The 59,802-nt window shown below is 37.9% G+C and overlaps 2 protein-coding genes across 5 annotated transcripts; one reads left to right on the forward strand and one right to left on the reverse strand.

Moving 5' to 3' along the window:
• The first annotated feature begins 473 nt into the window (after positions 1–473).
• Il7r (interleukin 7 receptor) lies at positions 474–22,420 on the forward strand. Of its 2 annotated transcripts, XM_042690561.1 has the most exons (9): positions 483–532; positions 583–695; positions 3,861–3,999; positions 11,368–11,525; positions 15,292–15,449; positions 16,679–16,844; positions 17,699–17,792; positions 18,572–18,647; positions 19,026–22,420. In XM_042690561.1, exons 2-9 carry the CDS (start codon positions 614–616, stop codon positions 19,527–19,529), a joined length of 1,377 nt encoding a protein of 458 aa, XP_042546495.1. In that variant the 5' UTR covers positions 483–532; positions 583–613; the 3' UTR covers positions 19,530–22,420. The 2 variants fall into 2 exon arrangements, with proteins under 2 accessions (XP_042546494.1, XP_042546495.1); XM_042690560.1 differs by having other exon boundaries at positions 474–695.
• Positions 22,421–32,513: 10,093 nt separating this feature from the next.
• On the reverse strand, positions 32,514–56,787 carry Capsl (calcyphosine like). 3 transcript variants are annotated; one of them, XM_042690574.1, is made up of 5 exons: positions 56,754–56,784; positions 50,283–50,419; positions 45,713–45,890; positions 45,219–45,428; positions 32,514–33,000 (listed from the first exon to the last, which is right to left on the reverse strand). In XM_042690574.1, the coding sequence occupies exons 2-5, from the start codon at positions 50,417–50,419 to the stop codon at positions 32,899–32,901; spliced, it is 627 nt and encodes a 208-aa protein (XP_042546508.1). In that variant the 5' UTR covers positions 56,754–56,784; the 3' UTR covers positions 32,514–32,898. The 3 variants fall into 3 exon arrangements, with proteins under 3 accessions (XP_042546508.1, XP_042546507.1, XP_042546506.1); XM_042690573.1 differs by lacking the exon at positions 32,514–33,000 and adding an exon at positions 41,584–41,734 and having other exon boundaries at positions 56,767–56,787; XM_042690572.1 differs by lacking the exon at positions 32,514–33,000 and adding an exon at positions 41,584–41,734.
• Between the last annotated feature and the right edge of the window lie 3,015 nt (positions 56,788–59,802).

A 59,802-nucleotide genomic window follows, 5' to 3' on the forward strand; every position in this document is an offset into this window, starting at 1 on the left:
AATTCTAAATGCCTACTATAGGAATGAGATATAGATAAGTTTTAGAGATAATAAAGAATAAAACGGAAAATCTACTGGTCATGTGAATTTTAGAGGTTAGGAAAAAAGCTATTTAAAGCAAACTTACACCACATTACATTTCATAAATCCCAGAATCTTTCATTAAAAAACCCCCATACAATCAGTTGACTTCATAAATTTAGATCTTTGTCTCTTGGTCCTTTCAAATTGGGCTGAAGACTACTTGAGCTTTCACACAAAATCTACCAACTCTGAAGTTGGCCCTGTACACTTAAGGAATACCAGAGAAGTACAATAATTTAAATTATTTTATCTGTTAATTTCCTCTACTTCTGCTGATAAAAGCAATCTTTTTATTCAGACTTCCTGTTTCTGGCATTTGCCTTTTTTATGCTGTATATATAACTTCCTCCTGTCTGTGGTCAAGTAAGTTTAGAGCTGTAGACCTAATCTCTCTGTCTCTCTCTCTCATTCATTTATACACACAGGCTTACACTTCTGCTCTCTCCTCTCTCTCTCTCTTTCTTTCTGTCTCTCTGTCTCTGTCTCTGTCTCTCTCTGTCTCTCTCTTGTTCCCTCTTGATTTCTCAGAATGATGATTCTAGGTACAGCTTTTGGCATCGTTTACTATTTACTTCAAGTTGTTTCTGGAGAAAGTGGCTATGCACAGAATGGTGAGTCATTTCTAACTTTTTTTTTAAGGATTTTAAATTATTTCAGACATATGCTTTGGATTCCTCTGTTCCCTAACAGACCTGGACCTAGCACTTGCCTATGAATAGAGCCCACATACTTACCATATATTTAGCCCCTATGCAACTAGAGCATGGGACAATACTGTGGGCATTGCCAAGAGGGACTAAATTTGATTCTCTAAATGCAGATCTCAAATGTTGACTGTGCTTCTGCTAAACAGCACACTCATATCAATGATATGAGTTGTTGGGAAAGTTTCTAAGGTAATTTTATGTTGTCTAGAAATCAGCTGTCTTTGGCTTAACTGATTCCAAAATATTTTAAATGATAAAGTAAATGTTGAAGAAATAGTAGCTTTCTTTGCATTGTCGGTATCCTCAGTACTATATCCTTAGTACTAGTCACTGTCTAGAACATAATAGTCACTCAGTGCATGGACAATTCTTCAAAATCCTATAGGTTTGCCAGATTCATCTTAGATTCTTAATAAGTAGCTCAGTAGAGATCTGAATGAGTTGTCTTATTGAAATACATTCATCACCTTCCTATTGAACAACTCACATGCATAATAATATTCTCTAGAATGCTTAAATGCCTGCTTTCTGGAAATATCTTCACTCCTTAGCAAATGTATTATAATTAAAATAGGATTATAGACCAAAGCATTTGGCAATAGCAGGACCACATGAAAAGTTAGACTACAAATTATTCCTATAAGTTAAGCTTTTTCAGTTTAAAAATTAAAAAAGTAATTTCCTGAGATTAGCAAGCATGGTTGCACATTCAGAAGGCATTCGAGAAGCTAAGGCATAAAGATTACAAGTTCAATGCCAGCCCAGTCTATGTAGTGATATCTAGGCCAGCTTGGGCTACATAGTGAATCTGTCTCTCTCCCTGTCCCCGCCCCTCCCGTCTCCATCTAATAACATAGGTCGATGTCTATATAATTTTCCTTATAGAAAATACCAACACACCAGGCTAATAACTCAACTTAGGTATTTTGAATCATATTTATTTAATCATAGTTCCTCAACTTACATATTTGAGTCAATTTACTTGGTAATTATCGAGGATGGAAAACTCATGCATTTTCTCATTAAGCGAATAGTTAGAGGATGACATTTTTCACAGTGAGCTAAAGGAGAATTGTTCCTTCATGCAAAATGTTTCTTCAGATTTACACAAAGACAGATGTGTGGCAAGAACCTTGAAAACCTTATTGTCCTTTGATATACCATATTATCCCTATTTCTTTCTAGCAATCACACTACTTTTCCAAAGAAATAAGATATAAAGTTGAAGACTAAATTTTTGCTTCAGCTTTAAAAATTTCAGTAGTTTTAGGAGTCTGTAACAATGAATGTAACCATATAATAATATCAAAACACTTTCAGTGAGTGTATAAGAAATTCATAAACAAGCAGCAGTTGTTGGGTGAAAGATGTTAACACTCTGATAATCACAAAGATGATCAAGACACTACAAGAATACTTTGAAAAATGCTAAGCCATTTGAACTGCTATCCATCTAATTTCATTCAGCAGAAAGAAGTCTTCAAAATCATGTTGCCTTGCTTAAAATACATATTTTTAAAACTCTTACATTTTTATACCTATTTATCTTATTTATTTATCTTATGTATCTTATTTATTTATTGCCAGTCCTGGGCCTTGAATTCTGGGCCTGTGCTCTATCCCTAAGCAATGTTTGCTCAAGGCTAGCACTCTACCACTTGAGCTATAGCACCACCTGCAACTTTTTCTGTGATTAGAGAAAAGAGTTTCATGAACTTTCCTTCCCAGGCTGGCTTTGGACCACAATTCTCAGATCTCAGCCTACTGACTAGCTAGGATAACAGGCATGAGCCAGCAGTGCCTGGGCACAAATTTTAACTATAGTTTTGGTCCCTACTAAAGTATTAACAATTATTGAAGGATACATTAACTCAGTGTTGAAATTCTTAGGTAATTTAAAATGATACTTATAATACCTCCAATCGATAGAGAACTTTTACTTACAAATGAACTGCAAGTCTCAAGTATATCTTACTCTACCTTTTCATTAATCATTTCTCAAAAATGATAATAGAGCTAATCCTTATTGAGAGCTTACTGTGCTCTAAGCTAAGTCTTTTTGTAGATTCCTAAAAGATGAATTTCTACATCAAAGACAATGTCTTAGAAAGGTTAAATAACCATACTGCACAGTAGTTCAGACAAGATTTAACCCCACATCTGTGCAGTGAGAACATCAAAATCTTAACCATTATGTAAATTACTCTTAGCTGTGGATTTTAGCTCACATCAGATAGAACATTTTCTTTGTCAAATGTCATACAACATTACACATCATTGGAGGGAATTTTTCTTAACTATACAGCAATTTTCCCACTAACACTTGCTAATAAGTCAATGTGTTGCTTCTTAAACATAGTGACTTTAAGAGCCAGGGAAACCCATATAAACACTAATTTGCATTGTGTGTGAGATCTTGCAACAGACCTGTTCTTTCAGGTTACAGAGCAAAGGGCCTTCTTCTAGTAATTGGCAGCAGTTAGAATGTGAGCTATGTCTTAACTTTTTTTGTTTATTTTTAAGTTGTACAAAGAGGTTTTAATTCAACATGACAGTTTATGAGTTTATCTTGATCAAAGTCACCCTTTTGATCCTTCTTCCCTATACCTCGCAACCCACCCGTCCCCTCAATTTACTCAGTTGCATTTTCACATATGTTCATTGAATACCATGACTGCATTGTCCCCCACCCTTCCTCTCTCCATTCATCTGCCCCTTTCTTTAACCCTCCTCCCCCATAACATATGTTCTAGCTTCCTGGTATTCATTTTGAGAAACTGTAAGTTAGTAGTTCAAAGGAGTTCTACTGCTGAAATTTGCCCCCTGAATATGCTATCGTTTAGTTAATACGTTTGTGTGTATGTGCATGTGATTCTGCATCTGGCTTACTTATATAGTGAAAACTTGTATGGACAAAGCTGATCCACAGGGCACCTGAATCTAAATAGTAATACATCTGTTATATTCGTTGTATAGGGCTGGTAGAAACTCCCAAGAGAAAGATCAAGACAGCTCTGAAGGAAGATTTTTGTGCATCTCAGTAATAGTTGCTTGTTGGTTCCTCCACAGGAGACTTGGAAGATGCAGAACTAGATGACTACTCCTTCTGGTGCTACAGTCAGTTGGAAGTCGATGGAGCTCAGCACTCACTGACGTGTATTTTTAATGACCCAGACATCAACAGCACCAATCTGGAAATGGAAATATGGTGAGGAATATGGTTTCTTGGGTGTTGAGAAATAAATCTTCAATCTCTTACTACATGTGCCCTTTTTAGTACCTGCAAAAGAAGGAATATCTAGTTAAGTTATCAAGTGTTAGAACTGTGCCCCTTGCCAAGGGACTATATTAAAGCAACTCTCACTGTTCATCTGTTAGGTCTCCAGGTCTCAATTCTTCTATAGTTCTTCCTCCCAATTTTATAATAGAATTTAAACTTGGATTCTCATATAACATTTCTCTACAAAGAATCTATTTATCTGCTTTGAGGCAATCTAGTGGGTTCAGATTGTGATTTTCAGTGAAGTTGGCTGATTCGTTTTTCAGAAAAGCAAAAGACTACTATATTGTTACTATCATAATAATAAGCCCATAAAGAAAATGCTATTATTAAGCCAGGCACCAGTGGCTACTCAGGACGCTGAGATCTGAGGATCACGGTTCAAAGCCAGCCCAGGCAGGAAAGTCCATGAGAATCTTATCTCCAATAAACAACTAGAAAACTGGAAGTGGTGCTGTGGCTCAAGCGGTACAGCACTCACCTTGAGCTGAAGAGCTGAGGGACAGCACCCAGGCCCAGAGTTCAAGCCCCACAACCGACCAAAAAAAAAAAAGAAAGAAAGAAAATGCTATTATTGAAAGTAACTCTGTTACACTTTTCTCATTTAAAAGTTGGCTGATTTCTAATCCATACACTTCCTGACCTGCAGCAAGTTATATAACTTATGTGTGCCTCCATTTCCTCTCTTGTACAATGAGATGGTTGATTGTATAAGAGAGCTGAGGTAATTAGTTCAACACATGGAAAGCACTTAGAACAAACAATCAACCAATGTGTAGTGAATAATGGAGAAGAGACATTAATTCATAGTCTATGAAATTATACCTTACATTCTCTTGGAACACTTTGTCTCTAGATCATATACCCAACATAAACTTTTTCAAAACCCACCAGAGTTAAGTTGGGTCACTGTATCATAAGACTTCAGAAAAGGAAAAAGAAAAAAAGGAAGTACTTACTTTGAGAGTTGGTAAACAGCTCAGGAAGTTTTATCTTCTCCTTTCCTCACAAGTTATCTTTTGTTGCCAAGGTTACTATCTCTAGCACCTTGAAAAAAAATCCTCAAACATAAAATTTTCACTTGTGGCTATCTCTAAATTCACATCAGATGATCTCATTTTTCATTAGTTTCCTAATAAAAAAAATATGTCAAGATAGTAGTGAAACAGATCTTAAAACCAGTTTGCTGAGACACGTTTTCACCATCTACACTCCTGACAAGTCCTTTTTATTTATTATTTATTTACATTAGTTTATATTGGGTAAATAAGGGGAGATTTCATTGCTACCTCTCCACACTGCATTCCAATAAATATCATCCTCTCAATTACATCCAGTAATATCCCTAACAGGTTTCAGAGTTGCAAATAATTTAGCTAAACTGTATTTAACTTCCTTTGTCCTTCCCACCAGTCAAATCCCAACCTCCCTCAATTGATCTTATTTAATCTAACGGCGCTTCCTGCATGTATTCATGCGAGGCTTTCTTCCACATTTATTGGATATTCATCCAATAGTGTTGGATTTGACAATTGTGATGTATTCTCAGTGTCTGTTAGTTCAGTTCTATCATACACTTGCCTACAGATGCCCCAACTAGGATATGCTAAAACAGCCAAACAACTCATTCAAACAATCCTCAATTCAATAAGAAAAGAAAGAAAACCACTCCCACACAATGATGGTTTGGGGTTCTCCAACTATCTTGTTGGTAGACAGTCATGAGCACTGTGGTTTGTCTTGGTGAGGCCAAGGCTGACCTTTCTGTTCACTTCATTCACAGGATATTTAACCACTTCCTACCCAAGTGAACAGATTTCCCTACTTCCATTAGCACGTCTCTTGATTTTATGTATGTCTTACTATACTCTGTCTAGAGCTTCCATTTGGAGTTCTCAAATGGATTCAGATATTTCCATCTGGAAAAGGATTTTCTTAAAACATGGGTGAAATGAACTTCCAGAAAGCAGCCACTTTCAAAAGAAGTTATCTATACATTGACTAGGAAATTCATGTAGCCTCTGGGTTCAGAAGAAGCAATTAATTTCCCTTGCATTTAGAACAGGCAATTAAATTCCAGGATGCTGTATTTGCCAGTTAAGTTTGATAAATAAAACTGGCTTTTTGGTGCTTTTATTTTCTTTTAATATAAATGTATAAAAACTGAATTAGAATCCTATGATTGCTGATGAAGTTATATAGATTGGATCAGTAGATGTCAATTGCTGTCTCTCATAAAGTGATGTGTTTAACTACCTTACCTTAGGCATGACCATTATCTTACCAGTCCAAAAAACAGATTTAGTTAGTAGTGTTCAGTTAGCAAATCTCAAGAGTGAAGTTAGATTCAGATTAATCAAACTCATAGAGGTGGATTGCCAGTGCGCCAATTGACCATTCTAAATTGATAGATATGATACAATTTAAATACTGATTCTGGCATCAGGACCTATTGTGAGTGTGTGTTGGGGGGAAGCAGGTTGCCTATCAAAATACATTCACTTTTACTTGGTAGGGTTACTAATTTTATCCATCAAAACTCTAGCCAAAAGCCATATGCCTTGGGTAACAAAGCAGAGACATCTGGAAAAGAGCTACATGGTATGGAATCTTGATAGAATAACTGAATTAGTTCTGTAATCCAGGCTTTCTTCATAGCAACTACATTGCATCAGAATTCATGGAGTGAATGTCTGGCAATGGTAAATGTCTACAAATGGTACTGAGTTCTCTCAGCATACATTGATTTTCATTAGAAATGTAATCAAACAAAGCAAAGAAAATTTGGTGATTTTTAAGACGAGTTACACTGATTTAAATATCAATGTAATTCCTTTGCTTATAAATTACTCACTGTTTAGAATCTGTTTCTCTCTCCCTTAAAAATTAAATTGACTAGTGCTGGATCCATACCCAAAAAAAAGCTAGAATGGACTTTTGGCTCCCTTTTACAAATGGAGAATTTATCTTTAGTACTGAAGTTAAGACCATTTTTCTCTCACCTAAATTATCTTTGTAGATTCTATGGGCATTTAAAATTGGGGTGCTTCTCCTTGAATGCTTGCGTCAGCTCTCAAAAGGCAATCATATTTCTTTGACTTCCAAATTCTTGGGGGACCCACAACCCCTCCCATGTGCCACCTCCAGATACCACTTCAAATCTGTCATTGTTTTCAGTCATTTCCACCATAGTCACGGACCACACCCAGAAGTGTCAGGCTGAACTACTGTTATCTCCCAAGCATTCATACAGTCCTTGAGACAGCCAATTACCCTAACACGCCAAATCGTTCAGAGTTTTGGAGTTATATTTCTTCCAGGGACACTTGGGGGATTTAATTGGATTTGGGCAGGGGGGAGGTGGGGGTTGTTGTTTCTATTTTCATTACTTCATATAAGTATCTGTTTTCAAAAGTAAGAGGCAAGAATCTTACCTACTGAACTATTCAAGACTAGAGAAGGTTGAGGGGAGGTTAAGAACCAGGTTAAATGGTTCCCCAAACTTTCTGCCTTTTTGGAGGTGACTGACTTAAGGCTGACACTCCCTAGGAAGACCTTACATGATCAAATCCATATCGACTATTATGCTGATGGATACATGCTATTATCTTCACCTACCATTCAATACCATAGAATAGCTCTGTCTGAGAGAAATATAATACAATGAACAAATCTTAAAGCACATATGCAATTTTGAATTTTCTATAGCTTCATTTTAAACAAGAAAAAAGAGAAATAATAAAGTCAGCTCTAAAAGTATATTTTATTTAACCCAATATAACCCAAGCTATCATTTCAATACGTAGTCAAATTAACATAAATATTTTTGGGGGGTCCAGTCGTGGGGCTTGAACTCTGATCCTGGGCACTGTCCCTCAACTCTTCAGCTCAAGGCTAGCACTCTACCACTTGAACCACAGTGCAACTTCCGGCTTTTTTTCTTTTTGCTTATGTGGTGCTGAGGAATTGAACCCAGGGCCTCATGCATGCAAGGCAAGCGCTCTACCACTGAGCCAACTTCCCAGTCCTTGGGAACATAAATATTAATGAGATGTTTTACCTTTTTTTTTTACAGTAAATATTCAAAATGCAGTGTGTAGTTCAAAAGGTTTAAGGTCATGTTGCATCTTGGACCAACCACATTCCAATTATCCAATCAGCACAAAAAAAGTAGTAGTTATTGTTCAAAGTACTAGAACATTCGTAAGTCAGGCAACATATATTTGACAATGAAGTAAATTAGTTTAGTTGAATTGACTGGAATTGATTTGGATTGCACAAAGGGATACTGATGCTCCAGACACACAAAATGAGAATTAGTAGCAAAAAGGCTATCTGTTCTAATTTGCTGGGTTTACCTTTGTCTTTTGGCATGAATTTCCCTCCACCTGAGGAAGCTCCTAGAGTTTCCAAGACCCTTAACCAGGTCCATAAAATAGCTATACGATTTTTTGTGGCCCATTAATTATATTCTATAAAAAATAGAAATGAGCTAAGAATACTATTTTAGATACTACTTACTATCCCAAAGTACCAAAATACTTTATAGGCTTAGGATGTATAACTCAATATTCTACTCATGCTTAACTTACTATACCTAAAATTCAGAAATGGGTCCCAAAAAGGATATAATGTTCTACAAACTACACACACACACACACACACACACACACACACTTCAAAGTCTGAACAACTGGATCCTCTAAAATATGGCAGGTAACAAAAGTTACATGTTAAGGGGGGAAATTTTAAGAAACGTTTTACAGATAATAAATATCTTTAACCAATTACCTTACATTTCCTTCAACTAATCTCCAGTTTTCATAATTCAGAGATCACAGTGATCCCAAAGAATGAGATTCTGTACTTGAGACATGTGTCTCAGATTTGGGTCCAATGTCCAGCTCACCCAGAGATACAGATACATACTCCCCTTTCTCTACAGAGTTCCTAGAAAGGACTCACTTGAGCAGATGCAGAAAAAAAGGTCCAATATTCATTTCACCATAGAAAGCTGCCATGTTTATTTTCTTTCTTTCTTCTAAATATTTTATAGTTCTAGATTTTACATCTAGATAAGTGTGTGAAAACTAAGTTTTCTCTTTTGTATACCTTTCATGAAAATTTACTGAAAAGACTTTCTATTTTTCCCATTAAAATTACTAAGTTGCTATTTTTTCTTTTTTTTTTTCATTGTGAAAATACCATACAGAGGGGTTACAATTACATGGACAAAGTAATGAGTGCATTTCTTATCAAGCATTGTTTCCTCCTCCTTTGTTTCCCCTTACCATTCCTTTCCATCTTCCCCAAGTTGCTATTTTAAAGTCAGTTAACCTCACATTTGCATATTTCAGTCTATTATAGAACTCTCTATTTTTGTACTGGTCAATCTTTGTGCCAATAATATATAGGTCTGATCATTACAGATTTTTTTGTAAATTTGGAATCTAATGTCCTAAATGCTCCATGTTGTTACACATTTGTCAATGTTGTTGTGATTATTTTGAGCTCTTTATATTTCCACATAACTTTTGAATCAGTTTACTGTTATCTTTCAATCTTATATTTTTAATTAAGCTTAATTAAAAATATTTTATCACTATTGACTTTGCTAATCCACAAATATAGCTCTTCTTTTTTATTGTCTTTAGTGTCTCTGAGGAATATTTTGTATTTTCTAGAACAAAGGCCTTGAATATCTTTCATAAATTTTATTTCCAGGTAATTTGGTATTCATGGTTATCATAAATGAAATTGTCCTTTTAAACTTTATTTTTAATTGTTTGATGCTAACTTATAGAACTAAAATTGACCTTTGGGTAATGGGTAGTTACTATGGTTTTACTGGAGCCACTTTATAATTTCTTCTGTGAATAATGACATGTTCTATAAATAAAAGATGAATTTTTTCTTTCTTGCTAATCTGAATATCTTTTATTTGGTTCTCTTTTCTTGTGAACTATGCTGTTGAGTAAAATGTAAAAAAGTGGCTCTTTCTTATCCTGATCTCAGAAAATAATTAATGCTCACAATTACATCATTCAATATCATATTAATTACCAGATTTTTAAAAATGTTTTTTATTGGATTGAGCACTGGTCTTGCTGGTTTTATTTTTTAAATCTGTGAAGTTTTTATCATGAATTTTATGAAAAAAACACAGCAATTATGAATATATTATTTATGTTTTATTTCGTTAATGTAGTAAATGTTATTGATTGATCTTTCACTATTGAACTTACTTTTCTTCCTGGGACATTCATCTTAGTACAGTATAAACTGTGCCAAGACTGATATTGTGCTCGTATCAATTTTCTCCAGTTTCCTTGAGGAATGTTGTATATACATTTAAAAGTGACACTTGTTGGACATTGTTAATTATTTTTCTATATTAAATTTGTCAGATTTTGGTACCAGGGTTAAGCAGAATCATCAAATATGTTGAAAACAGTCTAGTGTTTCAATAGAAATATTTGATGGAACTCACCAGCCTGTAGCCATTCAGCATGTTGATAATACATGTCATTTCTTTAAAGGAAAAAGAACTATTCAGATACCATTTTGTATTTGGGCCACTTTCACTAACTTGTATTTATAAGAAAATTTTACTATATTGCAGCTATTACTTCTGTTGGCATAAATTTTTTCTTACTATTCTTTTAAAACAATCTTTTAATAATCTATAGTGAAGTGTCTTGTTACAGTCCAGATGTTCATAATTTACGTCTTTGATTTTTTTTCTTGATCTTGTTCTTTCTTTTCTTGATCTGGTTCATCAGCCAAAATTGCCAATGAAACATTGCTAAAATTATCCACTAAATATAGAGCTTTTTAGAATATTTTAACATTTCCTTTTTAACCCTGCTTCAGGGAGAGGGAAGTGTCCCTTTTTTACAAACTTGATTTTCTCCATTTATTCCTGCAGAACAACAACAAAAAAAATTTCTTCCCATCAAAATTTTGGTTTTTAATAATTGTAAATATTCAGGAAATTTCCCTAATTTTCATAAGCATTTTTTACTATTTCAAGTATGCTTACTTTTAATGATAGAATAAATCATCATTGATTGTAATGGAACAGGGAGCTACATTATTTTAATTCATTGTCTTTCTCTCTTGAGCATTCATTTTCACATTCCCAGAGAGAGAGAGAGAGAGAGAGGGAGTGAGAGAGAGAGAGATTGAAGTTTAAGCCATACGTAGTCATACATGTGGTTCTGTTGCTGTCATATGAAACTTCTGTCATATGAAGCTTCTACCTAAATCAAGATAGTCTCTTTTTTGTTTCTACAGTGGAGCTCTGATGCGTGTAAATTGCTTGAGTCTTAATAAAATGCAAAAGATGTATTTCCTCAAGACAAAACGATTCTTACTGATTGGTGAAAGCAGAATATGTGTGAAGCTTGGAGAAAAAAACATATACTGCAAAATATTCGACATAGGCAAAATAGGTAAGAGGTGGTTAGAAAGACATGTTTGTCGTGGTCTAGATATTTGTTGCTGACTCTGTGTTTCAACATTCTGTATATTAAAGGTAAGCAGGTTATGGAAACAATTCACAATAGATAATAGTTAATTATCTGATACCATTTTATTAAATGAAAAGAATAGATTCTTATAATATTCATTCCTACTGTGAGACAATTTTGAGAATCTTTAAACTAAAGCTGTGTGTTTGACAGCTACACACTGAGGGAAGATCAAATTGATTTGCATATCTAACTGAAGATAAGCCCTTTGCCATTTATTCATACAAGTTCTTTCCTTCTTCATCATACCTCTTCCTGAATTCCTTATACTTTTCTGCACATATTTGCACCATCTTCTGAGTGTGCTTAGCTAAATTGTCAAGCTATTTTAAAATATACTTCCCTATTAGAACTATCCAGAAGAAAGAGATCTAATAAAAGGGAGATAGGTAGACAGGTGGATAGATCGATACATGAGAAATAGATTGGTGATAGATAATAACTAGGCAGATAGATAGATAGATAGACAGCAGATATATAGTAGGCAGATAGATGGACTGTAAACACATTTATTTTAAGGAGTTGACTCATATGATTGTGAAGGCTAGAAAACTTGATATTTGTAGGGTAAGCTAGAAGCCTGGAAATTAAGAATGAATGTTAGGAAGTTTCAAGTGTTACAATCTTGAATCCAAATTCTGTAGAACAGAAAACCAAAGGTTTTCTTTATTGCATTTTTAAAAACAACATTTTTCTTCTTCAAGGAACCTCAAGTCTTTTTTCTTGCCTACAGATTACCTGATGTCTATCACATTATGAAAGGTGATCTGCTTCATACTAGGTCTACTAATTCAAATTTTTGTCATTCAGAAGTTATTTAAATTGGCATTCAACCAAACAATGAAACATCATAGCTTAACTAATAGCTTGACAAATAAGATGTCATGGTTTCCTATGAGAATAAGTGAGGCATGAAGCATGGCCAAATCTGATGTGACTCAGAATGTATACATTACACTTTGCTGCAAGTGAATCAAAAAATTATGATTCAATCCAAATTGTAATTTGAATTAGTACAATGGGAGAATAAGATATGAATGTATTGTACCTCTGCAGATTTATAAGTAAGTATATACATAAGTATAAAGATACTTATATACTCTAAGATACTTACTTATATACTCTGTTTTCGACCTCTTTGCATCATTTCAAAAGAAAATTAAAAGTGAGAGAACAATTATTAGAGATCAGGAAGAGTGAGAAACAGTTCAACTTTACTTCCCTAAGATCCTGAAATGAAGAATAAAAGCAGAGGTTCCATGTGTGAATGATGATCTTGACTGAACAAGCAGATGTGGTAGGAAAGAAACACTAGGTTGTATATGTTAACTTTATGGTATGTTGGCCACACTAGTGTTCAGTCCTATTGAGGTAAGGATTCCTACTGCAGAATATCCCTGAGTGTAGGCATGAGCAAGCTGGATTTTGGTCATTTGGAGACTAAGCATTTCTGGATACCTCTTCAGTTTGTGCCCTACACAAAGCCATCATATTGAAAGATCATCATTTACACTGCACAGTTATATTCACTTCTCTTCGGGTAAGTAGAAGCCAGAGATTTATTTCCTCAAAGAGCAGGGCTGGAACATCAGGGGAGAGTTCCTTCTCATACAAACCCACCCCAGCAAATAAGCCCCCTTGCATTCGTGGAAATGCACACAATCCGTATGCACATGTTATGTGACACCATGTAACATCCGATCCAGATCTCATGTGCCCAGGGATCCTGGAGGCCCACATTCTCATCAACAGGCTATGACCATGACCTGGGGAGAAGCTGAGTAGATACTCTGCGGTAGCACAGGTTACAGTGAAAGGGGAGTCCAGCATGAGCTCAGTAGCATCTTGTGCTGGTTCCTCCATAACATTTCATGTATTAGATTACCTTTTAATAGAATTTCAACTGCATGCTCCTGAATGGAGTCCAGAGCCAGAGTCCTCCAACCCCCACTGGGACCACCTGCCCCCTCTCTTCCCTTTCCCTAGATGTCCCCACCCAGAGAAACTGGAGGGGCAGTTTCTAGTCTTCCCATGTGGCTTGACCAGGGTAGATTGATGTGATCATTCAGATGATATAAGGACATATTAATCTTTTTTAATATTGCTTGAAGAAGGAGCAACTTTCCCTAATTTGCTCAGCTAGCTGTACATTAGAGGTAGATCTGTGTGACAGATAATTTTCCAGACTAAAGGAGGTACCAAGACCAGGACAGAGAAGTCTCAGGTCAAAGTGGCTTAATATAGATTGGCTTCCCTAGGAAGCCAATACTTTTTTTCTGGCTTTTTTTTTTCTGCCTGGAAATATCCCTGCCTCCCGCTAACACTTTCTCTTAAGTGGTACATTTAATCTTAACAGCTCTGTGAGGAAGACAGGCAGAAGGCAGAGGGAGGCTGATGAAGAGTTCAGAGTTAATGCTGTTGAGACTCTCAGAGGAGACTCTTTGAAGACACTGTGCAAGCTGGGAGTTAGGATAGAGACCTTTCACTTCCATGCAGCAGAGATAAGACACCTATCTCTGCATTCATTGCCTTGTTTTACTGGAAGAATGAGACCTAAAGTTTTCATTGAACTACTCCTGCATTGGGGTTAGTTGCCAACAAGTTCTCTAATATTTCAAAGGCAAATAAGTGTGTTTTAGTATAAAATTAGCTCAAAACACCTGGCCCCTCAAGTTCATTTCTTATTCATATCAAAGACAAAATGGATGTTACTAACTTTTGAATAGTGAAACACCAAGCAATACTTAGGACTTTCCCTCACCCTCCCTCCTGTGATCCACTGTCTTAAACATAGGACTCCAACAGGGGTCGGCAAACATAAGGATCATATGTGGGTATGATTCTGGGCCAAGATTGGAGCCGTGCTATTACTTCTATCCACATCATTCAGAAGGCTATATACAAAGTGCAAGGTGGGCTAGAAAATACTGGTCTGGATGTGTGTGTGTGTGTGTGTGTGTGTGTGTGTGTGTGTGTGTGTGTGTGTGTGTGTGTGTGTGTGTTTTACTGCAGTTTGAACTTGGGGCCTTGGGCTTAACAGGCAAGCACTCTACCACTGAGCTATATTCCCAGCTCCTTATGTTTTCATTATTTTTTTTTTTTTTTGGTCAGTCGTGGGGCCTGAACTCTGGGCCTGGGCTCTGTCCCTCAACTCTTCAGCTCAAGGCTAGCACTCTACCACTTGAGCCACAGCTCCACTTCCAGCTTTTTTGGCGTATGTGGTACTGAGGAATCGAACCCAGGCCTCATGCATGCAAGGCAAGCACTCTACCACTGAGCCACCTTCCCAGCCTTCATTATTTCTTGAATTGGACCTTGGTTCTTTTTCTGCCTGGCCTGGAACATTGACCTCCCATTTATGCTTCCCATGTAGCTGGGATGAAAGACACAGCTTGTTATTGGTTGAGGTAGAGACTGTTGAAGTTTTTGCCCAGGCTGGCCTCAAACTATATTCCTCTTAATTCTGAGTAGTGAGGATTACAGACATGAACAACTACATTTGGGTTTATCTGGATTTGAACCTAAGAAAAAGAAAAACAAATAGCTTTCTGTGTAGTTTGTTAACTACAGATTAGGATGAAATGATGGAAAGAATGGATTAAATGATTTTCAGAATAGGCAGATTGAATAAATTATCATCATTTCATTGATGGCTCTGTAAATAAACTTTATCTTCTTTTCTTGCCAGTTAAACCTGATCCACCTTTTGATGTACAAGCCATTTATCGTGAGGGAGCAAATGACTTTGAAGTGACCTTTAATATGTCATACTTGCACAAGACATATGCAAATCGATTAATACATGATGTAGCCTTCCGCCCGGAAAAGGAGGAAAACAACTGGACGGTAACGTCAAATAGGATCAGAAAATAAAAACATCCTAATGTTGTACACGTTATTCTCTCAGAGGTGTACTCATTCTAGTTTTACTACCAGAACTTATCCTTTATCCAAAGCACCTCCTACTGTGTTTGAAGCTGACCCCACAAATCCTGACCCCCACACACCTAACTCTGAATTTTATTCATTGCATTTTTGTATCTTTTATTTTCTTTATTTTTCTGACAGGTTCTCACTTTTTTGTGTTTATGTGTATCAGCCATGGGGCTTGAACTCAGTGCCTGAGTGTTATCCCCAAGCTTTTTTGCTTCAGGCTAGCACTCTGCCACTTTAAGGCACAGCTCCATTTCCAGTTTTCTCTTGGTTAATTGGAGATAAGAATTTCATGGACTTTCCTGCCCAGGCTGGTTTTGAACCACAGTCTTCAGGTCTCAGCCTTCAGAGTAGCTAGGCTTACAGGCATGGCTTTGACTTTTTATACTAAAGCCAACTTTGCATCATGATCTTCCTACCATTGCCATTTGTGTGGCTGGGATTGAGATTATGAAGGTGCATTATTGGAGATTTTTTTTTTCTTTTTAGTGGCATAAGAGTTTGAACTCAAGGCCTTAAGCCTGATTGGATTGTGCCTTCACTCACTCTGCTTATGCTCTATCACTTAAGCCATGTTCTGCCCTTGTTTTTTGGTGGTTATTTAGGAGATGGAGTCTACTGGACTTTTCTGCCCAGTCTAGCTTTGAACCAAGATCCATTAGATCTTAATTTCCTGTAGTAAAGATTACAGACATGAACATTTGGTACCTGTCTGTCTTGCTAGCTTTTTGCTTGGGCTGGTTTTGAACTCTCAAATTGGTAAGAACATTTTCTTTTGTTTTTAAGGGTTAATGCACACATTTTTAGGAGAGTATTAGCTTTATTTTACTATTCACCATGTAAGATGGAATAGTATCTTTCTAAAGGAAAGAAAGATAAAAAAAATTATTGAACTAGGAAAAGAAATTCTTGGTGAAATAAATGCTAGAAGTGACTTAGATCTTCACAGACTCTGTCCTGCTTCTGCCACTGATCCCTTCACAAACACAAGGTCCTAGGTGTAAGAGATATTTAAGAACTTCATGAGGATGCCTAAATGACTACAGGAGTTCAGCTTAAAGTTATTTGAGAGAGCTAGCTAATTACTGGAGCAGTACCTCATTTTCTATGCTAAATGACTCACATACCTCTTAACTCTTTAGCACATGAATTTATCCAACACAAGGCTGACACTCCTGCAGAGGAAGCTGAAACCTAACACAATGTATGAGATTAAAGTCCGATCCATTCCTACAGACTATTTTGAAGGCTTCTGGAGTGAATGGAGTCCAAGTTCCTTCTTCAGAAATCCAGAGATCAAGAGTCCAGGTGAGCAATGGTTCAGCATCACTGTTAACAATGCCTGGGTGGGAATGTCAAAGTGTGGGAGCGAAAGTGAGAGAGAGAGAGGTTGACACAAGTCAGCCTCCCTGATTGCAAGGACTTATGAGAAAGTCTTCTATTTCCTGTAGAGAACAGCCTGCCTTCTGTTTTCTATGAGGAATAAGGGAGCAGGGTGGGAAGAATCCACTGTAGCTGGTAAATGGTAGAAGGTATCTTGATGCTACTCTCTGGGGTATTCTGGAGCTACTCCTGAGTCTAAATAAAATCCCTAGCCATGCCTCTTGCTTAAGCTAGGATTTCAATGGACCTTACTAAGACTTCTGTAAGGAATAACTTTGTTGGTGACAGGTGGACAGGTCAGCGGTGCTGTCCTGTGTTTCATTCTCTAGGATGATAAATATGTCCTTGATGTTGATGAAATGGCCAGAAAAACCAGGTAACACAGCTCAGAAAAAGTGTCCAAAATACCCTCACACAGACTTCCCTTTTGGAAGGTTGCAGGAACTGTTGTACCACCCCAGTTTCTCCTCACCTGGCATTTATTGCTGCTTCATGTGAATATTTACCTCTTTAGCCTATGTGTTGGCTTCTTTACTTCAGTATTAGTAGTTGAGAAAGCAGATGGCTTTGCTAGTGCCTCACTTCCACCTTTCAGGTAGCTGATGATCTCATTCTGGTTACCCAATCATTGCCAATTAAGCCAGACAAATCCTTCTGCTTATTAAGAACAACTTTCCAGAAATAATAAGTGAGACCATGTTACTAAATAAACTCAATGCTTTATGAAAGCCTGTGTACATCCTGGTATTCACCATGACATCATTTTTTTTATATTCTAGGGGAGATGAATCTTATTTTGCTGACTGTCAGCACTCTGAGTTGCTTCTCTATAATTCTGGTGGTCATCTTAGCCTGCATGTTGTGGGAAAAAAGGTGATTTTCTTTAATTAATCCGAAGGCTGATTATGTAGAATCCCTGACAAAGCTGAAGCTCCACTTAGTGATGAGGAAAATTCAAGGGGGAATTATAGATTTCAGGAACTGTAGGTACCCAGCCTCTCTCCCATTCTTAGGTGCTAATGAATTTCTACACTAATTTCAAAAGAGACAAAAAGGTATTCATTGAACCTTTTTCCAAAATAAGAATTCCTTAAGCAGTATTTCTCAATTTTTTCCAGTCTCCAAATAAGCATAGAAATAATTACCTATGCAAAATATATTTGGTATGTTAATTTCAAGCACTCAAGTTCTTAGAAAGTTTATATTCTACCATATGATAGAGTCATGTTTAGCATCAAAAATAAATATTTTTAGAAGATATGCCATTTATATTTCTTAATGTTCTAGGAGAGGCCCGAGCGTAGAGCCCCACATCTCCAGGATTACAAATACTCAAATCTAAAAAGTACTGCCATGTAGATTGGTGGTAAATGACCAAGTCAAATTTAAGCTTTATAGCTATATTAAAAATGACACCTGACAAACCTCATTTTCCACAGGTGGATCATTGTCTTATTCACTGAGTATGTTAATAACAATGATCTCTGATCCAGCCCCTCCTGAGATTAATAGGGCCCTGGCCTCAGAGAATACAAGCTAGTTCTCCATAGTCACCTACCTAGTATGACAGAGCCAAGATCAGAACAAAGTAGAAACACCTATTATTGACCTGCTCCCTCTGCCACTTAACTACCAATGTTTTCTGATTTCAGGATTAAGCCTATTGTGTGGCCTAGTCTCCCAGATCATAAGAAGACTCTGGAACAACTTTGTAAAAAACCAAAAAGAGTAAGTGTTGCTGATCACTGAAGAAGCCTCCTGCTGCTGGCATTCTGGTTTCTAAAAGTGATATTCCAGAACAAGAAAGAGCAGAACATGAATTTCCACTCTTTTATGTATTCCATAAGTAATGTACCTTGAAAAATACTAGATGCAGCTCAGTGGAGAAAGGAAATTGGAGTAAGATATGTGTCTCAGGATTACTGGGCTTCTCGGGATTGGAGAGTACATCAGTGATCGCATCAAACCCAGCAGTGCTGAAGAACATGTAGGCAATCCCGTGACATTCCAGGAAAATCCATCAGAAAATTCTTTAGATTTGTTTTTCTGAAGTGAATGCTTAGTCCACATCTTTCTAATGCCCCTTCTCTCTCCCTCTCTCTCCAGAATTTAAATGTGAGCTTCAATCCCGAGAGTTTTCTAGACTACCAGATTCATGAGGTGGATGGAATTCAAGCTAGAGATGAAGCCCAAGGTTTTCTGCAGGACATTCTGCCTCCACAACTAGGGGAGTCTGGGGAGCAGGGGATTGGAGGGAGTGTCTGCAGCCCCAACAGGCCTTCTGAGAGCACAGCCATCACCCCGGAAGCTTTCAGCAGAGAAGCACCCCACAGAGACCAGGCTGGAAACGTCAGTACATGCAATAGCCTTATTCTTCCCTCTTGCAATTCTCCAAACTACAGGGAAGGTGACAAGAATGGGCCTCATGTGTACCTGGGCTTGCTACCTAGTCCTGGAACTACAGATACCATTCTATCCCCACCATTTCCTCTCCAATCAGGAATCCTGACTTTAAACCCAGTTGTTCAGGGACCACCCATCCACACTTCCCTGGGACCAAATCAAGAAGAAGCATACGTCACAATGTCCAGCTTTTACCAAAACCAGTGAATTGTGAGGAAATCGAAGACCATCCCCATTGCAAACAACAAATATGGCGGAGAGAACTCCACTATCCACTCTTCAGGACTCTGAGCCATGACTGTGACATTCTGATTCAGTAGCATTCAAAACAAGAAAAGAAAATTCTGCTTCTATCACATTGATTTAGTCTTGAGGTTTGGAATGACACACAGAAGAAAAAAAGTAAGAAAGAATTAAGGAAAGGGTGAAGGAAAAGATGGATGAGTATGAGCAATGGAGTAAGAGAAGAAAGAAGAAAAGGATTACCAATGACAATTTCTATTGACAGGATTTGCATAACCAGTGCTGTGCTAAGTCCTTCTCACAGTTTATTTCACTGAAGTAGGTCAATTATAACTATCATTCTTTTTTACAGATAATAAAATTTAGAGTGAAGGGTAAATTACTCTTCTAAGTTTCCCACTAAGTTGGGCGTGAAGATCGTGGGATCTATTTTCAGTCTACCTGTTTCCGAACCTTTCTCTTAACTAAGGACTGTCTCATTCTTGAGCACCAAGCATTACTAATTACTAGGTGATGATATGATTGATTATCCAAACCGAGTCGCTTTTGAAAGTGAAAGGCGAAGTCATAATCACTCCAGAATGACATGCATGAACTGGAACTGTCCTAGATAAATATAAGCATGTTGTTATTGAATGAATACCACTGTAACGAAAAAAGTGGAGACAAATGGTTTCAAAGGGGTAAGCATCATGGCTAGCCATGTCAAAGATATGGGAAGAAGGCAAGAGAAAGTCTCCAAACTGATTTGATTTTATTTTGCTGAACTCAAGTTTGATTAGTTATCAAGAGTATGTTCCCTTTGCTGCTACCATCCATCAACCTCTTGTATGATCAGAGAAGAACCTGTTGCCAGCCCCCGACAGTGGGACAGTTGACAAAGAAATGGAGGAATGGTACCTTTAATGTGTGCACATACTGCCCCTGAATTATCCTTGGATGCTGCTACAAACTTCAGGGAGAATAGGTTATGGACACTGTAGTGAGCAGCCAGTTTCGGCTACATTCGTAAAGCTATGGAGATGGCATATTATGAATATTTAACGTTTGTCCTTTCACCTTTTTTAGTCTAGATAAATGTCTAATGATTAGGTCAAACCAATTCAAGGCAGCTAGGCAATGTCAGCCAACCCTGATAGATCACAGGCCCCTGGTCCTGGCAGCTCATGGAATCATCTAAAGTAGAGACAGGGAGATAAAGAAGGATGTAAGTTCAAGGTCGTTTTTCAGAGTTTGTTGTTCATGTTTAGTGTTTCATCTTTATTCGCTCTCTACTTGGTTTAGGGAAACTAAGTGATTTTAATTTTCATGTATCTCTTGTGCTGTGAATGGCAATTTAAACTGTGGACAAATAGAGCCTGCCTATTGGCTTAAGCCCTAGTCATAATCAGACTATTTTATTTGGGGATGAATGTTTTACTTTTCAAAGTGCTTTTCCTCTACATCAGAAGTAGTAAATACAGTGCCCTAACCCCTTAGCTGTGCTTAGTGCTTTTGTGATTTTTTTCAAAGCACTTCTGTAAACACTGTCTTTCATCTCTTTGACAATCATTTATACAAAGCCTGCTATATGCCATCCAAAATGCTAGGCACAGGACATCAGAGAACAAATAACAATGGGATCCTACCTCAGAAAGCACAAAATTTAACCAAAGTGACAGGTTGTCAACAAATTATCATAATACTTCAAAATGTTATAACAGAAGTATGTTGATTAGAGATCAAGAAAATGCTACAAAAATGACATAAATTTGCATGCAAAAAAGTAGAATCTGCCAGGTCCAGAAATAGTAGAGATATTTTCCATTAAGAAGGCAGATTTTTTTATCCATATTAAAAAATGAGAGTCAAGCCTCAAAGAGAAGATCACACAAAATCTGATACTCACCCTAAATCTTAGACTCCCTGATTCACTGAGGTTGTTTGAAGGATTTATTTTTATTATCTTTGACTCATGGGGAAATTGGAACACAGAAAGGAACAAGTAAGTTACTCACACTCACATGTTAATTCAGAACTGGGAGCTCCAATTTTATAGCCTTCGCATATATAGAGAATCTCCTTAAGAAAGGAAAAATAACTTGGGGACCACACTGAGATCCCTCTCCATTTCTAAAATCCTATGTTTCAATGTTGTTTAGACAATTGTCATCTGATTTGGTATGTGTCTATAATGTTTATTGGAGAAATTGAAAACCTATGTATTGTAATGGGACTTTCACTTATTAATAGTATCTGCTGCTATGCTTGATTATATACTCAGGGAGAACATACAATGTAAGATTTCTATCTGGTCCTCACTCATCCCTCTCTTGGGATTTATAAAGGAAGAAAAAGCTCTTGATTAGAGATGATGTGTAAATCAGAGATGTTAAACTGCTAGTTCCGTGTAACATGAAATGAAAGGAGAACTGAAAGGAGAATGAGAAACAAAGCAGTAATTTGGTCAAATGAGTATGCGTGGGTCCAGAGGACTCACAATTATTCAGTGGATTTTCTGTATGTGTTATGCTTTCCATGGGAATTGGCTCCAAACATCCAAGTAAGGGCAATTTCAGATGAATGTACTTATGTGACTTTGCTCTTTAGGAAGTGCTGCCAGGCTTGGAACTGGCAAGGAAGATAGTAAGAATATGTTGTAGGTATATGGACACAGCTCAGAAGATATTTTTGCTAGCTCAGTAGTTTTCCTTGGAATTAATCTTAAATGGATCCAATACTCACTACAGTGAACGTCTCTGAAACTGTTGTGTTCTTTTCACATGCATTACTAATATTTGCAGAGCTGCTACTATGAATATAAATATACAGTGTGTGGCACCATCTCATATTTAATTAAATATTATGGGACTTCGCATGGCTGTTTTGTCTTCTGTAATAATTTCAGATAGAAGGAAACTCACAATAGATCTGTGAGTTTCTTCCAGAGAAACATTCTGCAGTTATTTGCTGACATTTTAGGGGTCTGGGTTCCTAGGAAAAAATTATCAATTAAGTACTTAGTTAATAATGATCAGCACTTTGCTGAGTCCACTCTGCAGTTCTTTACACTATGATAGTTTAGAGCAATAGTGCGGACATTAGAGCAATGAAATGGACCGTCTCCAGTTACAATTACGTGAGACCAAAGATACATAGGAACCCTATAATAGCATTCCCTTGCTTTACACAAAAGATCAATCCGAATTCTTAGCTTTAAAAAGTAAACACTCATCTCCCTGTGTGCATGACTAGCTCCAAGTTCTACCAATTATACTGGATCCTTTTCCATGAGTCTCTGGACTTACTCCCAACGAGTCTGTTTTAATTGATCAGATATAGATTCTGTATCTATATTGATTTTACCTTCAGGTGATTAAATGTACAACTGTCAGAATTAAGAACCACTTTATCAAAGACTGGAAATTTTCTGCAATTTGAGAATGTGCTCAAAGTTTTTTAGAGTAACCCTCGTTTATAAAGCTGCATAGAAGATGGTGCTTAGTTCAAATGCTGAAGTTCTATGGTCATGGACCATAAACAAACACAGAAGGCACACAAGCCATGATTCTTTTCATAATTAATAAAATATGAACTGCACATCAAGTACCAACATTTCTTCTTCACTACCAAAAAGGTCAGAGTCCACAGTGATGACCTCACACACTGGCCTGCATAAAAATCACCTCCACCTCTTAAATGTTAATAGAGTTCCCAAATACAAGCCTCTTGTGCTTATTGTTTTCTCTGCCTTAAACAATTCTCTGGCTTTCTGTGTGGCTGGTTCCTTATTTTGTGGGCCCTTTGAGACTTCTTCACAGGGAGTTCATTCTGTCAAAAACATGACCTCTTCTCTTTCCACTAATCTTAATCATGTCTTCTTTTCTCCTCCAAAATCCCTTTTATAATTTTCATTACCTTGTTTATGTTTTGTGATTATTGTCATTGCTTGTCTCTAATTCTGAAATTCAAGTAAAAGTCAAGTTCTTCCCTCCAATTTAAAATGAGCTTCTAGTAATATCAGTAGATGGAAGTGAAGAAGAGGACAAGTTTTTCTGATGAGAACTGGGCACAAATACTTTGTTTTCTTGCCTTAGGCTCATCCTGGACCTGCTTGTAGCATCCCCTAAGTCTAGCTCTCATATGACCTACCCTCCACCTCCACAAAGGAGAATATTTTAAACAAAATCTGATCAAGTCACTCCTCTAGCTAAAGTCTGTTGGTGGTCTCTCAGAATGACATATGACTTCTCAGTAATAAAATGTCTTCATGTCCACTATTCAAGTGTACACGACCTTAGTGGATTTAAGCAACACAAATTATACCCATAAAGATCAGGCAATCTGATGTCCAAAATGATTTCAATGAGGTTAACCAACATCCAGGGTCTGCATACCTTTGGAGGCTTCTGAAGAGAATCCATTTCTTGCTTTTCCCTTTAATAAAATCCAAGTGTATTCCCTAAGTCAAGGCCCCTTCCTCCATCTTTAAAATGGATCATTTCAACTCTGTTTTCCTACCATAATGCCTTCTCTCACCGTGATTCTCTTGTGCTCCTCTTCTTGTAGGAATTCTTGTGATTATATTGGATGCCCTCTAATAACACAAAGGTAATCTCTCCATCTCTAGATCAGGAGAGATTAAAAAGTAGAAATCTTTAGGGTACCATTATTCAGCCTGTTATTTCCTGCCTTGCTTTTGTTGTTATTCACCATCCTTGTTTCTCTCAATCCCTGGCCTTTCTATATACCATTCCCACCACCCATCTAGTTCACACTCATCCCTGAATATTTCTTTCAGGTACAACTCTTTCTGGGAAGGCCTCCTCCTATAAGCCAGGATATGATGCTTCTGTCCATCTCTGTCATACAATGTGTTCACTTCCCTTATTACCTTACTGGCCTATAATTATTTCATTGTTACCTTACTGGCCTATAATTATTTCATTGACTTATCCATGTTTTACCACTTAGAAGATCATGGTTGTTTGTGTTTATAGCTCTTGCTAAACACAGTACCTAAAATCTAGCAGGTATTTGGTCATAAACAGGGAATGATGGGATCACGAAATGAATAAACACACTAGCGCATCGTTATTCAAGAAGAATGGCAAGTTAGACTATTCAGAGTCTGGCACACCACATCCCTGAGAAGCAGCACATCTGGGCAGCCACGTGCAAGGAGTCAGTTGCGTTTGCCATCCACGCTACCCTCCCCAGCTGTGCCGTTAACCACTGTAACCACAGACATGGGGAAATAATAGAGTGGAGTGGGGCAAGAACTTTCCAAGTTTCATTTCTCTGGAGAATATCTGCATCTAATTTTGTTTGGATATGTATTTATTTTAGATCCACATTGTGTCTACCTTAACTTCAGAACTTAATGGCTACTGTGGGCATTCATGGACAGCTTGTAATAATACAACTGCTTGAAGAAGAAAGTGTAATGTGTAAACCTTGAAAGATCTTAGAACACATTAAAATTCCTTAAGACACTGTTTAAAAAAAAACAAACACAAAACAACAGGCAATCCTCCTGAGGATTGAAAAACAGTTTAAATACTGAATTGTGCTGCAACACTTGAGTTAATCTGGAAGATTCAGGTGTCAATTTTGCTCTATTGTCAATTAAAAAACAAAAACCTCATGAGTATCACTGTTCACTAGACACTATGACTATACAACTTAAGGAGGAGGGGAGTCAGGAGAGAAAAACTGGGAGAAAATGAGGGAAGAAGTGACACTGTTCAGAATGAAATATGCACATTATATGACTTCTGTAACTGTAACCCTTCTGTACATCACCTTTACAATAACTGCTGTTCCGCTTCTCATCAAGAAGAAGAGCAGAACTTGTAGACTGAAAAGACATTTTTATTTGAAATTTGACCCTGTAAAGTGGTAACTGTACTCAGCATTTGGTTAAAAAAAAGGGGGTACAAAATAATCAGAAATATTTTACTATCATGTTGACTGACTGCAATACTACTTTTAGAGCCATTACTTTTAATTACATAAAAGTTCTACAAATGATACTTACAAGCATATCATAAAATCCATAGTTATATAGTAATGTTTTAAAGAATTCAAATATGAAGTTGAAAATATTGTATAAATGATGAGTTGAATCTTGTTTTTAAATAAAAACTTCAGTAAAAAGTAATAATCTTGATTGCCAACTTGATTAGGTTAGTAAAGCACACCACAGGGTTTGTTTCCAGAGAGAGTTAAATGAGGACTGCTCTGACCTAAACAGTGACTTGATCTGTTGGTCACTGATCATATGTTAGCATTCTTGAAAAGGTAGGAGGTAGGGCCTAGTTTGAGGAAGAAGGTAAACAGAGCTGGGTGAAGGTCAACAGAGCCGTGTCCTTAGTTGCTATATATTTCCCTGATGCCCCCCCCCATAATCTTTCTCTGCTTCCTGGTCACCAAGATATAAACTGCTTTGATCTACCAGTCCTTCCAGATGGATTAGCATTTCTGAAATTGGGATTCAAAATTCACCTTCTTTTAAGTCATTTATATCAGGCATTTTGCAACAACAATGAGAAAGGTAACACATGAAGTATTAATAAAATATAAACCAGTGTCATAGTGAGTGGTTAATGATTAGAAGCTCCTCATTAAAATATTCTGCTATCACCAAACTTAATATTTTCCTTAAAATTCAATTAGAGAAGAAAATAAAATATGAAAACTAAATTGTGAATGGGAAGTAACTAAATTGTCATTATTGGCAGGTAATGTGGTATATTGAAAAATGCAAGGATATTTATTTTTAAAAATTAAAATCTATTTTATTGCCATGTATTTATTTCTTCAAGTCTGTGTTGAATCTTTGCTATTTAATATTTATCAGTGCTCCTAAATGCAAAATATACAAATATATAACTATGTTATAAATACATTAAAGATATTACTCTTCTAATTACATGAATCACTATATTTTAAATCTAATATGTAATCTTCCATATCATTTTGTCCTATTTTTCTGAATATGAATGACATGGGAGTTTTTAATCACATGGAGAAATTCAAGAATAGCATGCACAATTTTACTGAAGCAAAGAATTTGGAAGAGACTAATCATATGTGATTTTAAAATCTGATTTAATAAAAATTGACAGAATATTAAATGGCATAGAATAGAGTCTGTGTCAAGATTCAAGTAATTACAAAAATTTTATGTGTTTCTAATTGGCTGATGAAAGGTAGATTATTTAATAAATAATTTTGGAGCAACACATTAGAAATGTTAAAACAAATAAGACTGACCTCTTATTTCAAAATAAATACAATATAGATTAAAATTATGAGTAATTTTAAAGATGAAAATAAATATGGTAGAAGATATGAATAAATCATCATAGGCTTTTCAGATATGGAAAACATTTCTAAATAGAACAGGAAACACAGAAGCCAAAAAGTTTGATATATTACATAAGCTTATAAACTTTTTAATTACAAATAATACTTATAATCTCTTTATTGAATTTTAAAATATCAATAGCAACAAGGAGAGATAAAGTAATCTGGAAAAATGTGATTATGACAGAAAAAAAACAAGAGCTGATATCCTTGACACTTAAAGGGTCTTACAACATGAAGAGTCCAAGAAAGAAAAAACAAAACTGCGTTAATAGAAATCAAGCTCACAGAAGAAATCAAACTAATTTTTAAGACATGAAAATATATTCAATCACTTCAAGAATAAAACCATTCAAATGAAATGAATGTGATGTTTTCCTTTTTAGATTGCATATGAAAAGAGAGGCAAATCAGTTGAGTTCAAATGAGTATCTGTGCCATGAGTTTTATCTTTCTTCTGAAAGTAGCATCCTAGCCTAACTTGCATTTTCACAGCAAAGAAAAAAGGAAGCAAGGTCCGGGCACTGGTGGCTCACACCTGTAATTCCTAGTTACTCAGGATGCTGCTATCTGAGAGTCCAGGTGCAAAGCCAGCCCGGGGAACGAAAGTCCGATAGACTCTTATCTTCAATTAACCACCCGAAAACTGGAAGTGGCATTGTGGCTCAAGTGGTAGAGCACTAGCCTTGAGCTGAAGAGCTCATGGACAGCGTCCAGGCCCAGAGTTCAATCCCCATGACCAACAAAAAAAATAATAATAAGCAAGAAGGAAAACTGCAGGGTTAATATATCTATCCATCACACTTTATTCTATTAGCTGAGCAGATCATATAACTAAACCTAGAGCCAAAGACAGAAAAGATATGTTACTTCCTGAGCAGAAATTCCAAATCCACTTGACACACTAGGTGTCTACAGGAAGGGATAGGCCTCAAAGTCACTCCTCTAGCTAAAAACTTTCCGTGGTTTCTCAGAATGGCATACAACTTCTCAATAAGGAAATGTCTTCATGTCCACTATTCAAGTGTTCACCACCTTAGTGGATTTAAGCAACACAAATTATGCCCATAAAGATCAGGCCATCTAATGTCCAAAATGATTTCAATGAGGTTAACCAACATCCAGGGTCTGTAGAGCTGCATACCTTTGGAGGCTTCCAAAGAGATGGGAGGCCCACTAAAGCTCCGCTCACCACACACCACAAATACAGGCCTCGTTCCAAGGAAATCCTTCCTGTCTAATCCACTCCACAGTGGGACCACCTTCATCATCTTCTTCCTATCATTTAGTGCATGACTTTTGCCTATATTTGTCTGTACCCTATTGGGAAACTTTGGGAAAGAAATAAGTGGTTGGATCATGAAAGGATTTCAATACTTACAGATTTTTTAATCTAATATCCAAAATGCATGCACATTTCTTACTGAAATTAGCTAATGAAAAAAATAAAAGCCATTTCTTTCCTTATCATGAAATGAAAGGTTTTCTTTTTAATGTGATGGATCCAACTGAAAAGTCTACTGTACTTCCTTAGACCAGTGGTGAGAGAATGTCACTAAGAGAATGTCATGCAGTGATTAACCTGAAGTTGGCTCAGCATCTGTGGGACCAGGAACATGATGGGTACTTAGTCAAAACAGGGGTGGTAAAGGAGGAAAGAGATAAAGGATGTTTGTACAAGTTTACACTCCCACCAACAATGCAGTAGGGTTCCCTTCTGGTTACATCCTATCCAGCATCTATTGTTATTAGAGTTCTTGATTATAGCCGTTCTAACTGGGGTGAGGTAGCATCTCAATGTTTTCTTGATTTGCATTTCTTTTATGGCTAGAGAAGTTGAGCGTTTCTTCATGTGTCTATTGACCATTCTTATTTCCTCTTTAGAGAAGTCTCTTTTTAAGTCTTTAGCCCACTTATTAATCAGAGGAGTTGGGGAAGTGGGGAGGGAAGGGATGGTAGGGGAAAAACAAAGGAGGAGGTAACAATGCTTGATAGAAAATGTACTCATTGCCTTACTCATGTAACTGTAACCCCTCTGTACAGTATTTTCACAATAAAATTAAAGGTCTTGGGAAGCTATGTCTGTATTTGAAGTAACATGAACTGAAAAATGTGAAGAAAGAGAAATGTCACTCAAATATATCATTAAAGTGCCTTAAAATAAAAACAAGTTTCTGTGGCTCCCAAGTATAGTCTAAGAGCTTTACCAGTATGAACTCTTTTAATCCTCATCCTATAATATAGTCATCTCCACCTAGATAAGGAAACTACAATTTAAGAAGTGAAGTGCTTTACCTATTCACACAGTCACTATGCCACAGAGGGCTGTATTTTAAACCATCCAGATTGGTTCTAATCCTCTCTTTTAACCTGTAATTTTTCTGCCATTTTTACAAGAGAGATAAGAGAGGTCTTTGGACATTTGGAAGAACAGTGCTCATACACTGACCAGTAAGATCGCTCGGTAAAAGTAGAAGATGGGGTGGGGTTAACAGAGGGCAGGAAGGAATGTTTCCTTCTATTTTAAATGTGATGATTTTGAAGTAAACATGAGCAAGATGTACAAATGTCTGTGACCTGAGCTCCTGCAATCAAAGTAAGATGGGTTTTCCATTGCTGCTTTGCTGATAACAGACATTATGTGTTACATATTTTGCTTTTTAACTCCCTTTGCTTCTAATCTTTTGCCTACAGTTTCCATTTTACTCACACTCAATCTTGATGATCAGATTAGTACATTTCCAAATCCACAAGTCCCCTTTCTGAAGTTTATTAGAAGAGTTGGTTAGCACTTCTAATTAAAGGCCTCCAAATAAAATTAATCTCTTTTGACTGAGCTTTTCCCTTTAATATGATAATAAGAGAGCTCATTTAGACTACATTAAGGTAGCCTAAATTATATGGAAATAAACAGCATTCAGAAAAGGGAAATTGCTGTGAAAATTATATTCAGTAAACAAGAACAAAAGTATGTTATCCTGTTCAGGCTTTTATAACAAAATACTACAGAGTGAGTAGCTCATGGACAACACAAATTCGCTTCTGCAGTTCTGAAGGTCAGAAAGTCAAGTTCAAGATACTCGAAGATTTGATCAGGCTGAGATCAAGGTCTGCTTCCTGGTTGACACCTCCTCATATCCTCACAGAGTTAGTACAGTGAACAAGCCCTGCTGAACCTACTATACAAAACTAACTCCATTTATGGGGGTTCTCACTTCATGAGCTGAGCATTTCTCTAAATACAGCTTCTCAATTCTATCACTGTGGGGAATTGTAGTTCCACATACCAATTTGGTGAGGATACAAAGTTCAGACCATAGCATGAGATAGCTAAAACCCTTGAAAGATACAAACATGCCCCTCACCCTTCAGCAGACTAGTTAGGGTGTCCCCTTAGGATTTTATTAGCTTGTTTAATTAACAAACCTAAAGTGATGCAAGTTTCTCTCCTACAGGCTTTCTCTCCTACTTGGCTTTGTGGTATCAAAATACAAAGGTCAAAGAGAACATTTTTATTAGTCCCCTCCAGGGACTTGTGAAATAAGTATTAAGGTCTTTCTGGCAAAATGAACACATTAAACTGTCAGCCAAATTTTACTCAAAGGTTTCTACTTCAGGCCCATTGTTCTGATTCCCATGATCGGAGAACCTCATAATTATTCTCAGTATTCCAATGCGGGACCTTGTTCTTGGGCAAAATATTTTTTATTTGCAAACATAAATAAATAACTTGTTTCTAGTATATGTGATAAGGCAAATTATCTGCAAAGAAGTCTCCTAAGCCTATAGATATGAAGAATTCCTATCCCTTAGTCATAGAGACAGATAATGAGTTTCAAGATTTGGAAGACGATGAGAATTGGGTGACAAATCTTACTGGTTGGAAAATTAAATGATTGACTAAGACTTTTGTTTCTTTTTGCTCATTTGCTGAAATTGCTAAGTGTAGAGATGCTTTAGTTCTATACTTCCTCCACTAGCAGAGATGTCACTCCTTCTGGGATACAGAAACCACCAAGCATGCCTCTATGATAAAATGAAAAGCAGATCCTAAGGACTGTGATTTTTGAGAGGCAGGGACAGCTAACTGTCCACTAAAATTTGTACTCTTCTCCCATTAGTTAGAATTTCAGTGGCAAAAAGTTAATGTACAAGGACTGCCTTTCCTACCCTCCTTTGTATCTTTCCCATTTTGATATGATCATTTGACTAGTGATCATTAAATGAAATCCAACTATAAGTGACATGTACTTCATCCAGGCAAAACTTTTTAGAAAGCCTCTCAGCATCCTCAGTACCCCTCCTCCTCCTGTCCAGTTGCATTGGTTGTCATTGACTATGGTCCCCTAGAAAATGGCAGAACCAAACAAGAAAGAAGCCTGACACACAATCACTACAGAAATCACTACAAAGAATCACAGAGGAATTACTACAAAGAAAAGCTGTTCACTGACAATGAGTAAAAAAATACATATTGTGTTACTACTTGTTTAAATGTGACAAAATGTATTAAAGAGTGTTTCGAGCATACCGCACAGGTCTCTGCATTGCTTACGACTAAAGGCCAGCTGTTATTCTTTCCCATACTCATACTCATCTGAGTCTTCAATCAGGTCAGGAAACATGAGGACTCTGTTTTCCACCGCCCATCAGTGGCATGACATTCCTGTTTTAGCACCGAATGCTGTGAGCTTGTTAACTCCCAGAGAGTAGACAAATTCAAGTCTCTGAAGCTAGGAGTCAACAGGATTCAGTCCTGGACTATGAGAAATTCTTCGCTGAAGGCTTATTGTCCTGTACACATGCCTGAAAGGTGTATATGTTATGTTTCTTTATAATCAGAACTTTTAAATAATAAGTAAACAAATTAGAATCCAAATTTTATCAGAAGACCAAAGACAACAGAACAACATCACAAGGAAGTCTGCTAAGTGGACAGAAAGTCAGGGCCCACTCCAGGCTTCCGATTCAGAAATACCATGTGCACACCATCCACTGTGGTCCGTGTGCTCAGGGAAGTTGGAGAAGGGCAGCTTCATCTTCCGGTGGCCTCTCTTCTCACTTCCACCCCTTCCCCAAAGGGAAGGCCTAGAGGTATGAGTAACCAACTTACAGCCATGTTTGTTAACTAAGAAGCAGTTATTAAAAAAGAAATCAGTCATAAAACCTTTTTTTAGGTATTATATATGGGAGACTACAAGTGACTTCAAAATAAGTGACTTCAAAAAACAATTCCCAAAACAGGTTCAAACTAGATCTCTACAGTTTACCCTAAAGCTCAAAAAGCCACCACAGCTAGCAGCAGCCAGCTTTTTCCTTATCTTCTCTTTTATCCTATGAGGCTGATCTAATAAGTGAGGAGTCCATTCCATGCAAGTCTGGCATGAACCCAGAGGGCCATCCAAGTTTAGTTTCCTTTCTTCACTTATGTCTACTGTCCATAAAATTCAGTATGTTTAAATCCCTACACTATAATATAAAAGTAGAAAAAAGTCATACAATTCAGAATAAAGTGGGTTTTTTTTTACTTTAAGAGTATTCACCAAGAGACACAGTAAAATAAGTGCACTCAGAAAATTTCACACAGTGAGATGTTCCTTTACTTTTTTAATTATCATGTTCACCCATAGAGTCTCAGGACATCAAATAAGAAAAAGGTTTGGGGAAAGTCTACATTTACACCTACACTTGTAACAAGTACACTCATTTTTAAAACTAGAAACCACTTTCCATTCTCAATTCCTGGTTCCATTTGTTTCTTTCTTCCTATCCTTTTTCTTTTAAGTTATATCAGCAGGCATATGTAGAAGTAAACACATTCCAGGCAGTCAAGAGGATTGCTGAAAGATCTATTGCTTTTAAACTTTCAGGTCTTTCAGACAATTCAGTTTACACTTGATCAAAATCCTTCATGCTGGACTTCTTTCAAGTTCATTCCACTCCATGAGAGAGCATCATTTTTCAAAGAATGCTTAGTCAAAATTCACAATCTCCAGGATTTTGTCATCATCAAAATGAAATAGGCATCCGTGTCGATAGAAGCACTAACACCTGCATAATAGTTCAAAAAGTCTTCTTTTGAAACCTGAAAGCATGTGAAAGTGGGGAAAAGAAATAGTATCAAAATCTGTGGGTCATAGTAGAAAAGTTCACATGCTTTTTTGAGATATTTCCTACTGAATGCAATTGGCAACCAGTGATCAAGTAGAGTTGTGTCATTCAAGGCGTACTTGCCTTGCTTTCTCCCTCTAAGGTGGCTTTTTTACAAAGCCAGCCAAAGATTCCCCCTGCACCCTAACCAACTATATAACTCTCTACTCACTCATCACTTTTTGCAGTAAAATAAGATCTCTAGACTTCTACCATGCTACCCAATAAGGTGACTCTTAACCGTGGGTGGCTATTTAACTATGTAGTAATTAAAAATAAATATAATTAAAAACTCAACAGTCAGTTGTACTAACTATATTTTAACAGCCCATTACCCACATGTGCCAATGGGCTAGCATCCTACAGAGCGTAAAGAATATTTCCATCATCCTAGCAAATCCAATCATACTGTGGCTACTAATAACATAGTCAGTCATCTGTGCTGTAGGTTCTGAATCTATGGCTTAAACCAGCCTCCCATGGAAGATACTCAGAAAATCAAATTTATGTTCTGCTGGACCTAAAGAAATGGAAGAACATCATATACAAAACTCTGTCGTTTTATATAAAGGACTTGAGCATCCAGGAATTTAGTTACTTGTGTGGAGTACTGGAATAAATTCTCTGTAGATTAAAAGGGATGAAGGTATTTTAGGGGACAAACATAAAGCAATTTATAGCACAAATGTACAGAAAAGATGCTCTTTAGGGAGAGGGAATCTAGATCAAATATGTAGATAGTGACAAGACTAGAGAAAGGACCCTTCACAGAATCTCTGGCACCTAAAAATATAGAATCTATGATGTTCTATGGCCAAGTCCATAGGGTCTAGTGTTGTGGTAGGTACTGAAAGCCAGCTCTCCCATCAATTTGGGCAGAATATGTGTATTCCATTATTTAACCTGCGCTTTCCTTTTTGTTGTTCTTTTATTGTACAGGTTGTCACAGTTACATAAGTAAGATAATGAGTACATTTATTTTTAAGGTATTACCCCTCCCTCATTTTCTCCCATTTTCCTTCCCCAACTCCTCTCCCAGTTGTAAAGTTCTGTACATAGAGTCTAGTGAATATTGCTGTTCCATTGTTAACCTGTGCTTTCTATTGTTAACCTGTGCAATGGCGTTAAGAACAAAGATACAGATCCTTCACTCTAGAGATTACCCATTTTTTGTCTACCAAGAGTTTACTGCTTCCCATGTTTCACTTAAAAAGGAACAAATAGAAAAAAGAACAAATAGCTAGGTGCTGATAGCTCATACCTATAAATCTAGCTACTCAGGATGCTGAGATCTGAGGATTATGGCTTAAAGCCAACACAGGCAGGAAAATCCATGAGACTCATATTGCCATTTACTACTAATAAAAGCCAGAAGCAGAGCTGTGGCTCAAGTGGTAGAATGCTAGCATAAAAGCTCAAGAAGAGCACCCAGGCCCTGAATTCAGACCCCAGGACTGGCACACATACACACACAAAAAAGAACAAATGTAGCAAGAATCAGTCTGTAAGACCCTTCTCTCCCCTTCTAACCCCTCTCATTTCTTAAGACCAGCAATAGTTACACTACCCCCATGATCTAGAAGCACTCAGGCCGGCCTGCTGGGAACTTGGTGGGCTTGGGTACAGTCCAGCCCTGAAGGACTAATTTTTGGCTGTCAAAATAATGATTTATAAGTAAGCATGTTGTGTCTGTTTTAAATCATGAGAAATTACAATGTGAATAGGGCTTTATCATTTTCAAAGAAGATATTTGATCACCTGTAACTAAAACATCATTTCAACATCTTTAAAAGATCCAAATGCACCATTAGGGAAGTAAACACTAAAAGGAAGCAAGATATGTAACATGTTAAGAAGAAATATGATAAAAGGAAATGTATTTCACAAATACTTTCAAACAAAGCTAGATAATTCTCCTATTATCATGTTTGTTGTTTCCAACCTTAAGCTGAAGAGATTCTATGAAATCAGAATCACGCTAATTGCAAAACACAGTCTGAAAATGTGAGGGAATGACAAGTTGCATTTTATCAATTAAAACAAATCTAAACCAGGTGGGATGAAACATGCCTGTAATCCCAGGACTTCAGAGACTGAGGAAGGAGGATTGGGAGTTTGAGGCTAGCCCGTGATCCATAACAGACCTTGTTTTTAAAACAAGAAAGAAAGAAAGAAAAAGACAGTAGCAAACACATACCTGACCTGGTAGCTCAAAAATATCTCAATCTCTGATTCTTAAAAATGATATCCCAACTATTTCCATTAAGATACATTCTGTACATATGTATGTAAAATAGAACTAGATAAAGTGAGGGGATGGGTGGGATCTGAGACATGGAGAAGATGAGAAAAGGGGTGCTATTGATCAAGATGCATTGTGTTCAAAAAGTGACATGTTGAGTTTCCTGAAACTCCTTTGTGCAACTAGTTAAAGGTAATATAAAAATAAAAACGCCAAGTTCTTGCTTTCAATGCAATATAGCTCACCATAGAATCATTTAACACTTGTATCATAAGGTCTATGAAAAAATTTTAACCAGGCAAAATATTGTTTTGAAATCTATTTTTATTCAATTTCTACTTTAAAATAGTATGAAGAAAAGATTTACATATGGGAGTATTTCACTGTGCAGAAAATAATTTGAGCTACAGTTATATAATAAAATATCACTAACGATTGGGGTATGATTTTTGAAAAAGGTTCTAGGAACACTTATATTTATTGTGCAAATAGGTACCTCCAAGGATCTATAAATATATGAGTAAAGGGAAAAACAGCCCTATCAATTGTTGTTACTTTATTGAGTTACTTAGCAACTTGCTTTCCTTTTAGTTTTTAGTTTCAATGAAATAAAAGAGAATTTTCACTCAAGCACTTTCCAAATGACTTCAATTAATTAGAGAGAATTTTCAGTGATTTACAATATACACTTTTCAGCTTCAATAATCATCTTAAGTAAATGGATTTTTAAATGATATTGCTAAAGGAGATTTTCGATAGGACTAAGTATGAAACTAGTGGAATGGCACTTTACTTCCCAGTTCCCTTGGTAACACAAAAGAATGGTCTAGGCTTAGTAAGGTAATGTCAGGCATTTGGTAATAACCAGAGTCTGTGTAGCATTTTATCCCATCAACCTGGAAAACCTGAGACTCATGAAAGCCCTGGAGGAAACAAGCCATTCTGTCATCTGTCATTTTCTCTCTCTACTTCATGCCCCCATTCTGTGCTACGGTTCTCTCAGAATGATATCATCAATTTTTTACATGTGGCCTGGGCGTTTCCAGAAGACCAGTCATCAGCCCTTTCACCTTAAAGATCAAGATGTTCCCAAATCAATACAAATCTCTGAGTGTCAAATAGTAAGCTCAGTACATTCTATTATTAAAAAAATCAGAAGAATCGAATACAAAGGACAAAGTTATCTTTCCCTGATACAAGAGTAAGATCCATTAAACTGATGAGTAACTTATACTTTCCGAGGGTTCCAAGCCTGAGGAGCAACCTACCACTGCAGTTTTCAAAGGGAAACAAAAGGGCTCTGGAGAGGCAGGTGTGAGAACTAAAACAAGAAGAACATGCTATTCTCAGAGAGGAAGGGCTGTTTCACCACAACCTCCTACCACACCAACCAAGAAGGCAAAAAGAATGTTCACACCGTCTTCTCAGAAGCCCCATCAATCATTTGTTTATGTATCCTTTAACAGATTTCACCTATCATCTGTTTTAGACATATAACTTTAGATATTAACTTACTGAGCTTTCTATTCAAATACAAGATGTCTTTCAAGAATATGTAGCTTCTGTAGAAGTAAATTGGAGGAGAAAAATCACACTGAAAAATACAAGTTGTCAAACAGACCAATTGCATGGTAATCTACCCAACCCTTGACAAATTTGTTTTTGCTCTGGATCATATTATTTTCAAGACTTGGAAATGTTGCTGCATTTAATAAGCTGTTAATTTAAAAACCCTTGATACTTTTTTTCCTTTGAGTCATAAGCACGCCTAAGACTTGAAACATTGCTGTGCCATTCAATACATTCTTAACTTCAAAAAGCAGAGAATTATTTCAAAACTCAGTCTATAATTCCAAATTTGGAAAAATTGGAATTTGTATATTTTCCATTCTGTAATGAACTAAGTAGTTATGCAGAAATCTAGGATGTATACAAGGCAAAGGGTGTTAATAGGATTTCATGAAGCAGGAATAAGAAGGCACATACATATCATCCAAAAATACATGTATTTAATTTGATCTCTGCACTTGATTAGGTAATCATCACAACAGACTTTCTTTGTAGGTAGATTCATGCTGGTACTCTCCTGGTTCAGTGAGGCAATCTATACTGGCCAAGGGAATTGATTGACCATCAATAATTGTGTTTGTGTTGCCTTGAAAGAATATGTATGTTCATCAAATTTAATACACGTTTGCTCAACACAGGTTTGTATAAAGGATTCCAGCTCTTCTGGATGACACTTAAGGAAGAGAATTTTAGCACACATGATTCCCACCACCTTTAGCCTTCTTTCATTTATTAACAAACACAGGTTGTTAATTTGGCTTGGAAACTATTGTGTGTATTTCTTCTAACTCATAAGTCTGTCCTCACAAACTAAGAAAAAAGAGTATGTAGGACAATAAGTAGTTATATATAGGATGGATTCCAGCCTTTAAACCATGATGCAAGCCAAATTAATCATCAGCCTACATGGAAAGCACCCAGCTCCACCTTCAAGGCACTGTTAAGGTATGAAGGATGACTTCCAAACCAGACAGGGCAAGTACATTGCCATCTGGCCATGTTATAACCTGTTGGAGTTCAGATACTAGTACAAACCAGCTCCACAGACTGGTGAAAGAATCCTTTCTCGGTTTATAATTCAACACATCTTGGGTTTCTTTTTTGTACTGTGAATGGACTTCAGGTAAAATATGCACCTGTTCTTGCTGGTGGCCCATTCTCTGGTGTTCTCATAAGGCTTGCCTTGGGTGAATTTAGAACCCAAAATTCAATGTGTTTTAGGTGGTTTGTTTGAGATGATTTTTATCTTTGGCTTATTCACTTAATCTCCTATAGGGAACTCAGGACCAACAAGACATGTTCGTTTATATGTGGAGGCTAGATTTCACTTACAAACTGGTAAGTAAATACACTGGGGAGTAAGCAAGTACATACAAATATATTAACTGAAATACGATAGAGTCAAGGAAGGTCTCAAATAGAATACTTGCTTAGAAAGGAAAAAATCAAAGTTTAGCAAAATAAAACACCAGAAAGTGAGTATTAGAAAGGGGTAGAGTAGGCTCAAGGGGAAACAGGTGGATGAATTAGAAGGAAAAGAGGGGTAGAACACACTCAAGAATCCAATGCATATGCTACAAAATTAAGAAGGTTGGGGAGGAATGTCGAAAGGGGTGACATTAGTCAAGATATATTCATAAACTGTTTCATTAAATGGCAATTCCTTTGTATAATTATTTTAAAATAATTTTTTAAAAATTAAAAAAGATTTTTTTCTTTGCTTTATCTTCTCACCTAGGAGGTTAATTTTTAGATTGTGAGTGGAATAATGTTTAAAAACTGGGTTGTAAACAAAGAGAAAATATATCCATCAAATTGTTCACAAATATTTTTCAAATGATTCTTCTCTGTTTCTTCCATGGCTACTTGAATACTAGAATGATCTGTCTCTGACAATTCCAGAAATCAAAGATTAGACTGAGAATGGGGTTGGAGTTATCCCTGATCATCAAATTCTTAAGAAGCTTGTTTCCAGAAGGAAAGCCTTAATGGAATCTCACTCATGGGCCCAAAACCCCAACTGCAAGAAGCAATTGCTGAAGGCCATTAGATGTGACCAAATACACTGTGGCACAGGTTATCTGTTCTAGGATCATTCTGCCCCATGCGTGCATTAGACAGGAAGCAAAGTACCACTGGGGGAAACAAAGCTGATAACTGCAGCCCAGGCCCAGCTCATAATCACATGCTCACTCTAGAGTCCCAGTTAAACAAAACATGAGTCATAGCCAGAATCAAAGTCATAAATCTCTCTAGCTAGAGCTATAGGCTTACAATCAATCGCCTATGCTCAGGAAACAGGGATCTCTCTTCAACCACAATTTGCAAGATTCTGGCTGCAAAAACACATGGACATTTTCCCACACATTTCTTCATCATTTCTTTGGGCTTTCTATATAATTTCCACATATTTCTTCACAGCACTTGCTATTGTTGGCCTACCAAACTCTATATAAGCATAAGCAATAAATCCTTTAAAAACTGGTTTCCTATGACAGGAGAACATGTCCAATCTCATGACAAAAAAATCCTTTTCTATACTGTCTCAAGGATAAATGAGTTGAAAATTACAACCCACATATAATATCCCCCTAGGAACTGGTGGCTTACACCTGTCATCCTAACTACTCAGGAGGCTGATATCTAAGGATCATAGTTTGAATCCAGTCTGGGAAAGAAAATCCATGAGACTCTAACCTCCAATTAATCACCAGAAAACTGAAATAGAGCTATGGCTCAAAGTAGCAGAGCACTTGCCTTTGATCAAAAGAGCTCAGAGATAGTGTCCAGTCCCCAAGTTCAAGTCCCATGATAAAAGAAGAATAAAAAGAAACAGGTACTCTATTAAATGATTGCTATAATTCTCATCTAGCAGTACTTGCTTTCACAACTCTTAATTTAATATGTATCTTGATCTCAATCCAATACATGAATTAGCATAGAAATCGTAAGTGTGTTCTGACTTTAATCCAGAGCCACTTAAACACATAAGATTTGCTATGATTATGATTATGATTGATTGTAACCATTTGGTATAGGTACAAGGGCTTGAATTCAGTGTCCTGAATTCTTGCTCAACTTTTTGATCATGATTAGTATTCTATTACTTGATCCATACCTCTATTCTGGCTTTTTCTGATGATTGTTTTAGAGACAGAGTGTAACAGAGACTTTACTGTGCAGGCTGGCTTTGAGCCATGGTCCTCTAGGTCTTGGCCTCCTGAGTAGCTAGGATTATAGGTGTGATGGTGCCTGGCTTAAACACATGGGATTTTAAAGGATACATATCCCAAAAGCAGGGGTAAGCGCAGCCAGGACCACAGTTCTCCTGAGTGGCAAAGGCAAGAGGTTGTTCCCTTCAGCCTTGCAATGAGAGGCTGCCCACTGTGATTCTCTCCACATCCCCAGAACAAAACATTCAGAGCAAGAGCCGTAGTTTGAATATGTATTTGAGTAGATATTCAATATTATTCAATAGCCATTAAGTATTTATTTGGATATTAAAGACAGGACTGCCTTAACATGTCAATTAGCCTTTCACAGGAAGATTCCCACAGGTCAACAATAGGACACCAGAATTTAGTGTTTCATGGCTTTAGTCCATGAAGTGTCAAAATGGAAACTCTGCCTTAGAATATGCTTCTATCCTAGTCCAGGTCACACCTAGCATCTTTGTAATAATGGAAACACCAACATGATTGCCAAGCACAGGGAATAAGAGAAGCAAACACTCCACTAGTAAAGACTCCTGGTCCACAGGACAAGAGGTTCCACATAAAGTCTGAGCACACAAGAATACTTTCAATAGTCCTGCATCTACTGTTCAAAGAAATTGCCTCCACTCTCACATCAATCTTTAATATGCAAAGAAGGAAGGAAGGAAGGAAGGAAGGAAGGAAGGAAGGAAGGAAGGAAGGAAGGAAGGAAGGAAGGAAGGAAGGGAGGGAGGGAGGGAGGGAGGGAGGGAGGGAGGGAGGGGGGAGAAAGAGAGAAAGAGAAAGAAAGAAAGAAAGAGAGAAAGAAAGAAAGAAAGAAAGAAAGAAAGAAAGAAAGAAAGAAAGAAAGAAAGAAAGAAAGAAAGAAAGAAAGAAAGAAAGAAAGGAACGAAGGAAGGAACGAAAGAAGGAAAAGAAAGAAAGAAAGGGGAAGGGAAGGAGGGAGGGAGGAAGCAAGCAAGCAAGGAAAAAAGAAAAACAAAGTGAGTTTCAATACATTGTCCAAACTAAGGTTTACGTGGGTGGTAAACAGAGAAAATACTCAGTTTAGTAACTGGGTAATGTAACGCAAGTTGCAGTTACAAGAATTGAAGCTAATGTGGGTCTCCTCTGGTCCCTAAATTGGGACTGAAACATGTACAAACAGAAGCATTCTCTTACCTAGAAATGGATGATCTAAAAGGAGGTTAAGAGTTACAATAGGAACATGGGGGAAGTTTTTGTTAATTAAAATATTTAAATTTTCATTAATACCCAAAGAGGAAACTCAGAACTGGTTAGACACCTGCATGTATCATCTATAACTCTAGATGTAATTTTATTTCACCCCCTATTCTAGACCTAAGATAACAGCTTCGGAGGAGGCAAGCTCACAGGTCACTACTTGGTGACTTTATGTGTGTCCTTCCCTTCACCCTAGAAAATGCTGTGTGTCAACAAGGAAGAAACACTGGAATGAACATGACAGCAAATACAGTCCTGGTTTCTGAGCTGAGGTTTAATCATGTGGTCATGCACCAGGCTCCAGGGTCTCGGACTTACAGCTTCCAGGCAGTTGTCATCATGATGATGAAGTACACATCCGTGTACCTCACGGATGTGTTCACACCTGCAGAGTTATTTGTGAACTCCTCAGGGGTCACCTGCAGGGGAAAAGTTTGAAACAAAAACGAAACTTTGCTTCCCGCTCGTCCAAAGGAGGCCCATCCCTTGCCCTGTAAAGAGAAGTGGCCTCACTCCATCCAGGAGGCTTTGTGCGGGGTGATCATGAGTGAGCCAGGGGAAGAAAGAGCAAAGTGGAAGATGGCAAGAAGAGTGGCTGAAAGGAGGAGAGGAAGATGTTTTGAAAGCATGCAAACAGAACTAAATGGCAAGAGAGGCATGGATGGTTAGCTTTTCTTGAAGGGAAAGAACCATTTGGTTAAGATGCCTGTGAGTTCAACTCAGAAAAGGGGAGCACATGTTTTCAAACTGTACTTAATACTGTCTTGGTGGGGCATGCTAGAAACATGCCCTGTGTCAGAATAAGTCATATCTCACCTTTCAAGCAATGGAATTCTGCTCTGTGGGTAAAGAAACAAATTTCTAGTAAATATGCCTGGTTTATACGTGTTTCTAAGCTACAAATTACTCATTCGAGGCTCAGAATGAGCAAAAACATTACTTCCTGTTCCTTCCCTCCCACCCTCCCCAGGTTCACTTTTGCCTACGATTGTCGCAAACAATGTGCTTATCCATAATAGGATTTTATATTGTTTTCATTCTGGAAAGAGGGAAAAAATAGTTATTGGTCTTAAGTGTTACTGGGAAGAAGATGGTGTGTGGTTTCTAATGTAAACATGTTTTCTGGTGTGAGTAGTTGAGTCATAGTAGTGATTATCTTCCAGGTTGACAGATCTTGATGGCTAGTGAATTTACCCAAAGTAGGAGATTATCTATTATGAAAAGATGAAGAAAATGATGGCATATATTTGGGAAATTCATTTTTTCTGGCTAACGCAATTGTCAGCACTCACAGGGGACCAAAAATATTTCAAGAAGGGAAACTCATAAGTAACTAAAAGCTTTCAAGTCAACACTTTTCTCCATCCAAGTCTTTGGAAATGTGCTTCTCTTCTAAAACTCCAAAGTGCTGCCAGGGCCTAGTGGCTCATGCTACTGTAATTCTAACTACTCACATGCTGAGATGTGAGGCTCAAGGTTCAAAGCCAGCCTGGGACAAAAAACAAAGTCCATGAGATTCTCATCTTCAATTAATCAACAACAAGCCAGAAGTGGAACTTAGGCTCAAGAGAGAGAGAGAGAGAACCAGCCTTAAACTAAAAAAAATCCAAGTGGGATCATGAACTTCTGAATTCGAGCCCTAATACTGTCACCAAACAAGAAAAACAATCAGAGTTGCTCACTTGCCTTCTTTGAGGAGATTATAAGTGCAAAGGAAAAAAAAACTCAAAAAGCCACAGGAGTCACAGTTGTTTCTCATTCTCCAACCCCATCTTGTCAAACAGCAGAAGACTTTAGGAAAAAAAGACATTGAGCTGAATCAATGGTGATAGTGTGTTTACCAGGGGTCTATAAATACAAATCAATAATACATGCACAGAAGGTAATTATGCTTTTTAAAAGAATTTTTCAGTTCCTTTACATCAACAATCCCTGGTGGGTTTTAAATATGATTCAAAAAGACAAATATTTTAACTTTACAATTTTGGCACAGGAGGATGGGAAGAGATGGGAAGGGGAAACAAAGGAAGAGGTAAGGAGGTAACAATGCTTGATAAGAAATGTACTCATTACCTTGCCCATGTAATTGTAACCCCTCTGTATGGTATTTTCACAATAAAAAAGGCAAGTATTTGAATCATTTTTCATAAGCATTTTAACTATCTCCTTTAATTGAGACAGTCCTGTAGAGTCTTTTCACACAATGCCTACTTGGTAAGGGGTCAATAATTTTGCAAAGTTTCATCATCATGCTACATGAGGTTATTGTATTTAGTCATTAAAACAGATCTTTCTGAATATTTTAATACTAAAGATCTTAAATATGATTGTGTATAAAAGCCAACCGGCTTATGTACTAGATATGCAAATTATTGGGTTCCACCCCCCCTTATAGTGTCAGATTTTGTGGTTCCACAGAAGAGCTAGCAATCTGATTTATCAATATATGCTGCTGATGACCATTGTAAAGAGTTGGACATTATTTTAAGGTGTTTGATTCAGATGATATCAAATGCTGTCACTGTGACAAACCTCAGTAACCTTTATGAGTAGGGAAGAGTTCAAAGTGGCTGATTAAGAGAAATGTCAGAAGGGAGAGAACTGGGAACTTGACTCATCAGGGCTACTCTGACTGGAGTTAGAGAGAAGAGCAACTGAGGTTTCCCTGGGCAGTGAGGAGGAACCACCTGCAGAAGCAAAGATACCCAGGGTCCATGGAGAATTGGGCTAGTTAGGGGAAGTGACAGTTGGCTATTTTTCCACTGACATCTTAAAGATCAAAGGCCACACAGTTCTGTTATTTCTGTATGAAGCATTTGGCTTCCCTACAAAATCTAGGCTCTCTTTTCTTCATTTTTATCTGCCTCCAGAATTCCACAGCCTATAATAGTGGATACTTCTCCACACTTGACTGGAAAAGAAAGGTCACCTTTCTAACCCACCTGTAGTGACAGGACTATTCATAAACTTTCATAGGAAATATAGAGGGAAATTCCCTTTAGAAGGGGAAGGCTTATTTCTTCTTTCCAGAATCATGTCCCCTTCCTGTCTACTGTCCCACTTACCTTGACTGGTATGGCCAAAAGGTTAAAAGGTAACCCACCCCAAGGTTGCTGACGAATGAGACTAAAAAAGGAACCTTTCCATGGTCATCATAACTCTCTTGTCTCTAAACAGCAGAAATGGATGTGTTTATGTTATGGATATTGGTAAAAGTTTATATTTTCATCTTTGCCTAGACAGAATAATGGAGCTATAATCTCTTACCATCCAAAATTTTTTGTTAACTCGAAGGTAGTGACTAATGAAGATAGGGTAGTTGTTTTTATTTCCAAGTTCTCTGTGACTTAGAAATGCAAGTTAATTTTAAATCCTACTGAAGAATGAATCAAGGTAAATCTTGTCTCTGGCATTCCCTTTACCCAAACTTGCCTTTCAAAGGTATTTGCATAGATGCTCAAATAAGGAGACGCCCAGGTAGAAAAATGTAAAAGACACCAAACACTTAGAAAGTCCTTTTGACACTGTTTCCCCAAATTGAATTACAATCTCATTAAAACTCAACATGTTGGAGTGTAGTCTACTCATAGTAATGTAGTTAGCTGACCTGGAGGAATCCAGTAACCAGGAAGTAATTGGAGAATCTAGTCAAAATTCCACATTTCCACCTGATATCTAGGGATTCCCTAGCAAACATATGTGTCTGTGTCTGTGTATTTGATAAATATGTTTTTATTACTTTAATTTTCGAATTTCTAGGTGTTTTCTAAAGAAATATATTCTTCTATTTGTAACGAACCCAGTATCAAATGTGTTGAGATGGTTAAAATGTTTTGAACCAACAATTTATCATTTAAATTTCAAGTTCAGTATAAGCAATTTCATGAGTAAACTTGCACTTACCAATCCATCTTTATCATAAGGTGAATCAAAGTTATCCAGAAATTTCCTGAAGACTTGTTCTTCTGTCCATTCTCCATTTTGGTACTTTGGATGATGTTTTACATTATATACCCCACGAAGGTCTTCAATTGTTATAACACCATCTCCAGTTTTGTCTAGCTTTCTGAAAGCTTTCATAATTACCTCTTTCCTGGCTCTGGACATTGGAGGCTAGATAAATTGGAAATCACATTTGTATGCATGTAAATGAGCTCTTCTTGTATAATATGTGATAGAACATATTATTCCATTCAATGACAGAAAATTACTCCTATGCCTCTGAATGGAAATGCATTATAATTGCTTCGGAAAGTCCTTCAGCCTGTTCAGTCTTCTCCCCATCTCCTCCACAGTGTATTTACAACTTCTGAAACACAAAACCTCAAACTACCCGAGTCACACCATGTGAACACCAAGCCCTGAAGATAACACTGATTATTCACAGGGCCACTTACTCTTAGTGTGAGAAGGAATTCATTGAAGTCTATTGTTCCACTTCCATCTTTATCAAACCTCCGGAAAAGTTCTTCTGCCTCTTCCTTTTCCATGACTACAGCATAATCATTTAACCCTTTCAAAAATTCTTTGAAATCAAGTGTTCGGTTGTTATTGTCATCCATAATTCGAAACACTCTGGAAAACATACACACACATGAGAAAGGAACATAAATGACCCCCTCCAATGAAGTATACAGATTCAGAAGAAAAGCACTTTTCAGGTTTTTGTTTCTGTTTTCTTTTGAGTGTATGTGCCACCCTGAGGCTTGAACTCAAGGACATGGGCACTGTTCCTTAGTTATTTTGATCAAGGCTGGTGCTCTCCCACTTGGGTCACAGTTCCATTTCTGGCTTTTGGTTGGTTGATTGGAGTTAAGTGTCTCATGGACTTTCCTATCCAGGCTGGTTTCAAACTGGGAACCTCAGATCTCAGCCTCCTGTGTAGCTAGAATTACAGGCCTGAGCCACCAGTGCCTGGTTTCATTTTTATTGTTGTTGTTTGTTTGGGTTTAGTTTGATTTGGTTTGATTTCTTTTTTAAAATGTAAAATATAGAAGTCTTAAACTCTTCTCTGTTCTCTCCTGCTAAATTGGAAAAACTATTATAAAGGAGAACATACCTCTAAACTCACACACACACACACACACACAAACACACACACAATTACACTATAGAATTTTAATTGCATGGCATATTCAATAGTTTTTATCTTGACTGTACCCTACAGGCAAGGAGCTGAGGTCTTGATCGCTAGCCTGTGATGCTAAGGTAAGATAATGCAGCCTTTAGGAGGTAAAGCTTAGTGGAACCAAGTTAGATCTTTGAGGGCTTGTCCTTGAAGGGAACATTGGAGCCTGAGCCCTTTCCTGGTTTTCCTCTCTGCTTTCTAGTTGCCATGAGAGAAGCAGATTTGCTCCACCACACTTTCATGTTGTTATTCTTTGCCATAAGCCCAAACTCAGTGCAGCAAATTGACTATGGAAGGAAACCTCTGAAACAATGAACCAAAATGAACTTTTCTTCCTTATAAGATGTTTATCTGAAGTATTTGGGTTTTTTTTTTACAAAGCTGGAGAAATAATAACACATGGAATATTTTTTCAGGCATCTCTCCTTGTTCATAAATCCCAAATTTCCCCATCTCCCAATTTAAAAAAGCAGAAAATATAGGTTAGTATTTTGAAAACCCTGTCTTACCATGTTTTTCATGATAAGGCTCCAGAACCTAGCATAGAATATAAACATGGCCTCTTATTTTCTAAAATATATTTCTACAGGGCACATAAAATGTATAGATGCTGTTTTAGCTAAAGAAAGCCTCACTTAGAAACATGCTCCATGATATCCAAATATCCAAATATGCCTGGGCTCCTTCAAACACATGGCACCTGTATCACTATCTTCTGTGTTTAATTTTAATGTCTCGGGTCCTTCCATCAATCTTGCCCTACGCTGTTAGGATCTTAACTGTTTGCTAAATATTTCCTTCTCCTCTACCATCTACTACCACCCTCTCCACAGTTCTGGGATTTTCTGTTTTCCTGGCATTCTAACAGGTAGAAAGATTTCAATTAAGATGCAGAAAACACACCTTGATTTCAAGATCTATTGCTAAAACTGGGTTATAGTCTTACTCATAGCTTTCAACTTCTCTAAATCTCTCTCATTTTTCTACAAAAGAGAACCAGTTATTCTTTAGTTATCTAAAGTCAATAATGTATAAATTTTGAGTCACAACTTATACTTTTCTCTGTGTTAGTCATACATCAAAATGACATTCATCACTTCATTTCACATTTCATTTAAAAAAAAACAGAAAGGACTCTTTGAATATGTGCATTATAGACTAAAGCATAGCCTCCACAAAGTTAGAAACCATGACTGTTTAGATTACTTCTAGGTGTTTAGTATGTAGCCGCAGTCACTTCATTAATATCAATTAGCTGAATGAATGAATAAATTGAAAAACAGCACTGCTTCAGGAAATGAACTGATAGGTTTCAAGTACAACAGAAGTAAGTTTGAAATAATAAATTATTAAAACCCCTTGTATAATTCAACAAAATTCAACATTGATTAGGTGCCAAAATTGGACTAAGCCCTGTGAGAAGGAATATATAGGTGGATAAGACTATAGAGAGAGAGAGTCAGCCTCTATATATATACAGTAAGTTCCTAAAGGAACTTACTGTAAGAAAGAAAAGAGAGAGAGACAGAGAGAGACAGAGAGACTAAAAAATTCAAAAGAATGATCAATAGCTTTGTGTGAAGAGAGAAGGATGAATTTCAGGACAACAGCAGTGCTTCTTGAAGAACTGGAGGGTAGACACTGAGGAAGAAAAAAGTAGAATTCATATGAAAACTTGAGGCCACAAAATAATCTAGAGAATATTTTAATCTCCTTAAATTCTAAAGAATTTGAGCTTTATTATTAAGTTTTTAAAAGTTTACTGCATGGTTTTCATGGAAAGTGACATTACCAAACTAAAAGCTACGAAAACCCTAGGCATGCAAAGAGGAATGAGTTGGAAGACTGAAAGCAATGGAACCAGTGAGAATACTATAGTACTAGTCCAGGAAATGATGCTGGGTGTCTTAACGTGAGCAATTGAGATAAACATTTTAAATGAGATCATGAGATACTGCAAATGTACAGTCATCAGTGTGGTAGGTTGATGAAGATAATTCTCTAGTTTTCAACCCACAGCTCTGTAAGAGTGGTAATACCATTGAAAGCTTAGAAGCTGTGGAGAAAGCTCTGTTTCCAGGAAGGGGCCATGGATTTTGTTTGGTTCTGTTTTGTTTTGGAAAGTAAGGCAACTATTGAAGGTATTAACTGGATAGCTAATGAGTTAAGCTATTAGCTGGTCACCTTTTGAGTTAAAAGACACAAATTCTGAAATGAGTTTGGAGCTCAGGAGAGAACTTAATGTTAAGACTATAAAAGGAGCCAAGGTGGTAAAGATGAGCTAAATCAAGAGTGGGCAGAATATCTGAAGAATTAAAGATACTAGGCACAGAATCTGGGGACATATCTATATTTCTCAGACAATTGGCAATGACTAAGAAAGAACATGTACTGTAGAAAACCACCAGATATCAATATCAAAAAAAAAAGATGAAGTACAAAAATAATGATTTCAGTCATCCTGATCTTGGCCAGAATAAAGACTCAAAACAGGGTGGGAAGATTTACAAGCCAACATTTCCCAGAAGAATGAATGTCCTGTGGGCTGGCAATTGATAGTATGTAACCTGAAGAGAGGTCCTTCAAAGACAATTGGCAAGAAGTGGGAAAATGAACCAAAAAAAGGTCATATTTCTCAAGATCTTGGGTTACACTGAAGAAGTATTTACTTCTCAATAGCCCTAAAGGTAGGGACAGAGAGAAATAGATGCCCGCATTTGAGTGGAGGAGAAACTTAGGGAAGCAGAGACCAGAAAGACAGAGGCAGAGAGAACATTTCATGAAAAGGCTATGATACCTACTTACAATGGAGGGCTAAGATTCTGTGAGGGTACATTAGCACCATCAGGTAGAGATGGCACATGCAGCCAGAAGGATTTGATTGCACAGACCAGGAATGAAGGGCGAAGTAGGGATTCTCAGAGAGTTATAGTGAGGTGGACTAAGGATGAAAGAGGTAGAACTTGGGGTGATACAGTATTGAAGAGATGTACAAGGAATGATACAATATTGAAGTTCTGAAGCCCTCCTCCCTCCATCAAGTTGCACTGTGACAGCCTGGACCCTGAGTCTATGCATACATAGTCTGGGCCTCTGCCAGATAGACCCAAGCTTAGTCTGAGATTTGAGACTATTCAGAGATATCCCATCAGCCTCTGGCTGGATGTGAAGCTCTCCCCACACCTCTGGGTCAAGTTTGAAAGCCCCAGCCATTGGCATCCTGTACTTCCCTTGCCTATAGCTTCTAATAATGGTGTTTATTTTATTAGATGTTTATTTTTATTATTTTATTTCCTTAATTCTAAGTCCTCCATGGAGACGCTTGTTCACTCAGGAAGCTGTCAAAATATGTACAGGGCCTCATTTTAGTCAGGTTTTGCCCAGGTGTTTTTCCCTAGGCTCATGTTCTCTTCTCTCTTGAGTTTCTCAATCCTGAGAGCTACTCACACTATCAGAGAGCTGGAGGATAGGACTCACTCCCACGAGAGCCCTACAAGCCGTGACTGTCAGTCATCCCACAGGCAGTCCACGGCTCTCAGCGGTGAGACATGACTGTGCAGGAGAACTCAAACTGGGTCTCCAATGGCTGACCTGCTGTTCCTTCCTCTTCCACTCCAGCCTCAGAGATGGCCTCTCTCATTGTCCTGCCAGGTGTCTCTACTACATAGACACACTTCTCCTTTTGGTCCCAGGGGCCACCAACACAGGCTTTGATAAATCAGGGACCAAAAAAAGACCTGTCACAAGAGACATGATTTGCCCAAGGTCACATAGGCGATATTAGCCTCTCCTAGCAGTTTTCACCATTCTACTTCCTCTTCCGGCCACCCCCATCCTACCTGCCAAGTCCTTTGATACCTGCAGAGCCCCTGGCCAGGCACTGCGATCGCAGGCTTTCAATAGGATCCGTGGCTGTGGTGAGCTTTTTCTTGGACCGGATTGCCATCTCTCGGTCATGGCGCGCTGTCCCGGACATCTGGAAGGAGGATCCACAGCACATGAGTGGAGTTCAGGCCTCAGGGACACCACAAGCTAGGCAGCCTTACCAAGGAAGAAATTTACAGTTCTCTTTGTCATAAATTGTCTCAAATCTCCCAGAATTCCCATTTTGTAACTATGCTAATAGTGTGACTGGCATATTTATTACTTACTTAACTAGTCCTGTGTTCTCTAGCTGGAACAACAGCTTTAAATGAATAGCTATTTCACAGTATGTTTGCATATTTCTGAAGCCCTCCTCTCTCCATACAAAAAATAATAATAGGGAAGGAAAAGGGACTAGGTGGAGGAGAGACAGAGGATGGCAAGAGGCCATATTAGACAGAGAAAACTGGAACAGAGCACGGTATATGTATGAAATGGAAGTGACATATAAACTATTTTCTATCATTAATATGAGTCAATACAAAGTAAGTCTCTAATTGCTTCACACTCTCACTTACAGTCTATCTGCTTATTTAGAATTCTCTATATTCCCTTCACCCTATTTCTTCCTTTAGCTAAACACTATTTTGCTGTATCTGCTTCACTGAAACTCTCAATATTTAGACATGGATGATTTTTTACTAGTATGTCCACCTTGCTTGGCAGGTTACATTAACACGGGCAAGTACATTAACACCTAACAAGGTTCAAGAATAGGAAAAATTAAACAAAACTATCTCTGTCTCTGTCTCTTTCTATCTCTCTTACTCTGTCTTTCTTCCTCTCTCTGTCTTTCTTTCTCCTCTTTCTCTCTCTCTCTCTCTCTCTCTCTCTCTCTCTCTCTCTCTCTCTCACACACACACACACACACACACACACAGTATTTTTTGCCATAGTTTGCTTGTTGTATTAGAACCATTCAGATATAAACGTGAATGTGAGAGATGTGAAGTTCTGTTTCCCCAGAACTCTTGTAGCAGTGGAAATTGGGAAGCTGGAGAGCTGAGTTCTAATCCTGCCTCTTTACCCCACCCCTGCTAGCATCTGAGTCTAAAACCCACTTTTCTCCTGAACAATGGAAGGGTTGGATTAGATGATCTTTAAATCGCTCCAGAAACTACTAATCCCATGAATGTGTCCACTTATTTAATCAGAAGACCTAGAAAAATCAGGTAACTTGAGTCAGCCAGACAACAATATGGATCCTAGCACTTCGGAGTGTTGAAAGTGCAAAACCTTTAAAAATCCTCTGTGAATACATCCTCATTTTGCACAGCTGGAAACTATCTTAGACTCTGTGTTATTGCTCTACCAAAATACCTGAAACAGGTGATTTATTTTTCAAAATAGAGAAGTTTATTTGGCTCATAATTCTGGAGACTTGGAAGTCCAAGAGCATGACATAAATACCTGTGCGGTGCCCTGCAGGGCTTTCTTGCTGTGCAATCATCAGAATGGAGGCAACCGAGCTACCGTGTGAGCAACCTACACCACAGAGCAAGTGTGATGATGCAGGTCTCACTTTCTCTGCCATCAGTCCCAACCTTCTAACCTCATCTAACCCTATGTATATCTCAAAGACACCATCTGCAAGTACCAGGAACCTATGAACTTAAAATTTCAACTTCTAATACATGAACTTCAGGGAACACATTTAATCACACAGGAACAGTGGGGTGGTTTTGTAAAATGAGTTGTCCCAAGTTCCTGGCCAACATCAAATCCTGGGCTTTTGATTCCTAAGCAGGATTCTTTCTATTCCCACCAAGTCTCTGAAATAGTTTAAGAAAGGTCCAAAGAGCAATCTGATGATGCTCTGTCATAAGTAAACAAGACAGCATCCAGGAAGATGAGTCTCTGAGAGTCCAGTGTTCTCATCTGCTCTGCCTTCTAACATTGAGACCACCTAGTGGTCATGTAGCCTACGCCTATGAAATCTAAGCTGATAAATTCAAACAAATAAAAGTACCTACTTTCCTGCCAGCTCATTTGACATCACTTTAAATCAATGCCATTCAATTCATCAGCAAATGACTACTGTGTATTGTGTACTGTTTTTAAGTCATTGGGCTAGGGCAGAAGCTGGCAGTATGCTGGAATTCTCAGGAAGCAATTTGTTGAATAGCTTGGGATGTCAATCCATTTGAACTCGAAAGATTGCAAGAACTAGGACTTTAGAGGAAGTAAAATCTCTGGTAAAGGAAAATACTCAAAACTCTAAAGTTTATATGACGCAACAGGCTGTGGGGCACAAGCCTGTCCTCAAATGCATCACTAACATCACAACACTGCTCAGCAGGAGACTCTGACATTTATGGTGCTGAGTGCCTCCACCAGGCTTGTGCAAGCAGAAAAGCGCTTCCACCCTGATATGTGTGGCTGTAGCACCGCCAAGTGTTGACTCAGTGTCTGCGTATTTCCATGGCCGGCAATGCCATTCAACCCATTCCTTAAATAAATGTCGGAGACTAAACACTGTCTAAACATGCACACAAAGTTAGGTATGGGGCAAAGAGAAGAGACAGAGTTAACAGCCTGGGGAGAATGATAAACTTCCATTATTGAGCTGCAAAAAAATCACAAAATTATAACTAATACTGCTGTGGAGTGAAGACAGCTCAAAGGCAGGCATTTAAGTATTAATTTCAATGGAAGATGATAGTTATTGGAGTGCAGGCTGTGACAGTAAAAGGATTAAAAATGTGGCATACGTTAGACAGCACATGCAGCAATGGCTTAGACGAGTATAATTGAAGAAGTACAAAGATTTTAATATGGAGGCTAGAGATACAGAGGAAGGGATGAGAGGTTGTGGAGATTGGGAAGGAAAATTGGAAGCAGAAACAGAATCTTGTGGAAGGAGGAAACAGGCACCATTTCACAAAGAACCTGAGGCTGGCATTGTATGGGTGGACCTCAATGGTTCTTAACAAGGAAGAACTGTTGGCATTAAAAGAAAGAGACTCCATTAAACACGGCGTGAAGAGCACACAGGAAGTGGGACCGGCAAGCCTGGATGGTGTTGTCTCCAATCTGCACTCTAGGTGATGCGAACAGAGAGAGAGAGAGAGATGGAGCCATTTAAAATGGCAAGTGATTGAATCAGCAGGTTGGGGGAGAGGTAGGGGTAGGCCTGACAGCCTGGCTGTCTTGACACTTCCCACTCCATCCCCCATGGCAGATGGGAAAGAACACTCACAGAGCAGTGAAAAGCAAAGGCCTCAAGACGGTGGAGGCTGACTGGAGGAGTCAGCAGTAAAGGTAGAGGAGGCTCTGACTCTGCTCGCCATTGAAGTCACCTCATTCCTCTATCCTAGTGTGCAGATGGCTACCACTACCAAAGCTCTGTGCCTGCCTGCAATGCAAGAGTCCTTGAAGGATGGAATGTGAAATGCTGAAGAATGCACAAAGGTAAAGGTCTGAGACAGATTTAAGCTGATCCTTGGAAGAGGAGAGAGATGTAAAACTGGGGTTTGTATTTTATTGGCATGTCTTTGGTTCCTCCTAGTGGCAAAAAACAAAACTAAACAGTCTCTCTCTCTCTCTCTCTCTCTCTCTCTCTCTCTCTCTCTTTATCTCTCTCTTTCTCTCTCTCTTTTTCTCTTTCTCTCTCTCTCGCTCTCTCTCACTCGCTCTCCCCCCATTCATAGCTAACAACCTGCAAACTCAAAAATATGTCTAATTACTGAAGAGCCTACATTAGGAATCATAGATGCACACACTAGAAACCCGAAACAAAACTCTTCTATAATCTCTTACGGTAAAAATACAAAGGAATTGCTTCATCCGAATCTCTCAAACTGCCTATCCCTTTTTGTTTTTCCAAGGTTATACTTCTGCTTTTCTCTTTCAGAAAATATACAATTGCTCAAATGCACGAGGAAACAGAAGCGCCGTGAACTTGAAGAGAGAAAAGTTGCCCTGTGTGGATGAGGAGAGGGAGGGATTTAGGTCAACGGAAGCACAAAAAAGGAGGCAGAAGGGGTAGAGATGGGGAATGGAAGTGCTTCTTCTTACTAACCTGTTGAGGATATCATGTAAGCTTCTCCAAATCAGCAAATTCTTGCTAAATAGTCTGGTTTTTTCCCCCAAAGGATTACTTTGCCTCTTAATGCCATTAAGCCCATTTTCACCAGACCGTGTAATGATTTTTGCCTGAAGACTAATTTTTAGGCCTTTCTGTAATTGTTAAATACCTCTACCACTATATTGGCCATTCTCAAGAAAAAGGGACTATAATAATGTCATGTAATTTACAACCATCTACTAAGTGAAAAGAAGAAAGGGAAAAAAAACACAGAGAGCAGGCTGCTGACTCAACTAGGAGAGCCTCAAACTAGTTCTGAGAAAGTGGAAAACTCTTTGTTCCCCTCCAGCCCTCATCTGAGCCCCAGCCTCTCCCATCTCTACTGGCTCAGCCTTGATTCGGAGTCATAACACTGCCTCAGGAGGAGGGAGGCCTGAAGGGAATTCTTACATTTTTTATGTCATATCAGCATCCATTTTGAATACAAGTTTAGATTTCTCCTACCATGTCACACCTGAGACAGGCTCCAGCTCACATCCCACTCAGATGGTTCAAGCCACGGCTGCGGAAGTGAGCTCAGAGCTATCTGCCTCTCTGTAGCAGTCTGGGGTTGCTTCATTAAAATGCCCCATCCAGATATTTGTCTTCAAGTGTCTTATTCCTATTCCTTTATATATGCTACTGTTCCTCTTACATGCTTTCTCTACTCTTCTCTGCTCCTCTTCCTGCCACTCTTCCTTCATCTTCCTCCTTCTCCTCCTCCTCATCCTCCTTCCTTTGTCCTTCCTCTTTCCTCCTCCCTCCCTCTTCCCTTCCCCCTTCCTTACTCCTCCCTTCCCCCTTCCTTTCTCCTCCTCCTTCTTCCTTCTCCTTCCTTGTCCTTTCTCCTTCCTCCTCTCCACCTCCCTACCCCTTCCTCTCCACCTTCTCCTCTCCTTCCCCTGGCCCTACCTCTCTCCTTTCCACTCCCCCTTCTGCTCCCCTCCTCCTCTTCTTCCTCCTCCTCATCTTCCTCCCTTCCCCTCTGTCTCCCCAAGACTTGACTCTCATTTCTGCCTCTTCTAACCTTCTCAATAAGACTGCCCTTCTGGCTCCTTACACCCTTCCTTGCTCAGGATCTGTAAGTAATAAACCTTAAACATGTTCCTTCTGTGGTGCTTTGTCAGTTTTGCCCCTCCCAATTAAAGCAGGACAGCCTTCCCTGGGCCAGGCTTTCTTAGGATGTCAGGGAGAATACTAAGTCACACTCCCAGGATTAGAGTAGAGGTGAGGGCTGAGGAACACATAGACTGGACACAGGATGGATGAGCGCCACAGGGCTCCCTAGCACTTTCCACAAGGAGAGAAGAGTCAGAAAACTTGTCAGCATGATAGTAAAGGGCAAATGCAACATGAAAACCCAAGCTTAATGAGACACAGAAGCCCAGGATCACAGGTTCTCCTGATACTAAGCATCCTTGGGAACACCAGGCAGCTCAGAAGCTGTCTGGAGCAATCACCTTGCTTTTCCTTCCCCACTTCCCCTTAGGGATTTCACCAGGAAATGACTGGCAGGCTATTTAGAGTGAAGTCAGCCTACCACATGCAACATCTTAAAGAAGCAGAGAAAACAAAATGCTTAACTATGAATGGTAGGCAGAGACTTGAGTACAAACCACTAACTAACATAATAAAGCAATACAAAAAAAGAAAGAGAAAACGGCTCATTTCCAAATGCCCCTGTTTTCAATGACTATGCTCTTGGAAATAACCAAGTTACTTGGAAATTCATTATTCAGAGGCAGAAAGGCTTAGTCTCCAACAGTGATTTCAGAGCCCTTTCATCATTCTTATAGATGCAGCGAAAGCCACAGCTCTGCCTGTCACTGGCCTTTTCGCATCTATTAGTCACTAAATACACTTGCTCAGTAACTATTTTGTGATCTCTTCCTGTTTCCTTTGGAGTTACTTGTCTACTTGTTGATTTTCTAGCTACTTAGAAATCCAGTGAATTATTTGCCTCCTATGTGCTCTTGATGCGTAGTTCCAGAAAGCCTAGTAGAGTTTGAAGTTAGAATTCTAATGTCATGCTGCTAACATTCCTGTTGTTGGCATATCAACTACTCATAACAGAAACAAGTCACAGACTCTGAAAATGAAAGGATTTCTCTTTTCTCATGCAAAAGAACTCTGGAAGTATTCCAAACAATTCTCAGCATCTTAAAACACTAGAATTTGTTTACCCTACCTCCATTTTTACCTTCCAAGTCCAAGAACTCTCATCAATGTTTAGGTTTTATTTTAGAAAGTAACATCTACCGTCTACTTAGTTAAAAGGGATCAAGTCCCCAGAATGAATTTTTTAAAAAGATTGAATTACCTTCAATGCCAACCTGTGGCCACCAGATGCTTCAAACTGAACCTATGGATGCTGCCACCTGCATCTGGGGAATCTGGTCCCCTCCCGGTCTGCCCCTCCCCCTGCCTTTCTCAAGTGTGCTTGGCTACCCCCCCCACCCCCCCCCCCCCCCCCCCCCCCCGCCCCCGACCCGCCCGGTGCCAATTGGATGGCCTGAGCAGCCTGCTACAGACTCACGACCTAACTGGCTCAGCTCACTATCAATCTCTACTGTTGTCTCTCCCCTGCTCAAGTTTATGCTCTTGTTGCCTAGGGAATCTCTGTGACTGTGAAAGCCTACGTTGTTTGCTCTAGGGGAGCAAAGCCAGCTGGAAGTTTTGCTATCGATTGATTTCTAGAACAGCACCAAAACTTGCTCTCTTGTGTTTTATAAAATAACATTCAGCAAGTTTTTTTCCATCTTTCAGGTAGTTCCTTCTTAACCTTTCTATTATCTCCAGACAGCTTACTGCTACGGTAGGTTATCACCACATGGGATAAATCAAATTCTCAGGAGCAGCCACTGGTAATTATACATAACTCAATGCCTTCCTATTTTTCTCTAGGCTCACACGCATAACATGACTTTCTCCTGTTTCTTAGCTTTTGCTCTTCTCATTTCACTTCTCTCTTTTAACTACTGTTCCATGGCAGTAAGTTTGCTAAATAAAAGGTGGCCAAATGTCCCTCTGCAAGGAAAGTTTCTTTATTATACTTTCTTTCCTTGTATATATGACAGTCTCCCTCCCCTCACTACTCCATGCCCCTGTTCCTTCCACTGTGAAGCAATGACATAAAAAACAGAGAACAGAATTGCAAAGACCCGAGTACCACCATCTCTTCTACATTTTACCATATGTGTAGCCTCAGACAAGGGTGGTGTCTGATTTCTCAGATCACTGAAAAAGATAATATATATTCTTGTTAACACATCAGTCTTCCCTAGAGGTAAAAAGGCAATATCCCTGAGCTTAATAAATATGATATAGGTTGAGGAGATTTCTGACAGAGTACATAAGTCTGAGGGGCAAGAGAAAACCACTTGTTCAAAACTAACCATTCACGAACTATTCACACTGCCCTGCCTTTCCATTAGAAACACCAATTAAAAGTTCTGTCCTGCATGCTTTCCCTTGAGTCCTGTCTTCTGCCTAGAGATCACATTCATGTCATTCCCATGTGGCTCTATATAATATGTCTCCTGTCTCTAGGACTTGTGAGCAAACAAACCTTGTTTATCTAATTCTCTCCCATGTCTTCATCTATGGCCATGCTTGACCGCTCAGCTCATGAAATACATATATATATACAGAGAGAGAGAGAGAGAGAGAAATGCACTGATCTGATTCAAAACCACTGATGTTCTGTGCATAAGATACTGTTCTTTTTTCAACATAATGTCTTGTACATCTCATTGTTGCAATGGGTCCATATGTTGAAAAACAAACTTTACAACTTTGGCAGGGGTTGGGGGGTGGTGGCAGGGATGGTAAAGGGAAACAAAGGAGGAGGCAACAATACTTGATAAGAAATGTACTCATTGCCTTGCTCATGTAATTGTAGCCCCTCTGTATGATATTTTCACAATAAAAAAAAAAACATTTAAAACTAAAGCAATCACAAAAACATCCTCCCAAGCCTATGCTACAGCCAACTGACTATTGACTGAAGTGCTAGGAAGATGCATTTAAGAAGGATAGTCTTTTCAATAAATAATGTTGGGAAGACTGGTTATCCACACATAAAAAAACTGAAACTCTTCAGTTTTACAAAAAAAAATTGTAACTCTTATCAGTTACAAAAATCAACTTCAAATGGGTTAAATACCAAAATATAAGCCCTGAAACTATGAAGCTATTAGAAGAAACTATTTTAGAGTTTTGGAATAGACAAGGATACTTTTGGTATTATTCCAAAAGCCCAAAATAGACAAATAGGTTTCCACCTTACTAGAAGGTGTCTGAAATGAAGGAACAATAGAGAAAAAAACCTGACAGGAGATTGACCTCCAGTATGTCAGAAGTTATAAGGAACTCTAACAATTCAATAAAATATATGTATAGCATATAGAATTAGTATATTGAGACTAAAAATATTATATAATTAGTATATACAGGCTAACTATATAACACTATATAGTTTATATACTACAATATATTTAAAATACATTAGATGTAGCACTACAATATATTTAAAATACATTAGATGTAGCATATAGCATATATGCTAAATATACAGAATATACATAGTATATAAATATAACATATACTAAATATATATTAAATATATACTAAAAATAGAATTAGTATATATTATATATTTGTATATTTTAATATTTATATAACCTGAGCTATTTTTTTCTCCTTGTCACAATTACATTCAGGCTTATTTTAACAATAATACCTTTAAGTACTTGTAGAAAATGGTTTCCATTCAACAAATCATATAGGGCTGGGAAGGTGGCTCAGTGGTAGAGCGCTTGCCTTCCATGCATGAAGCCCTGGGTTCGATTCCTCAGCACCACATAAGCAAAAGAGAAAAAAGCCGGAAGTGGCTCTGTGGCTCAAGTGGTAGAGGGCTAGCCTTGAGGTGAAGAGCTGAGGGACAATGCCCAGACCCAGAGTTCAGGCCCCACGACCGGACCCCAAATCATATGTAGATATATAGATATATTCTGAGCTATTTCTGGAATCTTTCTCTTTAGAACTCTATGTTATTATAGAAGATAGAAATGTGTGAACTCAAAGGAGAGTCTATACCACAGTCATTAGAAGGAAAAGCATGTAGGAAGCAATAATTGCATCCCAAATCCTTGAGTCTGAAATGTATTTGACAAGACATTTAGGCTTAATTGAGATTTTTCAGGAAAACCATGAGAGTGTGTGACAGCATACATTCTAGAACAACACTGGTATGTCCTAAGGGAAGAGAAGTTTGTTTTTCCAAAGAACTACAAATTCTATCAAACCATCTCTTATCCTAGACCAGGCTCCCAACACGGGAGCAATAATCCAGCCAGGAAAGAGTGAAT

This window comes from Dipodomys spectabilis, unplaced genomic scaffold (assembly GCF_019054845.1).
Source record: "Dipodomys spectabilis isolate Male_0828 unplaced genomic scaffold, ASM1905484v1 ptg000138l, whole genome shotgun sequence".
Taxonomy (NCBI): Eukaryota; Metazoa; Chordata; class Mammalia; order Rodentia; family Heteromyidae; genus Dipodomys; species Dipodomys spectabilis.

Coding starts and splice junctions, on each gene's coding strand:
- Capsl (XM_042690573.1), bottom strand. CDS start 50,419: ATGTCCGGGACAGCGCGCCATGACCGAGAGATGGCAATCCGGTCCAAG. Junction 45,891..50,282: donor GGTATCAAAGGACTTGGCAG/GTAGGATGGGGG, acceptor TATGTTTTCCAG/AGTGTTTCGAATTATGGATG. Junction 41,735..45,218: donor CTTATGATAAAGATGGATTG/GTAAGTGCAAGT, acceptor TTTCCCCTGCAG/GTGACCCCTGAGGAGTTCAC.
- Il7r (XM_042690560.1), top strand. CDS start 614: ATGATGATTCTAGGTACAGCTTTTGGCATCGTTTACTATTTACTTCAA. Junction 696..3,860: donor AAGTGGCTATGCACAGAATG/GTGAGTCATTTC, acceptor GTTCCTCCACAG/GAGACTTGGAAGATGCAGAA. Junction 17,793..18,571: donor TGCATGTTGTGGGAAAAAAG/GTGATTTTCTTT, acceptor TTCTGATTTCAG/GATTAAGCCTATTGTGTGGC.